The sequence below is a fragment of the Nuphar pumila genome, chromosome 16 (assembly GCF_984573655.1).
Source record: "Nuphar pumila chromosome 16, dmNupPumi1.hap1.1, whole genome shotgun sequence".
Taxonomy (NCBI): domain Eukaryota; kingdom Viridiplantae; phylum Streptophyta; class Magnoliopsida; order Nymphaeales; family Nymphaeaceae; genus Nuphar; species Nuphar pumila.
The window spans coordinates 86,369,372-86,441,460 of NC_143264.1; the positions used below are offsets into that span (position 1 = coordinate 86,369,372).

A 72,089-nucleotide genomic window follows, 5' to 3' on the forward strand; every position below is an offset into this window, starting at 1 on the left:
GTTCCCCATAAAAGTAGGTTACACGGTTTCACAAAAAACAAATGACAAAAGAAGAAGTTGGGGAAAAAACACACATATCTTTGTTGAATATTCACAAGAGAGAACTCCAACTCCCACAAACTAATGACCTGTCTCTTCTGCGGTTTTTACACAATTCAACAAGGTAAAAAAAATTAAGAGAAAAGATTAGCACTACCATCGTCAGAAGAAAACACACATGGATGCATATTCTTTTTTTAACATCGTCAGAATTTTTTTTTCTGGTTTCTAATTCTGGGGTGGGCGACCGCCCACCCATGTCCATCCCTGGCTCAGCCAGTGCGTAGAGAGGTCCGATTCCATTTCCGCAGCAGATGAATCCACACAATAGGGTGCTGCGGCCTGAAATGATCAGGTGCAGTATGATTGCATAAATAGGTGATTGGGGTGCTTGATGCACAAATTTTTATGCAATCATATTGCACCTCATCCGGACTCTTCCGCAGCACCCAAATTCCGTGACGTGCTAACGCCCACTATGTTTTTCTAGGTCTATTGCAAAATTTACTGAAACCACAACGTGGTTGTTGCCTTAGTATACTATATTTAGGGATGCATATGGATCGGGGTTTAGATCCCAAAATACATTGGGGAGTTGGGTTGAGTCCGGAACAACCAAAGTTTACAAAATTGCCTTCTTGAGCCCGACACATTTGCAACCCTAACGATATGGTTGTTGGGTTGGGTACCATGCGGGCGGTTCTCCTTTTGAGTTTTCTTGTGTATAGGCAATTATGTATTTTGAGATATCATCACCTTTGTGTAGGGAGGTTGCAAGTTTGAACCCCAAATGGTATCCTTGTATAACTGGTAGGGGTCTGCCTAACCCCAACTTTCTCTGTCTGAAAAAAAATTTATGTATTTTGAGGTATGGATATTTTTATGGATGTTTTAAATAGTGATTGTTTGTCACAAAAATTGAACATGAGATTGATTCGTCAAAATGTTGAAAAGTATGTCAAGGCGACATGGTGTATATATATATATATATATATATATATATATATATATATATATATATATATATATAAGTGCTTTTATATATTTTCCCCATATATATGTTTATTTATTAATATAAAATATTTTATATGTTTTACTTAAAATAACCTGTTGCATATTGTATTATGCCTTTATAAGAACATTTTATATTAATATAACATAATTAATATAGTTTTTATATTACCGACATATAAATGTATTTTTGTAATACTTATAAAGTGAAATTGGAGTATTTTTTGTTTTTCTCTTTCTCAAAAAGTAACTTTTCGTCACATGTCAAAAAAAATCATTACATATTAGAAAAATTATGACGTCATATATCTCTATTAAGTGATGTTGGAGACACCTCTCAAAAGAAAGTTTTTTTTTAACTCATTAAAAACCAAAACTAGAACAATTGATGCACAAAGTCTAACATGTTTTAGAACCTATCATAAGTTAAACGTGTCAGACATCGTGTTTGATCGTGTCATTGTGACATGGGTGGATGTATTAGTCTTAACTCACAAGTTTTCTGTTCTTTGTAAAGAGACGTGCGAAAGAAAGAATGAGTGAGAAGTTTGTGTGTACTTTAACAGGAGCGTGTGAGAGAGAAAATGACTTAGGGCAAGAAAACACAACAAGAGGATTCTTGTAAGTAAAAAGAGTGTATCTAAGTTTAAGAGTTTGAGAACAAAGTATTGTAACTTGATTTTACATGTTTGATTCTTAGTGGTGGCCTCATGGCTTTTCTCTCTTCTTCTAAAGATATTTTTTTTCTACTTGAATCAGTGTGTTTTTCTTTGTTTTGATTTTTTCTCAACTTTGCTGCTTTTATTGCATTGTTTACATTGAATATTTTTCTTGGTAGAGGTGGCTGCATTAGATTAAGCATATCATGGGGTTTGTTTGATTATGTATATAAAGTGTTGAATTTCTTAAGAGATTCACATAGAAAGGAAGTGTGTCAGTTACTTTTTATTTTTTTGATGAAATGCATGGTTAGTCGACTCGAATCTGTGACCAATATCGCTTGGTCGGTCGTTTTTTTTCGTTGTATTTGAAAAAATGTCATCATGATTACGCTTATAACTGTTTTTCCTTGCGCTATTCGCCTTATTTTAGCGGGTTTCCTTCGCTTTAAACTTTGCGCGTTGTGCGCCGGATTGCTATTCTTTCAACAATCTCGATTCTAGGGTCGCTTTTACCTATTTCTCATAAAGGGGCGTGATTTTGGTGGGTTTATTTAAAAATTCAGTTTCTTGTTCTGACAATGAAAGAAATGATAGTAGTTCCACGTAATCGCGATTGTGGTTTCGAGGTTTTGCGGGGAAGCGTTTGAATTGAATTCTAGTGGTTAGCAACTCGGCAGAACACAACGCCGGACAAGTTACTATCTCTTCCGGGTTGGTGGAGTTATGATGTATGTGGTTTGCTGCTATCTTGCGATAGTTGTGGGTAGTCGCTCCTCCATCACAACACCAAATTATGACGCCAATTCCCCTCAACCCGCTGAATTCAAACAAAGACTCTTCATCCCCTGTTTCTTTTACCCAGAGTTTAGAGATACTTGGCAATTTAGGGTATCGATGTTTCTAGAGCCATTTGAATCAGGATTTTATTATTTACTTCATGAACAAAATCCCTGGAAGCGGGTGAAATGCTGCTACTGTAACTGTTACTTTATCAGAATTTCATGCCTCTAGCTTATTTTTGTGAAGAAGCATTTTTCTTGAATGGGCATTTCGTGTGTGTATGTGTGAATCCTCTTCCAGCTATTCTCAAGAAATTGTACGCAGCTTTATTTTTGTTATTAAAGTATGAATTCAAATAGATTTTAATTTGATAGAGGGGAGGTTTCTGGTTGTGCAGCATCTTGGTAAATCCCAATCTTTGGGGAATTTCACACGTTTAGACGATCAATTTTACTTATGGTGGTGGTCTGAATTGAAGGGAGTGTATTGAACCTGGAAGTTTTTTTAGGATCTCAATTTTGGGATTTGGAGTTTGATTATCAGATGGTGTTGGTATCATCCGGAGTGGCAAATGTAAAAGACAACACGATCAGGTGGAAATTTGAGTGACGAGGATTCCGGCTTGAGAAGGAGCAGTGGCAGCTGGAAGAAGATGAGTGCCAGTCTCAAGGCATCGAGTGTGTCTCTGTCAGTGACTGGTTCTTCTGGTTTAAGGCACTCCACTGGAGGAACGCCAAGCAAGACATCATCTGTCTCTAGTCCATCAAGCTTGAAAAAGACTGAGGTTGAGAGTGAGAAGCCTCAAGGCAATTTAGTGGTCGGCGAAAAGAGGAAACTGAGAGATGAGAAGCAAGGCTCATCGCTTCCTCTGAGAAAGCACAGATCTGAGCAGAATAAGAAGCAAACATCCCCAAACTCCACGGCGATAAGTACTAGTGATAGATGGGAGAAACAGGTCAGGAAGCTGGACATGAGAAAGTCCGAGAGTGATAAGACATGTGGAGGACCAAGTGATGGGGATGCCAAAGGTGGTGGGAAATGGGGAAAGAATGTTGTTAATGGAACTCCAACGGCATCTGAGCACAAGCCTGTTACTGCATTGAAGAGGTTGGATGCACGGGCTTATAGAGAACTTTACACCTCAAAGCCTAAGGAACAGAAAAGTAAAGGGGCAGGTAGCTTACCGGTGCTCTCTCTCTCTCTCTCTCTCTCTCTCTCTCTCTCTTTGTGCTGTTATGTTTTCTTTCTAACTGAATTTGGTTTGATTTTTATTGTCTTTTGTTGACATTCTTGGGATTAGAATTCACGGATCATTGTGACAAGCACAGAAAACGCGATAATACCTTGTTCCAGAATGATGGTATTGGGCAATGCACTGGTACCAATAAAGATGACTGCAGTAGTCATGGTGTTGTAAACACAATGGATGCTAACTATTGGGAAACCATAGACAATAGAGATGACTATGTTAAGGGCATTGAAGAAGTTGGAGATGAGTCAAGTGGTAAAACTGCACAAGATGTTGAAATCTTGAAATCAGAAGTTGGTATTTGTGGCGCTCAAAATGATTCACAGAGAATGGGAATTGATGAGGGAAATGGGTTGGCGAAACACCAAAATAATGGGGAATCTGATTCTGAGGAAATTCATCCATCTAAGAGCTTCTCTACTTCTAGAGGCAAAGATTCTCAGAGTGAAAGCCTGGTTCCCGGTAATCTGATTCTCCTCTTGATCTACTAGAAGGTTCAATTCTCTTTTGTTAAAATCTAATTTTAGATATTCATGGTGATACGTGTTGTTCAGAGCATCTGCTACCACAGCTTGATATAGAAAGTAAGGAGGAAGATAGGGTTCATTGTAAAAAAGTCCTCTGTGAGGATGGCAAAATACAAATCATGCAGAGTCCTGGGAGGGATTCAATAATGGATAATGTGCGATTGGGCAGAGGTAAATGTCAAACAAGGTGACACTTTGCAGCTACTTTGAAATGTAATTACCAGTAGAGGCTCTGATGTCTTTACTGTTGCAGTCTTCTCCAACACTGATGACATGGAAGAAGTTGACTTTACAAACAAAGATTTTTTAGAAGGAACGAAATCTAATTGTTCAGGTGGGAGATGCCTCAACATTGTTGCTGACGTGGATAGATCTCAGTTATATCAGAGTACCCCCAATTCTGACACTTCAAAAGGAAGCCAGAGCATCGTTAATTTTGATATTAACACTTCTGTTGACATGAGTAAAGAGTTCGGCACATTGGAGATTTCTAAGAAGGATATCTCGGCTGTGTCTTCTTCTAAGAGCAAGAGAGAGGGATTCACTGAGAGATCCTGCAATGTGAATGAAACGGGTAGAGTTATGGCGAACTTTGCTTTTTGTTATGGGAACTAAAGTTTTATTGCATGTGTTCCAATCCATGTCTGCAGATCACTATAGCTCTTGAAGCTTGATTGTATGTGACTGTGATTGAATTTTTACTTGCCTATCCTTGTAGGACCATTTACAACTACACTGGGAAATGGAGATCATGTTCCTCAGGTGTTGGATATGAATAAGGCCGAGTCTGAGGATGGAAGACAAGTTTGTGTTTCACAACAGAACCTTCAAGAGTTGCTGAAGCCAGAGATATCAAAACTCTGTGAAGCTTTGCAATTTCCTGTATAGTCTCCTTTCCTCCCATTTTGTCTTTCCTTTCGATCTATTTACTGTGAAAATTTGCTGTTTCCCTTTTTAATGAATTTCACCATCTAACAGATGTAAATTCCTTCTTGTGAGCTGCACATAAGAATAAAATATTATCTTCAAGTCATTTTGTTTGGAACAAGTGGGAACTGAAATAAGCAGGGGATTTGCCTGCCAAACAAAATGTTCACTCAGATTTTTCAGTTATTCATCTTAACAAAATGGCATTTGTTCTCTATAGCTCACAAATTATGTGATATTCAGTTGCTTTCTATAGATACCATGACCAATTTTTATATTATACCTAGCTTGTGAATGAGTTTCTCACTGATAATTGCTGTCACTTATGCAGAAAGACGTCATGGGTGTTGCTGCAATAGCTCTTGAATACGTGATGAAAAATCATCAAGTCCCAAGGGAACCCATAACCACAATACAAGCATTCCTGATGTCCTTGGTTGGCTTTTTCTTTCTTTCATATATCATTCTTATGATTGTGTTTTTCACCCCTATTTGTTTCATCCTATAAAACCTAGCTCAGTCATATTCATCATATTAGTGTTTTGCTTTATTTTCTCTTGGGTTTTTGACTGAGAGAAAAACCAGAATCATAGATCATGGTCATGGTATATCGTCAACAAATAATGGATTTGTATGACTTAAAAGTTTTTGGAAAAAATTGGAGTTTTTTTTTATTAAAGCAAATTTAAACTTAAAAAATAAAAAAATGGATTCAGTACAAGTGATGATGATGACATGCATTAATGCTACTATACAAAGTGGGATGATGTGATTGGGGTAGTGGTGGTGACCATGATGGTGATAACCATGATAGTACTATAATCATGTATAAAACAAATTGCATGGTTTAATCTTTATAATGTTTACTAATTTATGATTGAAGAATTATCATATGATACTAATTGTGATGGTAGTGATAGAGAACCCATGATGACATTATAATGTTAGTCAATACCATAGATAGCGTAAGATATTTCTATGTTATTAGATATTAGTAGTTCAATGTATAAACATATCTTGGATAGTAACTTTATGGTTTGATGATCATGATTGCAATAATGGTGGTGGGGTGATAAAATTTACTCCGTGGTGATGATATAATTAAGTATAACATAGGCTAGCAAATTGTTATATGGAAACTATTGCGAATTGTTGCTAGTTATTGTTTATTGCTTCTGTAGTAGCATAGTCCCCATCATCCATATTCACGGTATATAATTTGTTCATTTTTATTCCATATTCCACCTAACTTTGTTGTCCCTATAGATGGGGAAGGAAGAAGAGTGATCCCTCCATCCTCTAAAGAGTCTCAAAGTCTCAAAGCCCCCAAGCAATGACACCTGTATGTAGGGCTGGTAAACGAGTCGAATGAGGGCCCATCATGTTCTGGCTCGGCTCATGTAGCATTTAGCTCAGCTCGGGCTTGGCTCATGTTCATAACTAGACGAGACGAGCTCGAGTCAGCTGAGCCGAGGCACAAGCTGGCTCATTAAAAAAACATGTATTTTAAAGTTGACAATAATGGGATTCGAATTGAAACCCTCTCTTTTACATTCTATATGTCCTTGCCAACAGTACACAACTACCTTTTGTGACAAATATTGCACTAAAATTCTATATATTATATTCGTACGAGCTGAACCAAGCCGAGTGCCCTTTGTTCATGCTTGGATCCTATGTCGCATAGGTGCGGATGCGTGTGCGGATACGGATGTGTGTGCGGCGATGCTGCACTTTAAAAAAACTTGGGTGTGGGGGTGTGTAGAGGGTATATATGTTAAAATGTAAATTGTAACATATAAATATATATAATAATAATATTATTATATTATTATTATATATCTATTTATTTATTATTTTTACTTTTTCTTTTCTTTTATATTTTTGTATCTAGTTTAATAGGAACTAGATACCCTTTTTCAATCAAGTTCCAGTTGGAACTTGACTGAGATATAGCTGTTGGACTCTAGTCCAACGGCTATAATAAGAGCCGTTGGACTCTAGTCCAACGATTCTTTCTTGGGAGAGCTCCAAATGAGCTCTCCCCACTTGTTCTTCTTTGAATAAATAGGGGTGAACCTGATGCAACGAGGAGGATCGGCTTTCGCGTTCTTTGACGACAGCTGATGAAGGCACGACCCTTACGATCGTGCGATGTACAAAAAGTAAGAAGAATGCCCATCGAAATCGATGAGGCCTAGTTTTATTTCAATGTAAACTTCAACTGAACAATGGAATGAAATAACAAATAAGAACGAAAGCAATAAACAAAGGGGCTAATGAGAGGCTGCTGCCGACTGTGCATCAAAAGAAAAAAAAACAGAGTAAGAATAATAATCAATCGTCTGTGTTCACGCAACCCCAAAACAGGGTATTAATAGGGCGTGACTGGATCTGGGTCTCGGGTCCTGTCCTTGGACCCGAGACAACTCGTCGCTGCTGATGGATCTGGGCGCTGCCAATGCGCGGTGTTGCTTCCAACCTTTGCTCGCCTTGCGTAGGTGCACAGGGGCACCACGTCCTTGCATCATGGCACCGGACTCGCGATCGGATCCATTGTCTGGGTCCGATCGTCCATCCCATTAGTGCCGATATCCTTGGACACGCTCGGGTCACGCAGAGCAGGACCGAACCCGGTCCTGCTCTGCATCATTCTCTCCTGGTTGGAAAGAAGTCAGTTCTGACGACTTCTTGTCACCACAGTAAGCATATAGATTAGACACATTGAAGATAGGCGTAATGTTTCAATCTTCGGGCAGTTCAAGGAGGTAGGCATTCAGACCCAATTGCTGGAGGACCTTGAATGGGCCATATTTTTTAGGACTCAATTTACCACAAGTACCCACTGGGAAACGCTCAGGACGCAGGTAAGCCCAAACTAATTGACCAACTTGAAACTGGATATCTCGACGACCTTGGTCTACGAAAGCTTTGTAAGCTTCGTAACTTTCAACGAGTTTGGCTCGGACTTGCCTATGTATATCACACATGTATTCAACGACATCAAACGTGTCAGGGGCTGGGAGACTGGGCACAGGTGCTAGATCTACTACATGGGTGCCATAAACCACTTAAAACAGAGACTTGCCCGTGGATCGGTTGATGGAACTGTTATAGGCGAACTCGGCTTGCGGCAAGACTAGGTCCCATGTTTTGACATTCTCCCCAACTAGACTCCTTAGCAAGTTCCCTAGGATGCGGTTCACGACTTCGGTTTGGCCATCAGTTTGCGGGTGGTAAGCACTGCTGAACTGGAGCTTGGTTTTCAATAAGGCCCATAACGATTTCCAAAAATAGCTCATAAAACGCGTCACGATCAGAGGTGATTGTGTGGGGCAATCCATGAAAGTGGGCCACGTCCTTAAAGTAGTACGAGGCTACTAACGAAGCATCAATGGTTCGCTTATACGGGACAAAGATAGCCATCTTGGAAAATCGGTCAACCACAACTAGGATGGAATCAAAATGACGCGAAGTTATGGGAAGGCCCACAATAAAATCCATGGAAACATGTTCCCAAGGCCGCTCAGGAATGGGCAACGGAGTATACAAACCACTATTCTGACGTCGACCCTTGGACACTTGACACGCTCGACAACTTTGAACAAACTTGACAACATCTTTGCGCATTTTGGGCGAAAAGTATCGTTCATCTAACAGTGCGAACGCCTTATCATGTTCAAAATGCCCTTCTAGTCCCCTTTCACGTAACTCGGAAATCAACTGAAGTCTAAGAGAGAAAGTAGACACACAACTTATTTCCTCAAAAAAGGTAACAATTATATATACTAAACCGTGGGTTGGCTGTACTATCAGAGGAGAGACACCCTTTCCAGACTTGCTGAAAATCAGGGTCCGTCGGGTACAACTCCTTGCACTGCTCAAACCCAATGACCTGCACTGACATAGTCATCGGAAGACTATTTTTTCTGCTAAGGGCGTCAACGACCTTGTTTAGAGTGCCTGATTGATGGCGAATCGTGAAGGTGTACTCTTGTAAGAAGCTGACCCACTTGGCATGCCTGACACTCAACTTCTTTTGACTATTCAAATACTTTAACGCCTCATGATCCGTGTACAAGACAAACTCCTTATAAATAAGACAATGCCTCCAATAACGAAGGGCTTGTACCACGACATAAAACTCAACATCATAAGTGGAGTATTGGCACCTGGCTTGAGTCAGCTTTTCACTAAAGAAAGCAATGTGTCTGCGTTTCTGACTCAAGACTGCACCAATTCTCACTTTGGAGGCATCACACTCAACCTCAAAGACTGCGTTAAAATCAGGAAGGGCTAAGACAGGGGCACTAGTCATTTTATCTTTGATGAGCGTGAAGGCTTTTCCCGCAGCAGACGTCCAATGGAAACTAGTACCCTTTAGGCACTCCGTGATGGGGGCCATGAGGGTACTGAAGTTTCTCACAAAATGACGGTAGAAAGTGGCTAACCCATGGAAACTACATATTTCTCCTATAGTCTTTGGGGTAGGCCATTCTATAATCGCACAGACTTTGGCGGGATCCATCTTCACTCCATCAGGCGACACAATAAAACCCAAAAATACGACACTTGACGTCATAAACTCACATTTTTTGGCATTGACATACAATTTTTCCCTTCTTAAAATATCTAAGACCTGACGCAGATGACTCAAATGAGCAGACAAAGATGAGCTATAAATCAAAATGTCATCAAAATAGACAACAACAAACTTTCTTATACAAGGGCGCAACACTTGGGTCATCATATTCATGAAGTTACTCGGGGCATTTGATAACCCAAATGGCATGATTAACCACTTATACAATCCATCACGTGTCTTGAATGTCGTTTTTCACTCATCCCCCTCTCAGTTACGGATTTGGTGGTACCCACTTTTTAAATCAATTTTGGAGAAAATAGAGGCATCGGCCAACATATCAAACATATCATCCAAACGAGGAATGGGAAAACGGTATTTGACCGTAATGCGATTTATCGCTCTACTGTCAACACACATACGCATGGACCCATCTTTCTTAGGAGTGAGTAGGGCGGGTACTGCGCAAGGGCTCACACTCTCGCGAATAAAACCCTTTTGCAGTAACTCCTGAACCTATCTCAACAACTCTGCATGCTCGGATGGGTTCATCCGATATGCGGGGAGGTTAGGGAGACTCGATCTCGGGACAAAATCAATAGCGTGCTGCACCACCCTCATTGAAGGTAGACCATCAAGAAGGTCATCTGACATAATGTCGCGAAACTCCTCAACAAGGAGGGCGATGCCCGCGGGAACGGACAAAGACGTACTCATCAACGACTTAGCCACCAGGGCATAACAATAACCATCCTCCCGACAATGGCTCAAGAAAGACCGGTAAGAGAGGCCCGTGAGCCTGGGAACTCACTCAGGCTTATCCACAGTGGGAAAATCGGTCTCCTTGATAGGGAGAAGGACTATTTCATGGCCCTTGAAAATAAAAGAGTACGTGTTCCTACGGCCATCGTGAATGGTCTTGCGATGAAACTGCCAGGGATGACCCAAAGGAATGTGACAAGCACTCATAGGGGCTACATCACACCACACCTCACCTCATCGTGGTAATGCTCCCCCATAGAGAATCGAACTAAACAACGTTGGGTAATGGGAACCTCGTTTCCTTTCTTGAACCATGCCATCTTGTATAGTTGGGACAATTTCTCCGTTTTCAGGTTCAAGGTGGACACGACACTCTCGGACACCATATTCTCACACGCACCAGTGTCGATAATAACATCACATGCATGACCCTCACAATTGCACCGGGTTCTAAAAATGTTGTTCTGCAACCATTTTGCCGGGGTCGACTCACGGGGTGCGGTCAAAACGTGACGGATGGACAATAAGTTTTCAACGTTGCCATCGAACTCTACGACTTCCCTCTCATCCTCTTCCTCAACCAATGACTCACTCTCACTCTCACTATCGGATGCTGACTCAACAATACCCTCGATGAGATGGGCGTTCTTGTTCACGGTGGGACACTTAGATGCGACATGTCCTAACTCCTGACACCTAAAATAACGAATGGTAGACTCACTAGGTTTGACTTTGGATCTGGTATTGTATGCGGGTCCGGACTGGTCCGGACTACTCTAGGGGTGGACTTTGTCTTCCTTCCTAGGGGAACTCGCTCCCCTGGTTGGGAAACTCGACTTGGATCGACTAGACTGGTTACTACGGGAGGTCCTATACTCTTGCCTCTTTTTCAATTTTTCCTCTACATTCATGGCATAACTGCTTGCCTGATCTAATGACTCGATTGTGGCACAACCGAAATCGTCAGAAATAGCAGGATAGAGACCAAAAATATACCTCGTGACCTGCTGGCGGGCAGTCTCCTTGATCTGCACTCGTAGGGATAGACGATGAAACTTAGCAGTGTACTCCGCCATGGTACGGGTGCCTTGATGCAGGGTCAAGTACTCCTTGTAGGCTCGCTCGGCGTGGTCTGAAGGCACGAACTTTGACTGTATCAACCTCTGCATCTCTTCCCACGTTTGTACACGCTCTAGTCCCTGCCGCTCCCTCGACTTCTGCAGCTCAACCCACCATGTCTGTGCTAGGCCTCTCAACCGAGTTGACGCTAGAGAGATACGACGATGCTCAGCTACAATGTGGTAGTCGAAGAAAAACTGTACGACATAGGACCAGTCGAAGAACTGCTCTGCATCGAATATTCCTGCGAACTTTGGAAGGTCTAGCTTCACCCCGTAGGTGGAGGGGTGCTCTGGTGCTCTCTGCTCACCATTCCTGCGGGGTACTCATTCCAGAAAGCATCGTCATCCAACACTGCTTCATCACCCTCTGCACGGTACTGCTCGCCTGGATACTGGTGTTGAGGAACTCCAACGACGGGTGGTCGACGCTCAGGTCGCACCGGTCCTTGCTGAATCTGCATTGGTGGCTGCTGGAAACTGCCTCGGTCTGGCTTGCCTGGGGGTGGGAGCCATATATGGCCGGCGTTGTGGCACCGGTATGACAGGAGGTCCTACTAAAGGTAGATGGGTGGGTCGGGTCTCGGGCTCTAGGTGGGTAGAAATGGGATAATATGGGTTGGGTTATGGGTCGGGTTTGGTACTGGGTTCTGGATCGGGGACGGGTTAACAAATTGGGTCTGGTACGGGTATTGGGCTTGGTTGGTATAGTACTGGGATGATTTACCCGATTGGATCTGGATCAGGATCAGGTCAAGTCCTAAACTATTCGTCGGACCCAGAGTGGGATAGGTAGGGTCATGGATCGAGTTGTGATGTGACAAGGCCTGGTTTGAACTTGATCCTTGATCCATAACAAAATGGGTCTGGTTTTGACTCGGCTCAAATTCAAACTGGAGCTCCGTTCGGGTCCGATATGGGTTTGGGTCGGCTGGGGATCTGAATTGGGGTTCAAAAGTAATAGGTTGGATCGGGTTCGGGTCGACCCGCGAACCAGACCCAACTGGGTAGGTCGGGTAATGGGGTTCGAGGCCCAGACCCGTCCCTTGGAACCCAAAGGATGGTCCCCGGTGAGAGAAAACGAGAGGGGTTTTCCACAGCTCAACCTTCATAGGAGACAGAGAAAAGGGAGAGAGAGGGAGATGCACAATGGTTGGGGCGGCTGAACATTAACCCACCACCAAGCCCAAATTCCTTTTTATCAAACGACTTTACAGTAGTGACTAAAATATGAGACCACAACAAACATATTACAAAAATGCCATTAATAAAAAGGGCGTCAACTTTATAGTTAAAAAGGATTGACGTGCGTATGGATCTGGATATCCAGATCCATACGCATGCTCTATTTTAACACCCTCCCTCAAGTTGTACATGGTTTTAGAGCATGTACAACTTGCTCTTCAATAGCCAAAATTGACGCGATGTTAACCCTTTGGTAAACAAGTCTGCCACTTGATCTTCTGTTCGAACATGACGTAGTTCTATCTCTTTCATCTCGACTTTTTGTTGTATAAAATGTTGATCAATCTCAATATGCTTCGTTCTGCTATGTTGAATAGGGTTACACACAATCAAGGTTTTAAAACCCAGTGACTCGGGACTCGACTCGTTCTTTATTGACTCGTGACTCGGCGGGTCAACTCGATGACTCAGACCGGGTTTGTTAACTCGATGACTCGGACCGGGTTTGTTAACTCGATGACTCGGACCGGATGATTTGATGACCACGATCTGAACTTCGAGTCTATCCATACGTTTCGACATACTGGCTACATCCTTGCTTACGCGCAACAGGTTTCCCTGGATCTTCGTTATCATATCGAGCATCCGCATCATCGGATCCTCGTTGTTGGTTTCCTCTTGCTCTTTTCCACTTGCAGGATCGTTCCTCGCCTCTTGAGCCATACCGCTGAAGAAGGAGAAAACCCGACTTTGATACCACTTTGATGCAGCGAGGAGGATCGACTTTCACGTTCTTTGACGACAGCTGATGAAGGCACGACCCTTACGGTCGTGCGATGTACAGAAAGTAAGAAGAATGCCCACCGAAATCGATGAGGTCTAGTTTTATTTCAATGTAAACTTCAACTGAACAATGAAATGGAATCAAATAACAAATAGGAACGAAAGCAATAAACAAAGGGGCTAATGAGAGGCTGTTGTCGACTGTGCGTCAAAAGAAAAAAAAAAACAGAGTAAGAATAATAATCAATCTTCTATGTTCACACAACCCTAAAACAGGGTATTAATAGGGCATGACTGGATCTGGGTCTCGGGTCCGGTCCTTGGACCCAAGACAACTTGTCGCTCCTGATGGATCTAGGTGCTGCCAATGCACGGTACTGCTTCCAGCCTTTGCTCGCCTTGCGTAGGTGCGCAGGGGCACCACGTCCTTGCATCGTGGCACCGGACTCGCGAGCAAATCCATTGTCTGGGTCCGATTGTCCATCCCATTAGTGCCGATATCCTTAGACACGCCTGAGTCACTCTCTGTGGACCGGACCCGGTCCTGCTCTGCATCAGAACCCCCTTCTATGTAAAGTGACCAAAATGCTTCTTAAGCATTCTTGTTATTAATAAAGATATTTTTATTTCATTGTTGTGTTTTTCTTTTATACCCTTTTATGAGTTTTACTTGAAGTGTCTTTTTAGATATTTTTGTGGTGGATTTAAGTGCTTGTGTGGAAGGCCACCATTTCATTCCATGGTATCAGAGCCATGGATATCTTAGATCGTAAAAAGTTTTTGCCTCGTTTTTCGTGCCTCACTTGCAAAAGGTGTTTCATCACCTTGTTCTTGGCTCAAGAAGGTTTGTTTGAAGAAAGTGACTATTGAAGAAACATTTTCTACAAAAGTTTGTATTATACATCACTCTCTTTGCCTCTTATCTCTTCTTTTCTCTTTCTATTATTTCACTCTTGTAAAAGATGAATGATAATGATAAGATCACCATCATACTCATTAAGCTAAATGATACAAATTATGTAATGTAGGCTTCGATTATGAAGCACCACATTTGGGGAAAAGGGTTATGGGGTATAGTGGATGGTTCCGATTTGGAACCTAAACTATCTCTCACTAAAAAAAAGGGTGATAAAGAAGTTCCTCTAACGGAAGGAGAGAAGAGCAAGGCTTTAGAAACTTATGAAAAAAATGGAAAGAGTGGAGGATAGAGCATGCAAAAATTATGTCATGGCTAATTAATAGCGTGAACATTAAGAAATGTTCTAGTCTTGCTAAGTTCGAGCATGCCGATAAGGCTTGAAAATACCTCAAAAATATGTATTCCTTTAAAGATATTGTACATGTGTGCAATTTACAAGACAAAACTCGGGCAATGACTCAAAAAGCTAAAACCATTCGAGAATATTACAATGAGTTGTCTGAACTTTGGGAAGAATTGACTCTTTTAGAGCCGAAATGACATTGTCCTGAAGACTTTGAGCTTCGTAAAAAACAACTTGATATGGAGCATTTTTATCAATTTATAAACAGTTTGAGACCGGAATTCGAGTCGACTAAATCAACTCTTATTCATTGAGGAAAACTTTCTTCTATCATTGATACTATAGAGGAACTAACTATGGAGGAAAATAGAATTAGAAAGAATACTAAAAAACCCGAAGATGATTTTGTTCTAGCTGTGTCTAGACCAGGTAATCATGTACGCTCTTACATGCCTCCTCATTTCAACAGACAGAATGGTGATTATGACAAAAAAAAGTCATTTGCCACCATTGTCATGAACCAGGGGCACTATAGGCCTCAATGTCCTAAACTAAAAGAGCTCAGAGAAAAGTGAGCTGCGACTGCTGGATCGGAACTCAAAGATCAAGATGCACCGGTTTTTATGGCTTAATTAATGGAGATTCTCCAACTTCTTATCAAAGGAGCTTCCTCCTCATGGAGCCGCGGTTTGATTCTTCTCAGATCCAGGTAACTTTTCTTCGCTTCTTGACTCTGGTGCTTCTTTTCATATGACCCCAAATGACAATAGTATATCCGAATATTTTAAAAATAAATCAAGTACGTCAAAAGTTTTTACAGCTGATGGAACCTCTCTTGAAACAAAATGAATAAGAAATTTTGAAAGAGTCCATAAAACTAAGAAATTTTTTATTCCAGAAGTCAGATTCATTCCTAAGCTAAATTTAAATCTTTTATCTGTTTCTCAAATATCTGATTATGGATGTAATGTCGCTTTTTCTTCTCATGGTTGTTAGATACAGGATCGCCAGTCAAGCTGATTGGGAAAAGCCATAGAGAAGGACTCTATTACATGATTTTTTTGGAATTGCCTAAGAATGCTTTTTGTTATAATATTCAGAAAATAGAGTTGGATTTGTGGCACAAAAGACTTGGTTATTCTTATGTAGCCAAGATCCAATATATTCCAAGTCTAGGAAAATTTTGTAATTATGAGAATTTCACTTGTAAAGATTGTAATCTTGGCAAAATGAAAAACTTGTACATTCAGATGTTTGCGGTTCTGCACCAATTATTTTAAAAGGAGGATTTGCATATTATGTCTTTGTCGATGATTTTTCTAAACATACTTGGATTTATTTTCTTAAACATAAATCTGAAGTCTTTTTATACTTTCAAACATTTCATAACATGGTTAAAAATAAGTTTCAAAATGATATTTTTATTTTTTGCACGGATTCAAGGGGAGAATTTATGTTCAAAGAATTCAAGGATTATCTCAATTTAAATGGCATTACATACTAGAGGTTGTGTCCATATACACCACAACAAAATGGATTAGCTGAATGTAAACATCAACACATTATGGAAACAACTAGGACATTATTAATAGCAAATCAAGTTCCAAAGGATTTTTGGGCAGAAGCTGCCCTAACTGCTACCTATCTAATTAATCGAATGCCATCTTTTTCTTTAAAAAATATAACTCTTATTGAAAAACTTGTGAATATTTCTCTAGACTACTCTAGATTGAGAGTATTTGGATGCAAGTGCTTTGTCTTCATTGACAAAAATGATAAATTCTCTCCCCGTGCGATTCCTTGTGCTTTTTTAGGATATGCTGATAATAAAAAAAGGCTATAGGTGTTTTGACATTCAAAATGACAAATTATATGTATCAAGAAATGTTTCTTTTCTAGAAAAAGAAAGTTTCTTTGATTTTGAAAAACCTAAAGAAGTCACTGAATACTCTTTTCTTATAGATCTAACATCAAAACCTAATCTTGAATATGACTTTGACAGTGATCAAAGTACTATTGATGTTGAACACAATGATGACAATGAAGAGCAAATCCATAGGGATGTTAGATTACAATATTTAAGGTGAAGTGAGTCAAATCTTCCATGTGCACTAAAAAAATATTCTGAAGTACCAACCAGAAGGTCGTCCTGAGTCTCGAGACCTCCTGAAAAATTTGTGTTATACGAATCTTTCTCACCCACCTATAGGACATTTATTGCATTAATACACTTATACGAAGAACCATCATTGTACTCTCAAGTAAAAAATCATGTAGAATGGATAGAAGCCATGAGAACTGAGTTAGATGCACTTGAAAATGCTTCTACTTGGATTATTCAAGATCTCCCTATAGGTAAGAAACCTATAGGGTGTCGATGGGTTTACAAAGTTAAAACCAAGAGTGATGAAACTCTTGAAAGATATAAAGCCCGATTAGTGGCCAAAGGCTATGCCCAAGAATACGACATTGATTATGAAGAAACCTTTGCCCCAGTTGCTCGTATGACCATTGTTAAAACATTAATTGCCTTAACTTCTATTAGGAAATTGCTCATATTTTAGATGGATGTCAAAAATGCATTTTTAAATGATAAATTAGTTGAAGAAGTGTACATGGAAGCTCCAACTGGTATTAGTATTCCCAATGGTAAAGTTCTTCGTTTAAAAAAGGCTCTTTATGGTCTTAAACAAGCACCAAAAGCTTGGTATGACAGGTTTAGTTAGGTTAAGCTTAATATTGGTTTTCAATCCTGTTTGACTGACATTGCTTTGTTTATTAAGAGTTCTGATGTAGGGATTATAGTACTTTTTCTTTATGTTGATGACATGATCATCACCGGAGGCGATAAACATGAAGTTGAAAACATAAAAAAACTTCTTAAAACTCATTTTGAAATGACTGATTTAGGTTTATTAAGATATTTCTTAGAAATAGAAGTTGCTTATTCTCCTCGAGGGTATTTAATGTCTCAATCTAAGTTTGCTTTTGATATTATTTTCAGGTCTGGAATTACAGATGACAAGAAAGTGGACACTCCAGAAGTTGTCAATGTTAAGATGAGAATTGATGACGGAGAACCTCTCGAAGATCCTACTCCTTAAACACAGCTTATCAGAGCACTTTCCTATCTTTCCATTACCAGACCAGACATAGCACTCGCTGTACCACAGTCCACATGGGAGCCGTTCTGCATATTGTTAGATATATTAAGTCCTCTCATTCACGAGCACTTTTCTTGTCTTTTACTTCTTCATTAGATCTAATTGCATATACAGATGTTGGTTGGGGAGGTGATCCTAATAAGAGACACTCAACTACTGTTTTTTGTGTTTTTTTAGGTGAATCGTTAATTTCGTGGAGATTCATAAAATAACAGAAGGTCTCTCTCTCATCCACAGAAGCTAAATACCAAGCTATGACAACCACGACCATGAAAGTAATTTGGCTCAGACGTCTGCTCGCTGACATGAGAGTCGAAGCAACACAAGCTTCACGTATGTGCTGTGACAACAAGACTGTGATCTATATTACAAGCAACCAAACATTTCATGAACGCATCAAACATATTGAAATGGACTGTCACTACCTCAGAGAGAAATATCTACATAAAATCATTGATCTACCATATGTTACATCAGAATACCAATTAGCAGATTTCTTTACCAAGCTTCTCGCTGCTCCCAAATTTTACTTTCTCTTAGACAAACTTTCGCTCATTGTACCGTAAGTTTGAAGGGGAGTGTTAAAATGTAAATTGTAACATATAAATATATATAATAAAAATATTATATTATTATTATTTTATTTATTTATTTTTATTTTTATTTTTTTTTTTATATTTTTGTATCTAGTTTAATAGGAACTATATTCCTTTTTTTAGTCAAGTTTCAGTTGGAACTTGACTGAGATATAGCTATTGGACTCTAGTCCAATGGCTATAATAAGAGCCGTTGGACTAGAGTCCAATGACTCTTTCTTGGGAGAGCTCCAAATGAGCTCTCCCCACTTGTTCTTCTTTGTATAAATAGGTATAAATAGGGGTGAACCCCTTCTATGTAAAGTGACCAAAATGCTTCTTAAGCATTCTTGTTATTAATAAAGATATTTTTATTTCATTGTTGTGTTTTCCTTTTATACCCTTTTATGGGTTTTACTTGAAGTGTCTTTTTAGACATTTTTGTAGTACATTCAAGTGCTTGTGTGGAAGGCCACCATTTCATTACAATATATACATATATAAATATAATTTTTAATAGTTTTAAGTTAACACTAATGAGATAAAAACAATTATCATATCATTAATTTATCATGCATAAATTCATGCAATACATCAAATTAACAATCTATAATTGCTATTCCTCATCAATAAAAAATAACGCTACAAATTAAATCAACCTAAATATATTATGGCTACGCTAAGTGAATTAAGAAAACATGAAACAATCGAACAAGCAAAGCAAAAAAGAAGTAAATTATATCAATAAAAAAGTAAATAATTCATAGTTGCATACCAAAAGTATATCATAGACAATTTTATACCTGGATTTGGTTTTGGTGAACCCAGCCCTGGGTTCACCGGTATGCCTGAGTTCAGTTCTGGATCTCTGGTGAACCTAGGCCTGGGATGACCAAAACCGAACCCAGCGGGCCTGGGTTTGGCTCTGGATCTCTGGTGTACCCAGGCCTAGGTTCACCAAACTTGAACCTATCAAGCCTGGTTTCGGCTTTGGACCTTTGTTGAACCTAGGCCTAGGTTCACCAGAACCGAACTCAGCAGGCCTGGGTTCTGCTTTGGACCTTTGGTGAACCCAAGACTGGGTTCACCAAAGCTGATTCAAGGTCTGGGTTCACCAGTAAGCCTGGGTTCGGTTCTAGTGAAACCAGGCCTAGGTTCGACTTTGGGCCTTTGGTGAACCCAGCATGCCTGGGTTCGGCGGTTTGACCCTTGTGCCAACGAGGGGAGGAGAAGGAAGAAGAAGAAAGGGAGGAGGAGGAGACGGAAGAAGAAAGAGAGGAGGCGGTGGAGGGAGGAGGAGGAGAAGGAAGAAGAAGAAGAGAGGAGGAGGAGGAGAAGGAAGAAGAAGAGAGAGAGAGAGGTACCTGTGGTTCTCGTCGCCGTCGTCAGAAGACGAGGGGAGGAATCGGGGATGGGGAGGAGTCAGAGAGGGAAAGGAGTAGTCGGGGAGAAGGTGGGGGGGGGGCACAGTGGTGCCCTAATACCCTCACCCCCACATTTTTTCTTTTTGGACCAAAATGGACTCCCATTTTGGACAAACATAATCCTGGGTGCGGGTTGACCTCACCCACACGCGTCGCTTCGCGTCGACGTGGGTGCGGCAGCCTCTAAGGACCCGACAGCCTCTAAGGAGAGTCTGTGTGACATAGCTCAAATCGTTTTTGGTTAACGAGCTGCAAGTGGCTTGGCTCGCCAGCTATATGAACTGAACACAAACAAGTTCATGGTGAGCCAAACCGAGCTGAACCACAAGCAGCTCGGCTTGTTTCCCAGTCCTACATGTATGTCTAGTGGGTTTTTTTCTTTTAGTCTTGGGATTTTGAAAATGGCTCCTAACTTTTGGTAAAAAGAATGCACTTAATGTTTGGCAATTTTAAAAAATGCACCAAAGTTGTTTTTATGTAGATAAAAAGACAAACTTTTTAAAACTTAACTTCAATTACTACTAATCTATCTTGGGTGTACAAATATATTGCCATTTTACCCTCCAACAATTAGAACATACTATTGGTTTTATATGCCATGGGGCTCTCAATGCTAAGTTGTCATTTGATATCTTTGTCCCTCAAATCTTTTTTATTTATTCATAATATATATGTGATATTTTTATCATCATCATCATCATCCATGTGCCACAATAAATTGGTTTAACTTATAGAGGAGATATGTTCAAACTTCGAGTTTTGAAGAAAGAGATGGAAAAAAGTGATTAAATAAATTTTGAAGGGCCATATTTGAGATCTCATTATATGCCAAAACCATCCTTTGGTTTTTCTGATTAACCACAATAACATTTAGGTGCATTTTCCATTTTTTTTCGATATTTACACGGAGAATAAGTAGATTTTTTAACTTAGGCGCCAATTTGGATATTATCCTTTAATTTTAAAATATTATTTCATTTTAAGTTTCAAAAAAGAGGTGACTCCTTTATGGTCATTGGTCCTTATTAGATAATAGGTGTCACCATTTAAAATTTTAAAGTTTATCTAAAAATTTGTTTTTCACATGATAGTGCATTTTCTGATGAACAAAAAAGTGTCAATAAATTTGAGCCATATAATTTGTTTAATTTATTTAAATTTCTATTAGCATCCCATGAAAGTTTGAGAAATTGAATTATACAAATTCATCGAAAGTCCAAACCATAGTCACCTATATCATTCAAGGTATTATCTCGGCGAGGGTATTTCTCAGAGAGATTTTCAAAAGTTGAAAAATCTCAAGAAAATATCAGAAAAATCTCGGGAGTTTAAAAAATAAAAAATAAAAAATATAAATAATAACAAAAAATATAAGAAAATATAAAGTTTTGCATTAATTTTCTTCTAAAGATGTAAAGAAACAAGTTTTACAAGTTTTAAAAATATAAAAAGAAACAAAAAATTGGAAATGCAAACTTAAAATATAAAAAAAGAGTTTTTCTCAAAAATATCATGATAATATTGTGATATTTTGTCTTCTGGAAATATTTTAAAAATATCACGAGATATTCCCTTTAATATCGGCTACCTTAAAAATATCGGAATTTCTCACAATATTTTCAAAATATCGCCGATATTGGTGGCAGTGGTCCAAACTAAATGGAAATAACAGCAAAAGGGTTAATGCTTTTCCAAAATGTAACTTCATCAACAATGTAATGAGCCAACGGACTAAACGTGGACTTTTGATAAGTGACTTGTGGAGAAAAATACAGAAGATTCTTTGGACAGTCAGCTGGGAAATATGTAAAGGCCTCTATGGATCCAAGTCTGTAGTTGAAGCCCGTGTTGTGTAAGCAACACTCTGATTAGGAGACAGGATGGAGTACACATATATCTTTTCTTTGCTGATTAATTTGGAAGCAATGTGATGACACCTTGTTTTGCACTTTTCATCCATAGGTGATTATTGCTTAAAAACCTGTTCTCATTTTTTATCTTCATAGTTTGCTCGCCTATAAAAACCTTGTTGCAAAGCATCTCCTTTGACCATTGTAATCTATATGTGGTTTTAGTTCATTATGGCACTAGACGTGCAATATTCTTGTCCTTAATGTACATGACTATTTCCTGCTACAGTTGTACAGTGCTGTTGTCTTGAGGCTTTTCATCTCCCTAGTTTCACTTAAAAATCTTGCTTGCAAACAGCTCCTTTGACTGTTATAAACTTATAATTTACATGCAGTTTGGCTCTTTGAGCCATCTTTATATTCATAAAATCTCTTGATGTGCTCTATCACTCTATGCCATTCTGCTTCTTAATGTTCTTGAAGTAATTTCTTGCAACAGTTCTGTGATTCTGTTCCACACATTTGCAGTTCCCTATGGTAGTTTTTGGTAATGGCCTTCTAATCCATTTCTTATCAAACTTGGTGGGTTTGGAGATTCTTGGTAGTCCACTTTAGATTTGTTAGAAATCTATAGGAATTTGAGTGAAATAACTTGGAGAATGGATGAATTGCGTGTGTAAGTGCATGCATACATGAAATATTAGGTCTATTAGTTGCTGACATCAATGAGTTTACCAAGTAACCTTTCATTATTCATGCATCCTAAATTTCCCCTCAAACGATGTGTGATTGTTTTTGATGGGAGAAAATCTGCAAAGAATGAATGCATGGTGAAAAAATAAAATGATTGGTATGCATTTTCCTTTGAAGTGTCATTGTTGTCTTTTGGTGATCACCTTTATGTTGTGTTCTCCCCCCTTCTACAAAGTCCTTATCTGTTTCCTTGTATAGTGCAAATTCATTTCTGTCTGGTAATTTGCAGTGCTGGACAGCAGCTTCCATGTTGAAACATGATGTTGATCATGAAGCATCTATTATGCTTGCCAAGCAGCATTTGCGGTTCACATGCAAGAAAGCAGAGGTCAAGTCTCTCTATAAGAAGTTGCGACCGCTTCGTTCCTATCTAAACAAGGACATTTTGTGCAGAGCAGTTGCATCGCTAGATTTCAGTGCATCAAGTCCCCATGAGCATGCTAGCAGAGACGCCGATGGAAAAATCCATGGCAGCAAGATAGGTTATGCAAAACATCAAGAACTGGTGGGGGAGACAACAAGCGAACAAGCTGGTGCAGATGTTAACCGCACTACTGCTTGCCATAAGGATAGGACTGAACAGAACAAAACAACTTTTGAAACTGCGAGCTTAATAAATAGGCTCACATCTATGAAGAAGAAAAGAGCAAGGTACATTCTTGAGAAACAGAAAGAAGAGTTTGCTGATTTTTTGAAATTCAAGGACATGGAAGCAACAAAGGTGACAATAGATTATGGGATAAAGCGGTCTAATATTTTGAAGGAGCCTGATTTGTCCATGAGAGCAGAGAAACTCAAGAGTCTACTTAAGGATGTTTCAGATAGAAGGACTAGTCTTAACAAACAAATGAAGATGTGCCAGAGAATCCTTTCAGATGGACAGCATGAATTAAGGAAAAGGGAGAATCAAACATATTCCCATTGGTTGGGGAAGGCTAAGGCTGGAAAGTCAGTGGAACAATATTTTGCACTTCCTCTGCCATATATCTGTTTCCAGAAAGAACTGCTACTGACTGAAGCTCAAAAGTTAGCTGATGAAGCATCTGAAAATATACCTCAAAATGATTCAGGAAAACGAGGTAATGTCTCCTTACCATTCTCAAGTAGGTTAGAAAATGAACACATAAAGACATCTAGGTTGGAAGTGGCTGATGGAAGGGTTTCTGATGTTTGGGAAACTTTGCCAGAAAACTGTTCTTTGGACAGGACCCTTGACTCTGGGTCGACTTTGGAACAGAAGAATTCATCAATATATTCAGAAGCAGTTGAAAGGGCACCAGATTTGGGTTTGGCAAACAGACCCTCATCAGCCGAGCAGAACAGCCAAGCAGACACAGCCATGAGGTCTGTGGAGTCGGATACATTTGCACAGCCCATCCCTGTTACCACAGAGGATTCAGAGACAAGTGTCTTGAATGTGACCTCAGGGACAGAGATTCTTCCTCCTGTTATGCAGGAAAATGGACCAGATGATCCTATGCTGCAGAAAGGTTGTTTATCAGTAGATTCAGAAGCAGTTGAAATGACACTAGATTTGGGTTTGCCAAACAGATCCTCATCAACCGAGCAGAATAGGCAAGTAGATGTGGAGGGTGATGCACTTGCACAGCTCAACCCTGTTACCACTGTGGATTCAATGCCAAGCATCTTGAATTTGACCTCAGGTACAGTGATTCTTCCTCCTGTTATGCAGGACAACATAACAGATGATCCTATGCTGCAGCAAAATGGTTCGTCAATAGATTCAGTAGTTGAAAGGGCACTAGGTTTGGGTTTGGCAAACAGACCCTCATCAACCGAGCAGAATAGGCAAGCAGATGCAACCATGAGCTCTGTGGAGTATAATATGCTTGCACAACCCAACCCTGTTACCACTATTGATGCAGAGCCAAGTGTCTTGAATGTGTCGGGTACAGAGACACTTCCTCCTGTTATGCAGGACAACACAACAAATGATCTTATGTTGCAGCAAAGTAGTTCAAGTTCTCAAATTGCTGATAGATTGTGCCCAGAGGTTAGACATAGGGACTCACAAGGAACTCATCTGGTGAGCTGGATACTGGATTGTGTATATCTGAATTCTTTTTGTTTCTAAAGGTTTGAAAAATCCTTTGGTTGTGTTTTCTAAAATAAACTCGAGGGATAATGATTTTTAGCCGGCTGAGACATGAATTTAATGATGAATCTTGGCTAATATGATTCCTCAGATGATGCGTTTTGTTGGTTTAAACTTCTTGTAGTTTCTTGACTCCATTAGAAACGTGAATCTGTGGCTATTTGACTCGGATTCAGCTTCCGTTCAAGTTGCATGACCAAGGTTTAGACTGGACTTCAAAATTGCATCTTAGCTTCATCTCATGTCACCTTATCCATAATTGAGTTGACTTGGACCTTGTACCTGTTTGGTATACATCCCGTTTCTTTGAACACTGATCTCTCCTGGTGATTGGATTGCCACATTCAGGTACCCTACATAGATCCTGATGGAAGGTCTGTGTCTGCAGAAACAGGAAGAGAACATGACAATGTGGATTCTCTTCCTCTGGCTGGAATTTCAGTACCACAACTATTTGGTCCCTTCCCCTCATCCACTGAGCAGGTTATGCGGCACTTCCCTCTCTCACAGTCTGCTATACCCTCACAGCTACTGTCTTATCCATTGAACACTGGTGAACTGTCTTCTCCAGCAAATCTCAGGTGTAGAAGGATTAGTGTGGAGTCCAGTGCGCACATCCCTCAGACTGCTCCAACTTTGTGCATGCCTACAACGGATCACCTTGACCCACTTTACCATGAAATACTTACACTGCGCAAGGCAAAGGAGCAAACCATCAAGTTGCATGAAGAGGAGGTAGGTGGTCCTGGAGAATTCTTTTTCTTTTTTTTCTTTTGGTCAAACTAAAATCACCTTTCTTGCAAAACGATTTGTTCATCAGAAACTGCATCTTACTGCACAATGTGATGAAGCGGTTGAGGAGGTCAAAAGAAAGTATGCAGTGCTGCTTCAGGATGCAGATGCAAGACGTTTGCTGACTAAAAAGACCCTGGAAGCTAACATGAGCAAGGTTGTGCTCAACAAGATGCTTGCAGAGACATTCAAGCTTCAGTTGATTGATCCCAGGGCAATGCCGTCAACTATGTTGACAGGTACTTGTGAAGGCTTGAGATTTCTCATGGTGGTTTACATTAACTTGCACATATGATCTAATTAATTTACAGTTGATTAATGTGTAGGTTCCAGACCATTTATCTTCCAGATGGTCCCAGACTCCTTTAGAAAACATACTTGCATGTGTTTTTCGTTTAATCTAAACATGTAGATGTGTTCTCCATGCTTTATTTAGTAGAAAACATGTATCAGTTTAAACATTCCCCATGTCTAGATGTGTTTTTAGCTCAAACAAAAAATCAACTGTACATATTACACCACAATCTCGATTAACTCAACAACAACAACTACGCCTTCATCCCAAAACAATTGGGGTCGGCGATATGAACCAAAAAAGAAAATCATTCTGGGTCTTCCACATGAATCCTTCTCCTCCAATCATTTCTATCCAATGCCATGTCCTCGGTGAGGTTCAAAGCATTCATATCCTTTCCTATCATCTCCATCCAAGTCTTCTTAGGCCTACCCCGACTTCTTTTAACTAATATATTTTCCCATTTCTCCGTCCTTCCAACTGGAGCATCATTAGGCCTTTGCCGAATATGTCCAAACCACCGTAAACGGTTCTCTCTCATCTTATTTTCAATGGATGCAACGCCTACCTTTTTACGTATCTTCTCGTTTCGAATCTTATCTTTTATTATATTTCCACACATCCATCTAAGCATACGCATCTCAGCTACACTCATTTTTTGAATATGATGTCTCTTGGCAGCCCAACATTCCGTACCATATAGTAAAGCGGGCCTAATTACCGTCCTATAAAACTTTCCCTTCAACCGCAATGACATTCTACGATCGCACAACACTCCAGTTGTACTTTTTCATTTCATCCACCCAACCTTTATCCTATGATTTACATCTCCATCAATTTCTTCATACTTTTGAATGATAGATCCCAAATATTTGAAACAGTCATCCACCGGTATTTCTTGCTCACCAAGCTTCACTACACTCCCATCACTACTTCGTTGCTTACTAAACCGACATTCCATGTATTCTGTCTTACTCTTACTCAACTTAAAACCTCTTGCTTCCAATGTCTGTCTCCATAATTCTAACTTAGCATTAATCCCAGCTCTAGACTCATCAATCAAAACAATATCATCAGCAAACAACATACACCACGGCACATTTTCTTGAATTGATCTCGTAAGCTCATCCATCACTATAGCAAATAGGAAAGGGCTTAATGCAAATTCTTCATGTAACCCAACTGTTATAGGAAAATTGGTTGTTACCCCTCCACAAGTGCGGACATTGGTTACTACTCCTTCGTACATATCTTTAATTATACTAATGTACTTAAGAGAAACACCTTTCTTCATCATTGTCTACCAGAGAACATTCTTAGGTACTCTATCGTATGCCTTCTCCAAATCAATAAAAACCATATGCAAATCTTTGTTCCTCTCTATATCTCTCAATAAGTTGTCTAAGAAGATGTATAGCTTCCATAGTTGATCTTCCAGGCATAAAACCAAATTGATTCTCCGATATCATGACAACCTTCCTCAACCTATACTCAATCACCCTCTCCCAAAGTTTCATAGTATGACTCGTGAGTTTTATACCACGATAGTTTGTGCAATCTTGTATATCACCCTTATTCTTATATAGAGGCACCAAAGTGCTCTTCTTCCACTCATTAGGCATCTTATTTGTCTGCCAAATCTTGTTAAAAAGATTTGTCAACCATTCTAAACTTTTCTCACTCAAGCATTTCCAAGCCTCGATAGGTATACCATCTGGGCCAACTGCCCTTCTTGATTTCATTTTCTTCAAAGCCTCTGCAATTTCTTTCTTTTGAATCTTGCGCATGAAGTCATGATTCATCTCATGAAAAGGAATGGAGAAGTCTCCAAGATCCTGAGCATAACTTCCATTAAATAGCTTATCAAAATAATCTTTCCATCTCTCCTTAATCTCCTCATCTTTGACTAAAACCCTTTGCGCTTCATCTTTGATACATATAACCATACTCAGATCCCTCGATTTTCTATCTCTCATCTTTGCAAGCCTATAAATATCCTTCTCGCCCTCTTTGGTATCCAACTTGTCATAAACCTCCTTATATACCTTATCCCTCGCGTTTCGAACTACTTTTTTAGCTTCCTTCTTTGCTATCATATACTTCTCCAAATTCTCATTATCACGACTCTTACTTAGATTTCTATAACACTCTCTTTTAACCTTAATAGCTAATTTGACATCCTCGTTCTACCACGATGTATCCTTATCTAGTGGTGCACCGCTTTTAAACTCACCCAATACCTCATTAGTCACCTTTCTCATGCCACCCGCTATCTTATTCTACATTGATTATGAATCCTCCTCGAGACACCAATCAACTTCTTTAACTACCTGCTCTACAAACATTCTTTGTTTAACTCCTTTCAGTGCCCACCATTTAATTCTAGGATCTATCCTATGTCTATCCCTTTTGCGGCATTGTCTAATTCTAAGATCTAAAATTAAGACTCTATGTTGTGTAGCTACACTTTCTCCCGGTATAACCTTACAATATGCAACAACCCGTATCTCTCTTTCTAAGCAGGAAAAAATCTATCTGACTCGTATTAACCCCACTTTTAAATGTTACTAGGTGAGACTCCCTCTTCCTAAACCAAGTGTTTGCTAAGATCATATCATAGGACAAACCAAAATTTAAAATCCTTTCTCCACTTTCGTTTCTTTCTCCTATACCATAGCCTCCATGGATACTCTCAAATCCATCCCTACTAATGCCTACATGCCCATTAAGGTCACCGCCGATGAAAAACCTTTCTCCATAAGATATCCCTTGTACTACTCCATCTAAATCTTCCCAAAATTGACGCTTAATGGAATAATCTAAACCTACTTGAGGTGCATAAACACTAATAATATTAATAATATCCGAACCTAATACTAATTTAATAAGTAAAATCCTATCACCCTTCCTACGGACCTCAACTACATTATCTATAAACTTACGACTCATAACAATCCCTACATTCCTATTCTTATTTATTCCTGTATACCAAATCTTATATCCCCAAGGTTCTATCACTTTTGCTTTCTCACCTACCCATTTGGTCTCTTGTAGACATAAAATATCAATCTTTCTCCTACACATAACATCTACTAACTCTACCAACTTACCAGTTAAAGATCCTATGTTCCAAGTGGCTAACCTAATTTTATGGTCTTGGACTAACTTTTTTACCCCCACCCGTCCAACAAAGTGAGGGAACCCTTGCCTATTTGACACCACACCCGGGCGCCGGTGTGACGCATCGCTTCCGGGCGACGACCTAGCAACCCTTTCCCATTTATCACTGCCTTCGGGCCTATAGAGTACAACGCGTCGCTCAGTAGAGAACGCCCCAACGAAATTCTCATATTGGTTCATATTCATAGGGTATGACTAAGTTTTTATGTTGGCTGTCACAGGCCTACCGCAACCCTCCTTTATCCGGCCTTGGGACCGACAGTGTATAACTAAACAATTATACACAGGCGGAGAATAAGAAAAACCAAAAGAAAAATTGGGAAAACAAAGAGAAAGGGGATATTACCAAAAGGAAAAGATCCGAACAACGAAAAGAAAATGCAATAGAGAGAAAAAGAGTTTTGCAGAAAATTGAAAGGAAGGGGAGACGCTTACTTACCTGTAATTTTGCTGATGTTCGACCAATCTTCAACCGATTGAAGAGGAGGCACCAGAGGGAGTATTCGAATGGACCACCGAATACATGCAGTGCAGAAAGTAAGAAGGCAAAATGAAGAAGAGGGCTGCGGCAGCAAAGGGGACTGCTTTTCTTAGCAGTCGTGCCCTATTCCATGTGTGTATTTATATAAAAAAACAGAAAGTGGGTTGGATCAATTATGATTTGAATCCATACCCGAATATATTAAAAATTACATATTACATCAGAAACAAATAACCCGATCCATATTAGAGACCCAACTTCAGTTTTATGATACAGTCTTAATACCCTCCCTCAAGTTGTGCATGGTCCAGTACCATGGACAACTTGCCTTTGAGATACCAAAACCGCACACTCGTAAGTCCTTTGATAAGAAGGTCAGCAACTTGATCTCCTGTTGGTACATAAGTTGGAATAATTTCTTTGTCTTCAACTTTCTGTCGAACAAAATGTTGATCGATCTCTATGTGTTTTGTTCGACCATGATGGATAGGATTGAAGGCAATTTGTATGGCACTTTGATTATCGCAAAACAGATTTGCAGTGTTCACCCTCTCTCTTATTTCGGTTAATAAATGTCTTAACCATATAACTTCAGCAGTAGCGGATGCCATGGATCGATACTCAGCTTTTGTACTGGAACGTGCAACAACACGTTGCTTCCGACTACTCCATGCTATTAAATTTCCATCAACATAAACACAATACCCGGAAACTGATTTTCTATCGTCTGGATCTCCTGTCCAGTTTGCATCTGCATACACTTCAAGCTGTCTATGTTCTCCTTTTGTCTTTGATTGATGATAAACAAGCCCATCTCCAAGAGTACCCTTCAAGTACCTAAGAATTCTTTAACAACATTCATGTGTTCTGTATATGGATCATGCATGAACTGAGAGACTTGATTCACTGCATACACAATATCCGGCCTTGTAAAAGTAAAATATTGAAGCATCCCAACTAATTGACGATAATATTTTGGATCTTTATATGCCTCCCCATCCTGAGCACTGAGTTTATGGTTTAACACGCTAGGAGTATTCAATAGCTTGCAATTCTTCATTCCTGATTTCTCCAAAAGATCCAAAACATACTTGTGTTTGGTCAACAATAGACTAGTATTTTGTCGATCCACTTCAACCCCCAAGAAATATCGTAGAACACCCAAATCCTTCATTTTAAACTTCTGACTCAATAGGACCTTTGTGGTCTCTATATGCTTACAAGAATTTCCTGTAATAATAATGTCATCTACATATATGAGGAGTAAGATGCTGACCTGGTGTTCTCGAAGGATAAATAATGAATGATCAAGTTGAGATCGAATGAATCCATATCGCTGTACTTCAATGGAGAAACTGTCAAACCATAAACGTGATGCTTGCTTCAGTCCATAGATGGCTCGTCGCAACCTACAAACATGTGTCTCAGGATTGTAATCTGCATAACCAAGAGGCTGCTCCATGTAGACTTCTTCTTTTAGATCACCATGTAAGAATGCATTTTTAACATCAAGTTGACTTAAGAGGCCATCCATGCTGAACCGCTAAGGATAACACAAGTCGTATAGTTCCCATTTTTACAACTGGACTAAAAGTCTCGTCATAGTCTTCTCCATATGCTTGTGTGAAGCCTTTAGCGACAAGTCTTGCCTTATATCTTTCAATGGATCCGTCAGGTTTGTACTTGATCTTATATACCCATTTAGACCCTACAACATTCTTATCCGGCGGCCTAAGAACTATTTTCTACGTCCTACGTTCATGCAAGGCTCCCATTTTGATGACAAGGAGGCTTGAGAAAAATCAATGGGTTCTTCCTGTTTTTCAACCTGCGCAACATATAACTGCATTTCTGTGGAAAAGTTCTCGTAACTTACCCATCTTTCAATTGGATGTCTAATCCTCTCTGAGCGTCTAATCTGCTCAGTTGTGTGGGGTGTATCTCTTCTTCTGGCATATACTACCCCTTTAAACCTTCTGTCATCTGCAGTGGGAGAGATAACAGATTCCTGAGCAGCTGTCAAAATGTTCCCTCTAGATCCTACATTGGTTTCCATGGGTTCACACTCATTTATCACTGTATGACACAAAGCAGAGTTATCCATCTCCAGCTGATCAAATAACTCATTTGCAAGCCACGACTGATAGCCTTCTTCTTCCTTAGTGGCCTTTCCTTCCTTGTTTGAGTCTTGAACATTGTTCTCATCAAAGACAACATTTCGTGAGACTTTAATGCGTTGAGTGTCTGGATCATAGCATCAATATCCTTTATATTCATCAGCATACCCAACAAACTTGCATCTACAAGCTTTATCCTGAAATTTGTTACGTTGGGAACTATCAATATGAACATAGCATACACATCCAAACACTCGCAGTTGACTCTATTGAGGCTGGGTACCAAACAATACGAAATAAGGAGTTAAATTATTTAACAACCTCATTGGTAACCGATTTATTACATAAACCGCAGTGTGAAATGCTTCTGTCCAAAGACTTAAAGGAATTTGAGTGTCATGCATCATGCTTAGGGCACTTTTGACGATATGACAATGTTTTCTTTCCGCGACCCCATTTTGTTGTGGCGTATGTGGGCAAAATATTCTACGCCTTATCCCATTATTTTGAAGAAATTCAGTAAATTCCTTTGATAGATACTCTCCCCCTCCATCACACTGAAAATGTTGAATATTTATCGAGAATTGATTGACAACAAGAGCATGGAATAAACAAGAATTTAAATACCTTATATTTGTATTTCATAAAATAAATCCAAGTGTATCTGGTATAACTATTAATGAATGTGACATAGTAACGACTATCAGACAAAGAGGATTGTGGAGCAGGTCCCCAAACATCAGAATGAACAAGTTCAAAAGGAAAAGAAGCTCTTTCATTTATTGAATTAAAAGGAAGCACATGACTCTTACACGACTGACAACTAGAACAAAGAAAACCATCAACCTTATTATACTGACTTGACTTTGAAATAAGACCACTCGACACTAATTTCTCAAGAGAGGAATTATTACAATGATCCAAACGACGATGCCAAATATTTGACTTATTATTACGAGGACAGACTTAAACAATCTTTAGATGAATCCAACTTGAATGGTTGACCAATGGATGATTTTGGTCTAGCTCTACGAACAGAAGAAGGAGCTTCTTTTAGGATATACATGTTTCCCTTTCATTCTCCCTCAACGAGCATCTTCTTCGTGAGTGGATCCTTGACACAGACAGAAGGAGTAAATTTGATGCAAGAATGAATGTCATCAACTAGTTTAGAAATAGAAATGATGTTTTTGACAATATTAGGAGAATGAAAAACATTGGACAATTTTAGGGAACCATCGGAAAGAGGAATATTCACATTTCCAGTGTAAGTTATTGGATGGAGAGCTCCATCTCAAGTTTTAATACTTGCATTTCCATGATAAGGGATGGGTTTCGAAATCTTACCAATATCGCCTGTCACATGTGCTGCAGCTCCAGAATCAATATACCAAGTTCCTTGATCATCCTGTTTAAAATTTAATCCTGACAAAGCCGATATCAAAAGATTCTTGACAGTCTTCATCCCATTGATTTCCTCCAGCTCTTCCCTTGCTTGACGATCCTCTAGTATTCATTTTACCTTTGTTTTGCGGGTTGTGTCAACAATTTGCCTTGATATGTCCCTTTTTGTTGCACAAATAACATGTTGGAACATGTTTAAAATTGTGATTTCCAGAAAAGCTCGGTGTGCTAGGCGTGGGTAACAATCCACGCCCCCCTTGATTATTCCTTATCTGTCCATGTCCTCCCCGGAAGTAACCACGTCCTCTCCCTGAATTTGTCCCTACAAACAATACTTCTTGGTTTCCTGAATTGTTGCCTACATCTTCGCCTTTGATGGAAATTTCATATTGTAGTAATTTCGCCCGAAGATCCTCAAAGTTAGGAAGTGAAGGAAGACACAAGAGAGATGTAACCAACATGTGATAATCTGACCCAAGCCCGTTTAGCACTTGTTGAACTTTATCTTTATAAGAACTCATACAACCCACCATAGTCAATTGGTCTGTAATGATCTTCACCTTGTTCATATATTCTCTAACAGTCATGCTCCCCTTTCTTAGGAGTTCAAACTTCAAACTCCCTCTTCAAATGCATAATTCTTGCTTCTGAAATTTGTGAATATGTCTTTGCGAGCTGTTCCCACAGTTCCACCGCTGAGAACTCATCTGGAATACCTACAAGAACCTCTTGTGAAAGAGTAGAGGTAATGTAGGCTACAACAGCCTGATCTCGTTTTCTCCAAGTAGTAAATTCAGGATTTTGAATCAGCCTGTTAGAGACCTCTCCTTTATCATCCGTGACTTCATGCACAATAAATTCTGGTGGTGCAGAAATCGTTCCATCTAGGTGTCCATAGAGATCAAGGCTCTTAATAAAAGGCAGTATCTGCCTTTTCCAGGTCAAATAGTTGGTGTTATTCAATTTTTCGGAGATAAGTTGACCTAGAAAACTAGATGGCAGGGTAGGAGAATCCATGAAACTGAAATTGCGACAAAGAAAATATGACAAACGAATCTGTCTGACTGCTGTCAAATACTCAAAGATTAACATCAGATCTAAGAGATCTAAGATAGAGTCTGACGGATGGAATTAAGAATGTAGGAGAAATCTGGAAGGGAATAGTAACAGAGATAGAAGGAATAAAACTAGAAGAAGGAATCTGATCCGAATTTGGGTTCAGATCTTAAACAAAAACAGAATATTAGAAGAAGGAATCTGATCAGAATTTGGGTTCAGATCTAAACAAAACAGAATATTCAAAACTGATAAAAGAAAACACGCCTGTACAGATTTAAGCCTCGAGAATCATCAGATCCAAAACTGATAAAGAAAATCACGCACGATCTGATCTAACGATCAGATCTAGAGTCAGATCTGCAGTCATGCAAGATCTGATCTCACGACTAGATCTGGGATTAGATAACGATTAGATCTGTGAACAGATCTGCAGTCGCGCAAGGTCTGATCTAACGATCAGATCTAGGATCAGATCGATTCCGATCGAGAGTACAAAAAATTATATTGAGATAGGAGAAGAACAAGGCCTTAAACAGAAAATATTGATGAGCAATAGAAGGATTGAAGAAGGATTCAGAAGAGATGCAGATAACGTGTAACGCCCCAAAATTTCGACTTGTGATTTCGAAAACATTATCGAAAAACCTTTCAAAGATTTAAAGTTTTTACTTTTAAAAACAACATCGGAAGACATTTACAAAGGAGCACAAGTCAGCAATCCTGGGTACGCTAGATGAAAAACCATCACTCACATGAACAACACTTAAAGAAATTGAGGAAATAAGGCAATAGATTAAAAAATGTGCAGTTTATTACATAATGAGCATTTTTCCAAAGTTCCATAATCTAAAGAAAAAACTCTAAAACTCAGAGCCAAGCTGCCAGCTGAAAGAAGATAAATCTTGAGCCATATTGCACAGCGCCATCGGTCGTCTGTGAAGTCCTACTCCTCACCTGCCCATGAAATGGGTCAGTTTCATAACAAACCAGTTGGTGCGCGAATAGATAAGTAGAATGAAAATAATGCAGGACATTCATGAGATAAGCAGTTGTTATATTAAAACAATCAATACAGTTGTAATCTATTCTAACAAGTGTAATATGTGCAAAGAGCTATTGTTCGAAGCAGTTCAAGCAGTGTAAGTCTCAATCAATTACAACTATTCAAAAAGATAATCTTTAAGTTCTGATATTAACTGGCCTATGGGTACGCACAGACGCGAAATGTAGAAACAGCCGAGACCGATCCGAGGGTATATTATGTCAGGTGTTTTCATTAACCCGGATGGCTGACTGAGTCCGCTCCTAAGGGGACGGTCAGTGACCAAGAGAGTAAATCCCCAAAGGCATTCGTGGCCCATGGATGCATCCAACTTCTGCAGAACTACCTGGGAGTTACCACCTAGGATAATTTATGGTAATCCCAATTCTCCTAACTCCGATGACTGGGGAAGCCGAGTCTTTTGCCCGTGGGGTGGTCGTTAACAACCTGTCCATCGGAGTTTTTGTACCATCCATCCTCTCCCTTGATGAACCGTGAATGTCGAATGGGTATAACGAAGGTTTCTTAATCGTCGCCCCATCCTACATGCTCTGGTCTATTAGACCCACTCGAGCATCTTGCCTGTGAAGGCGAGTTGTCACCATTTATGTGATCTCAGCATTGTGTTAAATGCACGCATCGAGGTTGCTACAACCTCATCATTCAACCATCGTAATACACATGAGATGTACTTGTCCAAAAGTACGATCGTACCCACCTAGAGGTATGACTACGATGAGAGGGCAACATATAATGTTTTATGATCTTTTGGTTCATACATGACATGTATTGCTCTTTGAGCAATTGGCCTGTGGAGGCCGATATTATCTCATTGATATCAATAAAGTGTTGATGGTTCACTTCGAGGTACTCAATGACCTCCCGTACTATTTGTATCATACCTGTCTTAAGGTCTGATTACGATAGCAAGTTCGTGGGTTTCTCGATAGATAACCCATCACAGTGTTTCATAAAATCAGTATTATACTTGGCATGCTCGAATACTAAGAAGCAAGAAGTCTCATACAAGATTCATCAGGCAATAACCAGTAAGGCATCTACAGTAACTTACAACAGTGAGCAAGGCGGAAATACAATAATAAGATCTTTCTAGCAACGAGTCTACTCGTACAACTCACAATAAGCATGTAATTTCAAAAGAATACGGATGCGGAAACACAATACAGACAATCACCGGTTAAGTAATCCTATAGGTAAGCATGTATGCCAAATAAACCATTCGTTCATAAAATCTTTATATCTTATTTCATTCATACAAACTCTTCGTGCGACTTTCCCCTGCCTCGGGATGTCGTGCAGCTGTGTGCGTCTACGAGTGTAGATGATACGAGGGTCGGGTTGCGGAGCGCGAACGGGACCCGTTCCGTAAATCTGCAAGAGTGAAATATTTAATTATGCTAATCTAATTAATGGTGCGACGAGGGCATGGGTAGGATTAGGCGATAGGGACGAGCCACTGCCGAAAACAGCAAGGCGGTAGGGGACCTCGGCCCCTTCCGACTGAACAATAAATAGTAGGGGCTTCGGCCCCTGCCTGACAAAGAAGCGAAGGGCAGGGGCCTCTTCCCCTGCCAAACAAGGTAACGCATGGCAGGGGCCACGGCCCCTGTCTGACAACATTGCATGATAGGGGCCTCGGCCCCTACCTGACAAAACAGCCGACAGGGGCCTCGGCCCCTGCCTCACGAAAGTAACAAGTGGCAGGGACCCCGGTCCCTGCGTGCCAACTCAGAATGGCAGGGGTCTCGGCCCCTGCCAGGTAGAATAATGAAGGGCAGGGGCCTCGGCCCCTACCTCGCAGAATAGAGAACGGCAGGGGCCTCGGCCCCTACATGCTCTGATGAACATGGAATGGCAGGGGCCTCGGCCCCTGCCTGGCACAAAAATAAATGGCAGGGGCCTTGGCCCCTGCTTGACCAAAAATAGGGAATGGCAGGGGCCCCAGCCCCTGCCTGACGAAACAAGGGATGGCAGGGGCCTCTGCCCCTGCTTGAGAACCGACAAATGGTAGGGGCCTCGACCCCTGCCTGACAAAGTCACAGAGCCGCAGGGGGTGACTGGCCCCCTGTCGGCTATCCAACAACCCCAAGGGGGAGGGGGAGACAGGGGGACGACCGACCTCCTGTCGGTCGCCCGATCGCCCGTAGGGGAGAGGGGGTGTCGCAGGGGCCATTGGTCCCCTGTCGGCACTCCGACAAACCCCCAGAGGAAAAAGGGGATGACAGCGGCCCCGTAGGCCACCTGTCGGGCCCCGGATGGGCACAGGGGAGGTGGGAGGCCGCGGCAGGGGCCGTGCACCGCCTGCAGGCCTCCCGACGAGGTGATAGAGAGGGGGGTTGAAGAGGGAGGAGAAGAGGGAGGATTAAAGGGCGTACCTGGGAGGCGATGACCGGCGTCAGCGTCGGCATGGGTCGCAGCGACGACGACGCTGGTGGCATGCGCAGGGAAGGAGGGAGGTCGGCTCGATGGGAGCGATGGCTGCGAGAGGGAGGCGTGCCTCCCCTCGCCCTCCTACGCTGATCTTAAAGGTCTCAGGGGGGGCGATGAAAGGGGAAACCCGATGGGTTTCCCTTATCCTCCCGAAATCGCAGGTGGAGGGGGTGTGTTGCGGCGCTCGAGAAGAGGATGTAAAATCCTCTTCCTGAGTCGGGTTATTAAACCCTACCGATGACCGGCCCGGGTCGGGTCCGGACCCGATCCAGCCCGGGTCCGGACCCGATCCAGCCCGGGTCCGATACAATAAATTTTTTTTTTGAAACGTGGGTTTTACATTCTACCCCTCTTAAAAGAATTTCGTCCGCGAAATATTTATTGCCTTCAAGAATCAAAATACAGGTCAGGATATTTTCCCTGATATCCCTCTCAGGTTCCCAAGTACATTCGTCAATTCCATGATGTTGCCACCGAACCTTTACAAAAGAAATGGTCTTTGATCTTAGCACTTGGTCACGACGGTCGACGATCTCCACTGGTCTTTCTTCGAATGTCAAGTCCCCTCTAATGTCCACATTATCATAATGAATAATGTGCGATGGATCGTGAACATACTTCCTCAACATGGATACGTGAAAAACGTTATGGATCTGAGCATACTGAGGAGGTAACGCCACGCGATAAGCTGCTTCTCTAATTCGCTCCAGGATTTCGAACGGTCCGACGTATCTAGGACTTAGCTTTCCCTTCTTCCCGAACCGAAATACGCTCTTCGTCGGAGATACCTTAACAAAAACCATCTCGCCAATTTCGAAGTTAAGCTCTCGTCGGCGTCTATCTGCATAGCTTTTCTGCCGACTCTGAGTGGTACGGAGTCGTTCACGAATCATTTGCACTTGTTGAGTATAGTGTTGCAAAACTATAGGTGCCTCCAATCTTCGTTCGCCAACCTTGTCCCAGTAGACAGGTGATCGACACGGCCTCCCATACAAAGCTTCGTATGGGGCCATCCCGATGCTCGCATGATAGCTGTTGTTATACGTGAATTCCGCCAGACTGATCTGGGAATCCCACTCTCCCTTCCAGTCCATCATACAAGCTCGAAGCATGTCTTCCAAGGTCTGAATCGTACGTTCCGACTGCCCGTCAGTCTGAGGGTGAAACGCACTACTGAACTTCAACTTTGTGCCCAAAGCCAGCTGAAGTTGTCCCCAAAACCTTGAAGTGAATCTAGGATCACGATCGGAGATAATCGAGATCGGAACACCGTGCAATCTCACAATCTCTCTAACATAGAGATCAACGAGACTATCCAACGGTTGGTTGAGACGGATAGGTAGGAAGTGAGCAGACTTAGTGAGTCTATCGATGATCACCCAAATCGCGTCATGCTTCCTCCGCGTCCTCGGTAGGCCGACTATGAAGTCCATGGTAATATCTTCCCACTTCCATAGAGGGATCTCTATCTGCTGCATGACCCTACCGGGTCTCTGGTGCTCGATCTTGATCTGCTGACACGTCAAACACTTCGAGACATACTCAGCCACGTCTCACTTCATACCGTTCCACCAATAACTCTGTTGTAGGTTCTTGAACATTTTCGTGCCGCTAGGGTAAATGGTGTATCTAGACTTGTGGGCTTCCGCACAAATTTCATCTCGTAAGACTGGGTCATCAAGAACCCAAAGGCGCTCCTTCAACCATATACTTCTATCCTCCTTCAGACGAAAAGGTGTATCTGCCAGTATTGCTTGAGCCTTCAACTTCTTGTAGCGTGCATTCGTCTTCTGCCCATTGATGATCTTCGCTAGTAGCTTAGGTTGAGCAACAAGGTGGGATAAACCGATTGAACCTTGAGTGATTGCGAAAGGTTCCCAAGAGGCTAGGTCTTCAACCAACCTCCATCTAGCAAATAAGGCATTAATCGAAACTTCCGGTGCTTTGCGGCTGAGGGCGTCAGCCACGACGTTCGCCTTTCCTAGGTGGTAGGAGAGGGTGAAGTCGTAATCCTTGAGGAATTCTAGCCAACGCCGCTGCCTCATGTTTAATTCTTTCTGCGAAAATAGATACTTAAGGCTCTTATGATCGGTGAATGCCTCAAACTGCTCCCCATACAAGTAGTGTCGCCATATCTTCAGTGCGAACACCACCGCAGCTAACTCTAAATCATGAGTTGGGTAGTTCTTCTCGTGAATTTTAAGTTGTCGAGAGGCGTATGCGATCACTTTCCCATTCTGCATCAGCACGGCCCCTAGGCCTGACCCAGAGGCATCAGTATAAATCACGAATCCGCCTTTACCAGAAGGTAAGGTCAAAATAGGAGCACTGGTAAGTCGCTCCTTCAATAACTGAAAACTCACCTCGCACTTCTCGTCCCATAAGAATCTAGCCTCTTTCTTCAGCAACTTCGTTAGGGGTAACGCAATTTTTAAAAAATCCTAAATGAATCTTCTGTAGTAACCCGCTAGTCCAAGAAAACTCCTGATATCACGTGCGTTCTTTGGTTGCTGCCAACTGAGTACAGCCCCAACCTTTGCAGAGCCCACGAACACTCCTTCCTTAGAAATAACGTGTCCCAGAAACATAACTTCATCGAGCCAGAACTCACATTTAGAGAACTTGGCATACAAACGTTCCTTTCGCAGGGTCTCCAACACGATGGTTAGATGTTCCCGATGTTGCTCTCGACTTTCTGAGTACACCAAGATGTCGTCGATGAACACGATCACGAAGGTGTCCAAAAATGGCTTGAACACCTTATTCATTAAGTCCATGAAAGCTGCTGGGGCATTGGTCAATCCGAACGACATGATTGTGAACTCGTAATGTCCGTATCTCGTCCGAAAAGCAGTCTTAGGGATATCATCATTCCTAATTCTGAGTTGATGGTATCAAGATCTAAGGTCGATTTTCGAGAAAACTTTAGCCTTCTGCAACTGATCGAACAAGTCTTCGATATGCGGCAATGGGTACTTGTTTTTTATCGTGGCCTGGTTAAACATTCGATAGTCGATGCACAGACGCAAGGTCCCGTCTTTCTTCTTCACAAAAAGCACAGGAGCTCCCCAAGGAGATACGCTAGGACGAATGAATCCCTGCTCCAACAACTCCTGCAACTGCTTCTTGAGCTCCTCAAGCTCCGCTGGCGCCATCCTGTAAGGTGCTTTAGAGATTGGCGTTGTACCTGTTATCAATTCAATATTGAGTTCTACCCCACAAGATGGTGGAAGTCCCGACAACTCTTTAGGAAAAACGTCGGGATAATCGCGAACAACATCCAGCTCACCGATGGGAATAGGCATTGGATCCGTTTGGATAACACTAACCAAAAAGGCAGTGCATCCCTTTCGCAAGAAGTTCTGTGCCTTAAGCGCCGAGATCATCCAGCTTGCTCGTACAGGTCTGGGAATTCTGAATTCTACTCTCGGAGAGCCTGGAGGTGATAAAACGATCTTGCCATCACGACAAAATATCTTGGCATGATACTTGTACAACCAATCCATGCCTAGGATGACGTCAAATTCTGTCATCTCAAGCAAGATAGCACAAGCCGGCAAGTGCCGCTCTGCCACAACTACGTCCAATTCAGGTATGTAAGTGGTGCAAACTGAAATGAAATGGGGATCTTCGAAACACGAGCTTAGATTAACAAGGGCAAGTGTCAAGAATGACACTAAAGCATAACCCTTAAAAAGGGTATAACTGGAAACAAAATAAAAATAAAAATGTATTCTTTATTGATATGAAAAACCAATTGCTTAAGAAGCATTGGAATGAAATACAAGAGGGGCTGCACCCCTTTATATACACAACTGAAAGAGGACTCAATAGAGCTGTTGGGCACAGTCCAACAACTCTATTTAGAGCTGTTGGACTGTGTCAGTCCGACAGCTCTATTGCTAGTCAAGTCTGGACAGGGCTTGACTAGTAATAGTCGTTCTAGTTCAAACTGAACTAGATGACATAAAAACAAAAAATAAAGGAAAAAAATTACAGAAAAGAAAGAAATGAAAAATGTATTTATATATATATAATAATATAATATTATTATATATACATATATGTACATTTTTACATTTTAACACTCCCCCTCAAACTTACGGTACAATGAGCGAAAGTTTGTCTAAGAGAAAGTGAAATCGGGGAGCAGCGAGAGGCTTTGTAAAGAAGTCTGCTAACTGATATTCTGAAGTGACATATGGCAGATCAATTATCCCGTGTAGATATTCCTCTCTGACGTAGTGACAATCCATTTCGATGTGTTTGGTGCGTTCGTGGAATGTTCTGTTACTGGCAATGTAGATCGCACTTTTGTTGTCACAACACATTTGTGAAGCCTTTGTTGCTTCAGCTCCCATGTCAGCAAGCAGTCGTCGGAACCAAACTACTTCCATTGTCGTGGTTGCCATGACTCTGTATTCAGTTTCGGTGGATGAGAGAGATACCTTCTGCTGCTTTTTACACCTCCACGGGATTAATGATTCCCCTAAAAAGACACAAAAGCCAGTGGTTGAGTGTCTGTTATTGGGATCACCTCCCCAATCAGCATCAGTATATGCAATTAAATCAAGAGAAGAAGAGGAAGATAAGAAAAGTCCTCGTGAAAGAGAGGACTTGATGTATCTGATAATACGCATGACTGCTCCCATATGAACAGAAGTAGGAGCATGTTGAAATTCACTTGCTGTATGAACAACATGTGCTATATCTGGTCTAGTAATGGATAGATAGGAAAGTGCCCCAACAAGCTGTCTGTAAGGAGTAGGGTCTGCAAGAAGTTCTCCATCATCAATCTTCATTTTAACATTAACAACTTCTGGAGTGTCAACTTTCTTATCATCAGTAATACCAGACCTGAAAACAATATCAAAAGCAAATTAGTCTGAGATAATAAATATCCTCTAGGAGAATAAGCAACTTCAATGCCTAAAAAATATCTCAACAAGCCCAAATCAGTCATTTCAAAATGAGATTTAAGAAGTGTTTTGATTGTTTCAACTCCCTATTTATCGCTTCCGGTGATGATCATATCATCCACATAGAGAAGAAGCACAATGATCCCTGCATCAGAATTCTTAATAAACAAAGCAGTGTCAGTTAAACAGAATTGAAAACCAATATCAATCATAACACGACTAAACCTATCATACCAAGCTTTTGGTGCTTGTTTAAGTCCATAAAGAGCTTTTTCTAAGCGAAGGACTTTACCCTTAGGAATACTTAGACCAGGAGGGGGTTCCATATATACTTCTTCAACTAGCTTTCCATTTAAAAAAACATTTTTGACATCCATTTGAAAAATAGACCATTTTTTGATAGAAGCTAAGGCAATTAAGGTTCGGACAATAGTCATACGAGCCACCGGAGCAAAGGTTTCTTCATAATCAATCCCATATTCTTGGGCATAACCTTTGGCTACTAAACGGGCTTTATATTTTTCAAGAGTACCATCACTCTTGGTTTTAATTTTATAAACCCATCAACATCCTATAGTTTTCTTCCCTGGAGGAAGATCTTGAATATTCCATGTAGAAGCCTTTTCAAGTGCATCTAATTCAGCTTTCATGGCTTCTATCCATTTGATATCATTTTTTGCTTGAAAATATGTGGATGGTTCTTCATATGAGTGAATTAATGCAATAACTGCCCTATATGTGGGTGAGAAAGATGTATGATACAAACTTTCCTGGAGGCCTCGAGATTCAGGATGATTGTCTAGTTGGAATGTTAGAATATTTCTCAAGTGCACATGGAGGATTAGACTCTTGTCGCATGAAATATTGAATACTAGTATCTCTATGAACTTCTTCATTTTCAACATTAAGATCAATAATTCTTTGATCATCATCAAAGTTACAGTCAAGGTCATATTCATCAGATGTTGATGTTAGATCTAGCAAAAAGGAGTACTCAGTGACGTCTTTTAATTTTCTAAAATCAAAGAAGCTCTCCTTTTCAAGAAAGGAAACATTTCTAGACACATATAGTTTATTATTTTTGAAGTCAAAACATCTATAACCTTTCTGGTTTTCAGCATATCCTAAAAAGGCACAGGGAATCACACGAGGGGAAAGTTTATCATTTTTGTCAGTAAATATGAAACATTTGCACCCAAATATTCTTAGTCTAGAGTAGTCTGGAGAAATGTTCATAAGTTTTTCAATGGGAGTGATATTTTGTAACGAAGAAGATGGCATCCTATTAATGAGATAGGTGGCAGTTAAGGCAGCTTCTGCCCAAAAGTCTTTCGGGACTTGAGTTGCTATTAATAAAGTCCTAGTGGTTTCTATAATATGGCGATGTTTTCGTTCTGCCAGTCCATTTTGCTGAGGTGTATAAGGACAAGATCTTTGATGTGTGATGCCATGCAATTTAAGATAATTTTGAAAATCTATGGATAAAAACTCTCCCCTTGAATCTGTGCGAAAAAAATAATATCATTTTGAAACTTGTTTTTAACCATATTATGAAAAGTTTGAAAGTATGAAAATACTTCAGACTTATGTTTGAGAAAGTACATCCACGTATGTCGGGAGAAATCATCGACAAAAATAACATAGTAAACAAATCCTCCTTTAGAAATTACTGGTGCAGGACCCCAAACATCCGAATGTATTAATTCAAGTGGTCTTGAAGAGAAAAAGGTTCTGTTCTGAAATGGTAATCTTTTCATTTTGCCGAGAATACAATCTTTACAATCAAATGATTCAGAGTTACAAAATTTCCCTAGATTTGGAAAATGTTGGATTTTGGCTATATGTGGGTGACCAAGTCTCTTATGCCACAGCTCCAACTCTATTTTTTGAATATTATAGCAAAAAGCTTTTTTCGGCATTTCCAAAAAATCCATGTAATAGAGTCCTCCTTCTCTATGGCCTCCCCCAATCAGCTTGCCTGACTGACGATCCTGTACCCAACAACCATGAGAAGAAAAAGAAATATTACACCCATAATCAGAAATTTGAGATACAGATAAAAGATTTAAATTTAATTTGGGAACATGTCTAATTTCTGGAATAAATTTTTTTTTGTTTTATAATTTTTTTTCAAAATTTCCTATTCCTTCTATTTCAAGAGAAGTCCCATCAGCAGTAAAGACCTTTGACACACTTGTTTTATTTTTAACACATTTGGATAGACTTTGATTATTTGGGGTCATATGAAAAGATGCACCAGAGTCAAGAAGCCAAGAAATTTTACCTAGATCAGAAAAAGATGAGGCTGCTGCGCCAGTTGAAGCTTCAGATGAGGAAGAGGCACCTTTGATGAGAGGCTGAAGAATCTCCATTAGTTGGGCCAGGGAAACTGGTGCATCCTGATCTTTAGGATCCGATCCAGCAATTGCAGCTCTTTTTTCTCTCAGCTCCTTAAGTTTGGGACATTGTGGCCTGTAGTGTCCCGGTTCATGACAGTGATGACAAATAACTTTCTTCTTATCATAGTCACCATTTTGTCGGTTAAAGTGAGGAGGCCTATATGATCGAACATGATTCCCTGGTCTAGACACGGCTAAAACGGAATCATCTTCAATTTTTAAAGAACCTTTCCGGAGACGATTTTCTTCCATTGTTAACTCTTCAATAGTTTCAACAATAGAAGGAATTTTTCCCCGGTGAAGTAGGGCCGATTTAGTGGTTTCAAATTCCGGCCTTAATCCAGTGATAAACTGGTAAAAATGTTCAGCATCGAGTTGTTTCTGACGAAGCTCGATGTCTTCGGCACAATGCCACTTTGGTTCTAAAAGGGAAAGTTCTTCCCAAAGTTCGGACAACCCATTGTAATATTCACGAATAGTTTTGTCTCCTTGTGTCATCATTTGAACTTTTTCTTGGAGGTTACACACGTGTGCAATATCTTTAAGGGAATACATATTCTTAAGGTATTCCCATGCCTTATCGGCATGATCAAATTTGGCAAGACTTGAGCATTTTTTAATGTCAACGCTATTGATAAGCCATGACATTATCTTCGCATGAGATATTCTCCATTCTTTCCATTTCTTCTCGTATGAGGCAATAGCCTTGATTTTCTCTTCTTCCGATAGAGGGACCTCTTTATCTCCCTCCTTTTTAGTAAGAGATAGCTTAGGTTCCGAATCAGAACCATCCACAATCCCCCATAAACCTTTTCCCCATATATGGTGCTTCATGATTGAAGCCCATGTTACATAGTTCGTATCGCTTAGTTTCATAGGCATGATGGTGACTTTATCATTGTCATCCATCGATTACAAGGAGAGAAAGAATAGGGATAGAAGAGAAACAAGAAGGAAAATGAAAAATAAAGAAAAAAAACAATACAACAAGATGTGAAATCTTCTCCAATGAAGTGATAAAACACTTCTCTTCAAGTGGCGAACACTTTTGCAAACGGGCACGGAAACCGAGGCAGCTTTTCCTCAAGATTTAGTACTTCCGCGACTCTGATACCATGAAATGGGGATCTTCGAAACACGAGCTTAGATTAACAAGGGCAAGTGTCAAGAATGACACTAAAGCATAACCCTTAAAAAGGGTATAACTGGAAACAAAATAAAAATAAAAATGTATTCTTTATTGATATGAAAAACCAATTGCTTTAGAAGCATTGGAATGAAATACAAGAGGGGCTGCACCCCTTTATATACACAGCTGAAAGAGGACTCAATAGAGCTGTTGGGCACAGTCCAACAGCTCTATTTAGAGCTGTTGGAATGTGTGAGTCCAACAACTCTATTAAGAGTTGTTGGACTGTGTCAGTCCAATAGCTCTATTGCTAGTCAAGTCTGGACAGGACTTGACTAGCAACAGTCATTCTAGTTCAAACTGAACTAGATGACATAAAGACAAAATAAAAATAAAGGAAAAAAATTACAGAAAAGAAAGAAATGAAAAATGTATTTATATATATATAATAATATAATATTATTATATATACATATATGTACAGTTTTACATTTTAACACAAACTGTGTTCTTCCCAACGGGGTTATACACGTCTAAAGCGTTGTCAAGTGGTTTTACAGTTATATGCAATTGTTTTACGATTTTTTTTTAAACAAACGAGTGTGTAGCACCACAATCAAAGAGTGCAAAAGCTGCTTGACCAGCAACGAGAATGATAGCTTGAACGAGATCCCCTTTTGTCAATTGTTCGACCGTGACTGCATAAACTCGACCCGGCTCCCTTACACTGCTTGGTTGAGCTCGCTGTTGCTGCTGATGAGGTGGTCGAGGAGGCTGAGATGCGTTGCCGGTTCGTTTGAGGTCATCAGCTGCTTTCTTTCGGCTGTCTGGGCGGTGGATGGCCCTGCTGTCGTTTGCGCTTTGCCGGAGGGAACTGTTTCTTCCCTCCCTCATTCTTCACGGGTAGTGGTGGCCACTGCCCTAGGCCGCCGGAATAGGTCCTCTTTTGATCACCACCTGTCGCGGGTGACTTTTTCGCCTGAACACTCTTTGAACGCTCATAATCTTCGTTTAGTTGGGTGGCTGCTGCTACAGCCGCAGAAAAAGTTGCGGGCATGCTGGTGAGAACCCTATGCCTGAGTCCTTCAAACCACGAATGAACTTCCCAACCCGCTCATGATCATCCTCGAACATGTGAGGACAGTAGCGCTCCAACCGTTGAAATTTGGCGATATACTCATTCAAACTTAAGCTGCCTTGGCACAGCTCCAGAAATTTCACCTTCTTCTTTTCCCTCGCATGAGGAGAAAAGTAGTTTCTGAGAAAAGCCCTCCGGAAGGCCTCCCAAGGAATCACCTCAGCACCTGGGAACTGCACCTCCCGGGTAGTGTCCCACCATTCGCGAGCATCGTCCTTCAATCGAAAGGACCCGAACATCGTCTTCTTATCGTCAGGGACGAATAACACTTGGAATACCCGTTTCACTTCTTTGACCCAACTCTCCGCCAGGTCAGGGTCAACCTTATTAGAGAAGGTAGGAGGGTCAAGCTTCAGAAATTTTTCATATGTGGCGGTTGGTGTATTCCCAACAAGAGAACCCGGATCCTGCTGGGGGCGACCCTGGTTACGAATTGCCTCTGCCAAGGAGTTGAGGGTATCCATCATGATTCCCCTCTGCTCACGCAACTCATCAGCCATGTTGTTGCTTGAGTTCCCCGTCATCCTTAAAAGCAACCAAGGTTAAGAGTTAAAATACCGAAGAAGCACAAGAAGACATAAGTATAGGAACAAAGGCAAAAATATAGATCTTTATTACGAAAGTCATTTATTTTGAATCCAGCAGTACTGGTACACAAGCAAAAGTTCTATTATGTAATTATAAATGCGTTCACAGACTCCAACAAAACTGGGTAGGTGCTACCTTCCCTTAGGGATGGCTAGAGTACTTCCTAAGATATTCCCTTCTATTGCCTGTGCGCCTGAATCTGCGCTTAGGGGTGAAGGGAAGTGGCTCTCCGTAGGAGGTTTCCTGTCCGTAGAGGGGCGTCGCCGGAGTATATTCCGGTGAGCCAAGGCTATAACTTGAAGAATCCGTCGTAGGCGTGTATGTGGGTGATACATCGCCCACTGGGTCTGCTGGAGGTGGTGGTTGCTCGCCTGCAGTCGAAATTGCGATCCTGCCATAATGCTCGGCCTTACGGAGGCAAGCATCCATGGTGTGCCCTGATTCTCCGCAGAATACGCACTCCTCTGCTAACTTAGGGGGAACAAAATCTCCCGATGACTCCTGTGGTGTCTGATGGTGCATCCGAACATGCGAAGGCGCGAATCCACCTTCTCGAGCATACACCTCAGCCCACTTTGCTGCCAAGGGTATTTGGTAGGCAATCGGTAGTGGGAGGCCTTGTTCATCCGTAAAAATGGGTAGAGGAGGGCGGTTAGCCCAGTAACCAGCCCTGAACATCCCATGTCCGCCCCTCTCCCTTACAGAACGGCCACGCACCCTACGCGTGCCCCTACCGTGACTACCATTAGAACCAGCAAACGGATCCATCTTTCGGACGATACTACGAATAGAAGCAAAAATATAATTTAGTCTAAACATGCTATAAAATATCAAAGACTTACTTACAGCGCGATGGGATGCTCAATAGTCAAGATTCACCTCTTTCTGATCTGGCTCTGATACCAAGTTGTAACACCCCAAAATTTCGACTTGTGATTTCAAAAACATTATCGAAAAACCTTTCAAAGATTTAAAGTTTTTACTTTTAAAAACAACGGAAGACATTTAGAAATGAGCACAAGTCAACAATTCTGGGTACGTTAGCTGAAAAACCATCACTCACATGAACAACACTTAAAGGAATTGAGGAAATAAGGCAATAGATTAAAAAATCTGCAGTTTATTACATAATGAGCATTTTTCCAAAGTTCCATAATCTAAACAAAAAACTCTAAAACTCAGAGCCAAGCTGCCAGCAGAAAGAAGATAAATCTTGAGCCATATTGCACCACGCCATCGACCGTCTGTGAAGTCCTACTCCTCACCTGCCCATGAAATGGGTCAGTTTCATAACAAACCAGTAGGTGCGCGAATAAATAAGTAGAATGAAAATAATGTAGGACATTCATGAGATAAGCAGTTGTTATATTAAAACAATCAATATAGTTGTAATCTATTCTAACAAGTGTAATATGTGCAAAGATCTATTGTTCTAAGCAGTTCAAGCAGTGTAAGTCTCAATCAGCTACAACTATTCAAAAAGATAATCTTTAAGTTCTGATATTAACTAGCTTGTGGGTACGCACAGACGCGAAATATAGAAACAGCTGAGACCGATCCGAGGGTATATTATGTCAGGTGTTTTCATTAACCCGGATGGCTGACTGAGTCCGCTCCTAAAGGGACGGTCAGTGACCAAGAGAGTAAATTCCCAAAGGCATTCGTGGCCCATGGATGCATCCAACTTCTGCAGAACTACCTGGGAGTTACCACCTAGGATAATTTATGGTAATCCCAATTCCCCTAACTCCGATGACTGGGGAAGCCGAGTCTTTTGCCCGTGGGGTGGTTGTTAACAACCTGTCCATCAGAGTTTTTGTATCATCCATCCTCTCCCTTGATGAACCGTGGTGGTCGAATGGGTACGACGAGGGTTTCTTAATCGCCGCCCCATCCTACATGCTCTGGTCTATTAGACCCACTCGAGCATCTTGCCTGTGAAGGCGAGTTGTCACCATTTATGTGATCTCAGCATTGTGCTAAATGCACGCATCGAGGTTGCTTCAACCTCATCATTCAACTATCGTAACACACATGGGACGTACTTGTCCAAAAGTACGATCGTACCCACCTAGAGGTACGACTACGATGAGAGAACAACATATAATGTTTTATGATCTTTTGGTTCATACATGACATGTATTGCTCTTTGAGCAATTGGCCTGTGGAGGCCAGTATTATCTCATTGATATCAATAAAGTGTTGATGGTTCACTTCGAGGTACTCAATGACCTCCCGTACTATTTGTATCACACCTGTCTTAAGGTCTGATTATAATAGTAAGTTCGTGGGTTTCTCGATAGATAACCCATCACAGTGTTTCATAAAATCAGTATTATACTTGGCATGCTCGAATACTAAGAAGCAAGAAGTCTCATACAAGATTCATCAGGCAATAACCAGTAAGACATCTACAGTAACTTACAACAGTGAGCAAGGTGGAAATACAGTAATAAGATCTTTCTAGCAACGAGTCTACTCGTAGAGCTCACAATAAGCATGTAATTTCAAAAGAATACGGATGCGGAAACACAACACAAACAATCACCAGTTAAGTAATCCTATAGGTAAGCATGTATGCCAAATAAACCATTCGATCATGAAATCCTTATATCTTATTTCATTCATACAAACTCTTCGTGCGACTTTCCCCTACCTCGGGATGTCGTGCAGCTGTGTGCGTCTACGAGTGTAGATGATACGAGGGTCGGGCCGCGGAGCGCGAACGGGACCCGTTGCGTAAATCTGCAAGAGTGTGAAACATTTAATTATGCTAATCTAATTAATGGTGCGACGAGGGCATGGGTAGGATTAGGCGACAGGGATGAGCCACTGCCTAAAACAGCAAGGCGACAGGGGACCTCGGCCCCTTCTGACTGAACAATAAATAGCATGGGCTTCGGCCCCTGCCTGCCAAAATAGCGAATGGCAGGGGCCTCGGCCCCTGCCTGACAAAGAAGTGAAGGGCAGGGGCCTCTGCCCCTGCCTGCCAAAATAGCGAATGGCAGGGGCCTCGGCCCTTGCTTGACAAAGAAGCGAAGGGCAGGGGCCTTTGCCCCTGCCAAACAAGGTAATGCATGGCAGAGGCCTCGGCCCCTGTTTGACAACACTGCATGATAGGGGCCTCCGCCCCTACCTGACAAAACAGCCGACAGGGGCCTCGGCCCCTGCCTCACGAAAGTAACAAGTGAAAGGGACCCCGGTCCCTGTGTGCCAACTCAGAATGGCAGGGGTCTCGGCCCCTGCCAGACAGAATAATGAAGGGCAGGGGCCTCGACCCCTACCTCGCAGAACAGAGAACGGCAGCGGCCTCGGCCCCTACATGCTCTGATGAACAGGGAATGGCAGGGGCCTCGGCCCCTGCTTGGCACAAAAATAAATGGCAGGGGCCTTGGCCCCTGCTTGACCAAAAATAGGGAATGGCAGGGTCCCCAGCCCCTGCTTGATGAAACAAGGGATGGCAGGGGCCTCGGCCCCTGCCTGAGAACCAACAAATGGCAGGGGCCTCGACCCCTGCTTGACAAAGTGACGGAGCCGCAGGGGGTGACTGGCCCCCTGCCGGCTATCCAACAACCCCAAGGGGGAGGGGGAGACAGGGGGACGACCGACCTCTTGTCGGTCGCCCGATCGCCCGCAGGGGAGAGGGGGTGTCGCAGGGGCCATTGGTCCCCTGCCGGCACTCCGACGAACCCCAAGAGGAAAAAGGGGACGATAGGGCCCCCGTAGGCCACCTGCCGGGCCCCTGATGCGCACAGGGGAGGTGGGAGGCCGCGGCAGGGGCCGTGCGCCGCCTGCAGGCCTCCCGACGAGGTGTCAGAGAGGGGGGTTGAAGAGGGAGTACCTGGGAGGCGGTGGCCGGCGTCGACGTGGGTCGCAGTGATGGCGGCGCTGGTGGCGTGCGCAGGGAAGGAGGGAGGTCGGCGCGATGGGAGCGAAGGCTGCGAGAGGGAGGCGTGCCTCCCCTCGCCCTCCTACGCTGATCTTAAAGGGCTCAGGGGGGGGGCGATAAAAGGGGAAACCCCGATGGGTTTCCCTTATCCTCCCGAAATCGCAGGTGGAGGGGGTGTGTGTTGCGGCGCTCGGGAAGAGGATTTAAAATCCTCTTCCTGAGTTGGGTTATTAAACCTTACCGATGACGGGCCCGGGTCGGGTCCCGGCCCGGGTCCGATACAATATTTTTTTTTTGAAACGTGGGTTTTACATAACGTTAGGGAGAGAAAGAAGAAAACTGGAAGAAAACACTTACCTGGAACGTCGATCTCACTGGACACCTTTGGAGACGATTCAATACACATAGGCCTGGTGCTCTGATACCATATTAGAATGGACCACCGAATAAATGCAGTGCAGAAAGTAAGAAGGCAGAATGAAGAAGAGGGCTGCGGAAGCAAAGGGGACTGCTTTTCTTAGCAGTCGTGCCCTATTCCATGTGTGTATTTATATACAAAAACAAAAAGTGGTTTGGATCAATTATGATTTGGATCCATACCCGAATATGTTAAAAATTATATATTACATCAGAAACAGATAACCCGATCCATATTAGATACCCAACTTCAATTTTATGATACAGTCTTAATAGGGAGGAGGGGAGCGAAGGTAATGGAGATCAGAAGAAATGCGATGGAGAGCCGATTGTGGATGGATAGTGGCGAACAATGGATAATGGATGATTCGAGAGGCAATGGATGATTGACCCCCTCCTTGCGGTCTCTCTTTATAGCGAGAGGCTGTTAGGAATTTTACGAATTGGGTCCACGAGGTTTTAAAATTTTTTAGATGAAAGGCTCCTTTCAAAAGTTTTCTAAAAAGTGATTTTAACAAAAAGACAATTTTCAAAAAGAGGCTTTTACACCATTCTTTTTCGTATTTTCTTTTCTATTTTTTTCTTTTTTTGTTCTTTTCTCTATATTTTATATATTTTTTTGTGTTTTTGACATAAAAATTCTAGAACTATGGAAAAATAAGGGATTTTAAACTATTTTTCGTAAAAACTTAAAAATATTTACAAAAGAGGGGTTTTCTAAAAATTCAGAGTTATTCTTTGAAAATTTCTTCAGAAAACTGGTTTTTATCCAAGGTTTTGAGAAAAATATTCAAGTTTTGGATCTCGAATTGAGGAACATAGAACAGTGGATCCAAATGGATACCGGATGAGCTGTTTTCAAAGATTATTTTTGTATTTTTATAATTTCAATTTGAAAATTGGATAATATGGCTCATAATTGGATTTTGACACTAGATCCGGATCCAAAATTGAGTTAGATATAGAAAATGGATTTGATTCTAGTAAAATTCGAGAAATAAACTGGAATTTTGATTAAAACTGACTCAATTATTCAGAAAATGGAGGCCAGGGGCAAAAAGAAAATTTTTACAAAATTTTGAAAAATTTGGGGTGTTCACGCCAGCATAACGACCAAAGGCCGTGTACCAACACCTTTCCATGTGCTGAATCATTTTCATTGGCCCTGCGCATCACTTCGTGCGCAACTGCCTAGCGGAAGCTGATCAAGCGCATTTTTAAATGCGCATTCCATGTAGTCCATGTCGCTTAGTGCACAACCGTCCCATACCAGCTATCACTTCCGAAAGAGGTATAAAGTTTGCCTTAGCCTTGCGTGCCATGAAGCGTATTGCAACTCTATGCGCATGACATAGCAAAACCTTGCCATCGAAAGAACAATACCTTGAGGCCCCCAATCCAAAGACCAGTTGATGATTGAACACCATAACGAAGAACATCACCCAAACTCATTCACTAGCACCTAGGCATTCATCGTCTAGCCCTGAGTCACCATACTCAGTTGGAATCACCTAATGTGATATATGGGGGAATTAGTCCTGACCCACACGTACCCCCGTGCATCCAACCGCTACGCGTGGGATCAATCTTGCAAGCCGAGAGGTCTCTATCTAAATCTCCAAAGGCAACATCCTCTGATCCACTGACACTGCTTAACCGAACGCTCCACATTTGTGCCGCCACATAACGATGCACTAACGACGATACTGATGCCTATCGCATGCCGCACTACCACCGCACATCACCGATCAAGCGAACGCATACCGCGTGTTCTTACACTCGATGCATTTTTCACTCAGTAGAGCTCCGCACTGCACATGCCCCATTCCGAAAGATCGGCCCATGACATTCTCCCCCACTCAAAACCATTATCGTCCTCGACAATGCGGGTGCAGGTAAAAACACAATCTTCACTGATATGTCAGTTTTTCTTTGTACTTATCTTTAGTTTACTTTTTTTCTTCACCCTACTCAACTTGTTCTGGATTACATCCACCATCGCCGCAACCTTTAACACGTCAAGTCTCATTCTCCGATCACTTAGACAGCAGTCTTCTACATTATCAACATCAAGCATTCTATGCTCGTGAGACCCCAGTGCAGTCTCAAACACAAACGGGTCATCCTCACCCGCACGACAAACTTGTCGTCTTCATGCTCATGGTTGGGGTGCCTTCCAACCCCAGCAAGGGCAAGTCCAAGCCCTTCGTAGTCCTCACAGAAAAAGACGACCACCAATGCGGATATCAACTCCCTTAAGCACTAACTTGCAGTTTTTTGATGGTCAAAACTAGTCTTCAAGTGGGGGACACCTTCTTGCGTATCACCCCAAAGTGGTCCCTTCAAAGCGCCTTCTTGGGCACTCATCTTCACCTGGGCACCTTTGGCCTAACGCTGGAACTCCTTTCCCGAAGCCAGCATGTTGTAACTCTTTCTTAGAGTCAGCAAAACGTTCCCGCAGGAACTAACGAGCCACGACCAATAACTTTTTTTGCATACACAATTCACTGAGGATCTCCCAACTCAAGGGATCAAAACAATGAGCATTCTGCCCAACGTGGGCACTCCGCTAACCCACAATCTTAGGAGAATATCTAAAAGTTTAATTGAGTCTCCCATACCCAAGGGTGTAAATCTATTCAGCCGAATCCAACATGCATTCTCTTCATGCACAAGGCAAACGTTACGCTTCATCTGTGAGCCGAATGCACAACTGGTAGGAATCTTTGGCTTATCTACGTTCCTTTAGCCAACTGAACAACAACCTTACACTTCTGCTTGTCATCGACAAGATGTCCTATACCATCCTGCCAACATCTTGCTTTTGGGCTAGGTCAATCACACTTCAGCTGCGAAAATTTGCGTAACCAAGATAAATCATAATTGTTCTCTACAGTGTCACACACAATGAAAAACAAGGTCTCCGTGAATCTTTCTGCTCTGATGCCAATTTATCATGGGCTTACTTTTTCCAATAGCCAGTGCGGCACGACGGTCCTTTCTTACTGCCACAAGCCTTTCTATCGCTCTGTCACGGGCATAGAATGCTTCACAAACACCCGACGTGCCAAGCTGGCCAGCCTAACATCCAAAGGCTGTGTACCAACACTTTTCCATGTGCTGAATCATTTTCATTGGCTCTGCGCATCACTCCGTGCGCAACTGTCTAGCGGAAGTTGATCAAGCGCATTTTCAAATGCGCATTCCATGTAGTCCATGTCGCTTAGTGCACAATCGTTCCATACTAGCTATCACTTCCGAAAGAAGTATAAAGTTTGCTTTAGCCTTGCGTGCCATAAAGCGTATTGCAGCTCCATGTGCACGGTATAGTAAAACCTCACCACTGAAGGAACAAGACCTTGCGGCTCCCTGTCCAAAGACCAGTTGATGATTGAACACCATAGCGAAGAGCACCACCCAAACTCATTCGCCGACGCATAGGCATTCACTCGCCTAACCCTGAGTCGCCATACTCGGTTGAAATCACCTAATGTATTTCCTTAAGGAATTAGCCCTAACCCACACGCACCCTCGTGCGTTCAACCGCCGTGTGTGCGACTAATCTTGCAAGCAGAGAGGTCCTTATCCAAATCTCCAAAGGCAACATCCTCTGATCCGCTGGCACTGCTTAACCGAACAATGCTCCATGTCTGTATCGTCACACAACGATGCACTAACGACGATACCGATGCCTATCGCATGCTGTGCTACCACCACCGCACGTCACCGATCAAGCGAACACATACTACGCGTTCTTACACGATGCATTTTTCACTCAGTAGAGCTCCGCAGTGCACATGCCCCATTCCGAAAGATCGGCCCAGGACAAGGACGATATGAGAGATAAATGGTCTGGAACCTACACATTACTCATTTGCAGTTATTGTCAAAAAGCATTAGTGACTTTTCATGTCTTGTTGGTATCTGATTATGTTCTTTTGCCATGTATATCTAGTGGCTTCTGCTTGTTGGTATGCATTTATCTGCTTCTTAAGCAAACATAAACAAGATCATGCTTGAGTCATGCAGTATGTGCACATACAGTTTCAAACCAGCAGAAGAGTGCACATCATCTTGCAACTAGCGTCACATAGATTTGCACAGAAACCAGTAGCATCTGTTCGTGTTCTTACCATTTTACATGCTTTCTGGACAGTGGCTCAATCTAAGCTCTGAAAAGTTGTCCTTCACTAATGCTGCTCATCCATGCAGGGATTCCCTCCACACAGGCAACATCCCAGCAACCTGGAGCTGCTCAGCATTTTGACGTGATCTTCAACCACATTAGACCCCATGTCACCTGTCTCTTCCCTCTGAATACTGGTGACCATCGGACCCCTTGGCCAAACCTGAACATGAGGAGACCGGTAATGACGGTGTGTGCAACCTCAAATGGTTTGCTATCTCAGCCTTCCCTAATAAACCCTGTTGCTGTGCCAAGAACCTCCCAACATGTGCAGGTACCTCCTAGATGCCCAGTGGCTTTTACAACACCTCAGTCACTGACAGAACCTACGGCCTCTTTCTTTGGACCATTTCTCAATGTCTCTTACTGGCAACAAGCAGCAACTGTTGCAACCCAATTCCCAGGCATCTCACAACAGAGCATATGCGCTACTACCTGTGCAGCTCTGCCCGAGCCTGATATTTCCCTCATTAACTGGTTGACAGATGAAATTTCTCTAAACTCAAATGCTGACTATGGTGGCCAGCGCTAACAGCTGATACCACTGTAGCATACCTGTTTGATGATTGATCTAGTGTCCATCCAAGCAGAGACTGGTAACTGTAGTGGTGAATGTTCGCTTCGCACCATTGAAGGACAGATGCCTTCTGGCACGGATATGGGGTTGGGACATGCAGAGGATGGAGACACTGTACATATTGTAATACTTTATACGTAGAAGCTTCACTTACACTTACCTACTGTACAGCGCAGTCTTGATCCCCAGGTTCTGGAGTCTTGGGTTGTAAATTTTGATATATGGAATCTCATGATCAGCTGAATGGAAAATTGTATTGCTGAGACTATCGTTGCATATGCGGTGTGTGTGTGTGTGTGAGAGAGAGAGAGAGAGAGAGAGAGAGAGAGAGAGAGAGAGAGAGAGAGAGAGAGAGATGTTCAGGTAAGGTGAACCCATTTTCAACTGCCGTAAAGGTAAGAAATGTAATGGTGATATCACTATGAAGCTGGAGAACACTCTAGAAATCAACCTCTAATTATGACAGTTGAAAAATGTGATGCTTTTTTTTAGTGAAAAATAGGGAAGCAGATCAGGTCATGCTGAACATGAGCGTTTTTGCTCATGCCGACATTGTGGCCGTCTGTTTGCAATTTGGATGAATGCCACGTGGTTTTGCTGACTTTTGAGCTTTTTAAAATGCAAATCAGATGGCCACGATGTCGGCATGAGCAAAAACGCTCATGTTCAGCATGACCTGATCTGCTTCCGAAAAATAGTGTGTTTTGCGAGCTTCAATTTTCACCACATTATTCAACCATGGCACTGAAGACTGATCATTTGGAACCTTGGTCTCGATGCCTCCATAGAATCACAAATGACATTCTCCATCTTCGATTGAAAGGGGCCATTACACCTAGACCAATTTTCTGATCAGTCAGCTTCATAAGGCCCAACATATCCAAAAAAAAAAAAATCATAAGGCTCAACTTGTTATTTATTATTTATTTTATTTTCTGGGCCCAAGTTCAAGGAGACAAAACCCCATCACGCGTCGCACATGGACATGTCTCCGGGTGGTAAAACCCTTGAGGCCTCTGAAAAAGATGGAGGAAATGACGTATTCCCATTGATCTTCACTAAATACAAATACAGCATGATCCTGCAATTTCATGAGATATGATAAAGAGTTACAAAAATAGAGAATACTTATTTTTTTCTACAACAAGAGGATTTACGTAACCCAATTACAACAACTGAAGAAAATATGATATATTAAAATGTAAAGTGAAAAGTAGAAATGGAAAATTAACTCCACGAATCTCTCCTCTCCACGAAATTCCAATGAGATACCAATCTTGACATAACTCTTTAACGGTCTGCTCTGCCAGGAGTACATCCGGTGTCTTGTGGCAAGGGATGCCCCTTGTGGGTTGTGAACCGCGGTCATCCCACGTCATGGCAAATTAGGGTCGTCCTTAGCTACAAAGGTTGAGTTAGGGAACGGGCAGTTGGAGGAGCTCTATGCATTTAGAAAAGAGGCAGCCCCCAATTCTTTGATTTGGCCATGGCCACCTTTGGGAGGTGATAGTTACCAAATCCATTTTAGGACTTTAAATACAACGGTAGATAGTCTCACCCCTTTTCCAAATACATAAACTACCTCCCCAAGATCATTATCCCAAACATAGTAATTGATTTTTGTTTCAATGGATTGTTTATTCCGAGTACTCTACAAAGATTCCAATATTGTTTTAAGATGCCAAGTACTCCAAAATCATTTATGGGTTAGTTAGGAAAGCTAATTAAACTTTGTTTACTAAGTATGGTAGGGACTCGAGGGGTCACACGTACTTGAGCAAAATTTGAAGTTCATCTAAAAGGCATTAATACATATGATAAGGTTTATCCAAATATTGACTCTTATGATTTGTATCAAGATCTAACTAATTGGCTTAGGATTATTCCTTATAACTAGTAGTTGCATATTTTCTTAATTAACAAAAAGAATGATACGTACTAGTAGAAGTGTGGCGTTATTAGATTGAATGATTTTGAAGGTTAAGCAAATGAGTCCAACTTACTAATTCTTCTCAATGCAGGTCAAACTAGAGAGTCGGTCGTACCCAATCTTTGTGACAGGTTTTGAGGAAGCGAATTCATTTACAAAATCTCTTATTCCTCTTGGAAAAGTGGGGCTAACCTGTTTGAAAGGACAAACGTCCAGATTGGTACGCATATTTGTAGAAGCTATAACAATCTGCGCAAGCCGACGCCCAGCATAGGCCTGGGGGTGAGGGTCCTAGCCATGGAGTTTTCCCTTCTGATGGGTCCATCTATGATCTACCTGCTACCAGGCTTTGTGATTCTCAGTGTAACTAAATAAAAAAAGGACACTACTAATCTTGGAATTCTAGTCTCAAGCTAGGGTTGCAGCAACTCGGACGATGGTAGGGATACAAATGGTTCGGAACTCAGACCTGGCTTTGAACCCGACTATATTGTTGGTTCCAGATGATACATATTGGAACCCAGGTGTGATTCGGAACAGTTGCTGTTGTGCCTATGTGGATTCCATGCGAGACCCATTTGGCCGTAAAGGATCCAACAGAGTCGAGGTCCCGTTGGATTTCCAACCCCTGCCGTAGATTGAAATCGAAGTAGATGTTGGGTGATCTCACAAACAAGAGATAATCTACGAGAGCAACATTTGTTTCTGCTCAATGTGTGGATTTATCTCCCACTCCGTTGATCAATGTGAAACAAAGCGCCAAATCTTGAATGTTCCTAAAGAAAAATCAAACACGAGCTAGAAATAAGTAAAGATCTCTCGAAGAAGCCGATGCAGGAATAAAAAAACCTTGAGCCAGTCAGACTGGAATCCGTTTGTCGACCTCCGTGAAGAAGCAGAGACCGATAATGTCTCAGGGAATACCCATCTGAGCACAAATCCTCCTTAACCTGCCTTTGGTTCCAGGTACCAGGGGATGACTCCAGATCTTGCCCCCCCAACAACGAGTGAAGCAACCTCCTCGTCCCTCAGGCAAAATCGAAGATCCACAGGCTCACCATCCTACTGCGTTCCCCACATAGGAAGAAGAAAAGGGGAGAATTGAGATCTGTCAGCAACAGGGACAGGGAGGCAAGAAATCATCGACCCAGCAACCTCATCAGAGCGTGAATCTTCACGACAAGCCTCAGATTTGCAAATCAACGAGGAGTCCTCGGTGCATCATCAACCCATGGAGCAGAGGAAGGACTCAGTGATCATTGACACTAACTCCTCAACGGCATCTCAATCGGAGACACGCCGTGGGGAACGTGAAGACACTCGACCTCAGCCCAAGGAGGTCCTTTTAATACTGACAGTTGGTCCAACAGCTGACACGTCTGGCACCATGCAGATCGAGGACCACAACCAGGTAAGTATTTCAAAACTCCCTTCTCTCTTATCTCATCTCCTTCCAACTGGGGAGGAACATCCATTTGACACCCAACTGGACCCTCATCCAGGTTTCTTTTTTCCCGTCCCTGTCGTTTTTTTCCAACCTGGTCTCCCTCTACGGGAATTCGGGCCAGTTCCAATCCGTCAGAAGGATCAGATTCAAATCTCCTACCTTGCTGACAAGAGGAATACTCGAAAATGAGAACAGAGCATTCATTCGCATTAGACAAGGGAAACTACATGTCAGGCCTCCAAAGTTCTGGTAAAGTCCTGCTCTCTCCGAGCTCTCAATCAAGAAAACAACATAGTGCGTAGTATGCTTGATATTACACATGCTATTAGTGTAAATAAGTATACGTGGAATCTAGGAAAAGAGCATTGAAATACTGTTAAGATCTTTCCATAGCACTATAAATGTCAGACATTATGTTTAGGCAGGGCAAATCTTGATGTAATGTTATGGGTTATGTTGACGTTGATTTTGCAAGGAACTTAGATAAAAGAAGATCCACTAGTGGTCATATATTCACTCTAATAGGCTAATGAGTTGAAATTCTATGCTTTAATCGATGATTACTATGCCTATGATAGAGGCAGAATATATGACAACTTTAGAAGTAACAAAAGAAGACATAGCTTAAGGAGTTGGTTAGTGAACTCAACATTGAGTAAATGAAGGTGCAGCTGTATTGGGATAGTCAAAGTGCAATTCATTTGATAGTGAATTTGGTAAGTTGTCTCAAGTCAAAATATATTGATGTGTCATATTCAAAATATAATAAAAGATGAAAAGTTGAACTTGGTGAAGGTTCACAAGGATAATGCAACTGATATGATGACTAAGCTACTTACATGTGATAAGTTGAGGCATTGTCAGAATTTGGTTAATGTTTCACGTTAAAAGCATGAGCCCTAGGGAGAGGGGGCATTGAAGGTGAGCGATAAATTTTGCCATGAGTGACAACAAGCGAACCTAAGATGGAGATTGCTGGGTAATGTAGCTTTAATTTGCCACATGGGACCCACTTGGGGCCCTTTTTCCTTTTGATCCAAGGAAACCCCAACGTACTGGGGTTTCCTTCTTTGTTTTGGAAACTACTCTTGGAAAATACAAGGGAGAAGAAAGGAGGGTGGAGTCACGACTATCACTCGAAGGGTTTCGGTTTGTTGGGTTAGAGGTACTGACTTGTCAGGTCGAGGTAATTGGTATTGACTGCATATTAGTGTATTTTTTCTTGTTTTCAAGAGCCTTGTAATTTCTTATACTTGATGGTATAATAAAGATTCTCTCATACTTTTCAGTGGACATAGACAGTAAATTGGTGTTTTTGTGTACCTTATTGCTTTTATATCTTTCATTGCTTCATATGATTATACACTTCCCGTGCTTACATGTAATAAATTAAATTATTATATATATATATATATATATATATATATATATATATATATAGAGAGAGAGAGAGAGAGAGAGAGAGAGAGAGAGAGAGAGAGAGAGTAGTCCACCCACTAAATGGTCAACCCCATGTCCTCTCTTTTAAAATTTATATGTTAGATACATTTTTTTGGCAAAATCTGACTGTATGGTTGAAAACATATGTATATATATATAGAGTGAGTGGTAGCTGCCTAACGACTTTTGTGCCTGATTAAAATGGACGTGCGCTGAGCGTCCATCGCACATACGTCTATTATAAAAATGACTTTTAACAATGATTTTAAAGTGCCACTAAAGGTTCAAAAGCTGCTAAGACTTTTATCAGTGCTTCAAAAGCACTACTAAAGGTCCTTTTTACAATGGACACCCACTGAACATCAATCACACGTGCGAGATGAAAGCTCAACGCACATCCATTTGCATCATGTACAAAGGTGGTCGCACATCCATTTGCATCATGTACAAAGGTGGTCAGACAACTCTCTCTCTCTCTCTCTCTCTCTCTCTCTCTCTCTATATATATATATATATATATATATATATATATATATATATATATATATATATATATATATATATATATATAGGGAAGAGCGACAATTCAATCAAAGGAATACCCAAAATCTATAATCAATGACGATTGCATGGCTCTCCTTCTTTGATATTTGAGTGTTTCAACAATCATATCTTATATATTTGTTTTTTATAATTTGTGTAATGAAAAATTTGCTTTACACCAAGACTTTACAACATCTAGACATGTTTTTCTAAACATAAAAAACCAACAACTCGCAATGCATTTAAAACTTTACAAAGTAATATGGCTCATTGTTTTTTAGTGCTTTTAAAAAAAGTATCCAAATGTGAAAATTCATCATCTAAAAATTTGTCACTTACTAAATAAATGATAAAAATCCAATATGTAAAGTTGGATAGTTGAAAATTTTGATAGTTAGAGAAGAAATGCAGTTGATCATCATCGGTTATAGATTTTGAACCCTATCTGACATTTCAGAAACCCTATCTAGCATTTTAGAAAAAAAGAAAACAAGAATACCCAGTCATCAGGGCCAAGGGAGTGTGCTAGAGAGGTCGCCAGATGTCGTCCGACAAAGTTGAGAGAGAGTGAGAGGACCTGGTCCTATGCACGCTGCGACAACGATGTGCATGGTGCGTCGAATGGCCGGAGGATGCCTCTGGAGCCCTTTGAGACTTTGAGTGAGGTGGGCGGTGTCCGATAAGCCGGTGTTGTGCCTTATGGCTGTGGGGTTGTGCGGAGGGGCACACATAAAGTCAAGAGAGAGACAAAGAGGTAGGGTCAAAAGAGCTCAAAGGAATATAGAGAGAGAGTAGGGTTACCATAATAGGTACTCGCCACTTAGGTTCAGGTGGGCCTTGACCCTTTTGGGTCGGGCACGAGTGGTGCCCACTCTGACCCATTACCCCCTTGGGGGATTTTCCTGAGGTGGGTGGAGCCATGTTGGGTAGAGTGGGCACTGCCCATCCCAATGGTGGAGGCAGAAGTTTTTTGTTGGGTGGGCAGACTTCGGGTCTCAGAGACAAATGGTCTTGAAGGACTATCCATTTATTCAGACCAGTGGTGGAGCCAATTTTTTTTTGCTGGAAGAACAATCGTTCATAGAGAGTTCAGGGCCAAGGGAGCAGGCGCAGAGCTCAGCCCCTTCCCTTTGATGATAAAGAACCCCTTGGGGGTCTGAATAAGGAAACCCCGAAGGGTTTCCTTTCACGGAGTAATGCAACGGCTAACGATGGCCATTACGGGAGGTGAGGAGGAAGGGGGAGGGCGGTGCAGGGAAAGGCGTTGCGAGCTCTTCCTCGCGACCCTACTCACTTAACCCTATTGGGTTCTCAGATCTGGGTCGAGTTTGGACCCGTCCGGGTTCGGACCCGTTCGGGTTCGATAAGAAAATTTTTTCTCACAGTTGTTACAATTGGGCACCGAGTCGACTTGACTCGGTAGTGTCCTGAATCAACTCGGTTTCTAATTCTGGGGTGGGCGACCAATGCCTACCCCTAGCTCCGCCACTGGCCCACCCTGACCCATTATCCCCTCAGAGCACTTTTCTAGGTAAGCACGTGCCCACCCTACCCACAAAGTGACTCCCCCACTGTGTTGAACACATTTATATATGGGGTCAGAATTTTGAAAAAAAAACAAAAACAAAAATTTAATGGCACGTTTCATTTAACACTGTGCTGATTTTTTAGGTGTTCATTTTCTTATATATATATATATATATATATAGTAGGGTGTATCACCGAACACTTTGATGATACACTGAACGAATCCACGCCGTTGACGGCACACTTTTTTTTTCACTGAAAACAGTTTTAGAGGGGGTCCAAGACTGCTGCTAAAAGTCCAAAAACTGGAAAAAAAAGAACACGCGGACGGCCCTGGCGCGTTCGATGCTATATATATGATAATGATGCTGAAGAATCAGCTTAGGAACAGGGCTCACTGGGTGCCCTCCTCTTAATAGATAGTAAACCCCGAGTGGCGGCCAAGCTTACAGGGACATATACTCATCAGGTTACAAGTCATAGGTGTAATATGAGTGAGAATCACGCCCAGGAGCCGGCTTGCAAATGGATGACTGCAATTCCACTAACCACGAGTGATCCCATGGTGGGAAGTGCTCAGCGTCTGTTGAACCATAAAGCATATTTTTGAAAATGATAATGATGATCCATTAATCCAATAAGCCATCCAAAAGTTTACGCGTATCACCGTTATTTTGGAACTTAAATAATTATTGGTTTTTTTAGCATTTGGCGAGTCGGTGATCACCAGGAGACACCTTGGTTGGTGGTGGGTGATTTGAGTGGACAAAGAGGACCAACTTGCAGTATTTTTAAATTGTTGGTTGTTGGGAGAAAAACAATGAAGGGAGAGAAGTCATATCTATGGAGGATAGAAGTCCCTTATGACGGCTGGGATGGATCGCCAACTAACGGGTTCGACTTCGCTATCGCACACCTACCCTCACACACACCCCCCACCCCCACCAGCCTATTTAAGGCCACCGAAGAAGGTGGTCGAATCCAGGAAATTCACTCACACTACTACAATTTCCTCATTGTCTGACAACCCTCCCTCCCTCCCTCTGCAACGCCTCCCATTTCCTTTGCAACCTATCATCTGTTTTTCATTTCACCATTTGGGGAGTTTTAATTCCTCTGAATCAAGCCATAACACTGCATTTCCCCTGTTTGGTGTTCCTCATTTTCCTCGGAAATGGAGTTTAATGTGAAGAGGGTGTGTGAGAACGGCAATGGGGAGCTGCACCATGACGTCAAGTGCGTGAAGGACCCTTTGAATTGGGGTGCCGCCGCTGAGTCACTCAAGGGCAACCACCTCGACCAAGTGAAGAAGATGATCGATGAGTACAGAAACCCCACGGTTAGGCTCGAAGGGGAGACGCTCACGATTGCCCAAGTGACCAGCGTGGCCAGGAAGGGGGTTCACGTGAAGGTCGAGCTCTCTGAGGCAGCTAGGTCGCGGGTCAAGTCGAGCAGCGACTGGATAGTCGAGAGCTTGAACAGGGGAACCGATAGCTACGGCGTGACAACCGGGTTCGGTGCAACCTCGCACCGACGCACCAAGCAAGGAGGGGCCCTCCAAAGGGAGCTCATCAGGTTCCTCAACGCCGGGATCTTTGGCTCCGGGCCGGAGTCCGGATGCACCCTCCCCCGGTCGACGTCCCGAGCGGCCATGCTTGTCCGTGCCAACACCCTCCTCCAGGGATACTCCGGCATCCGGTTCGAGATCCTCGAGGCCATTGCCAGATTGCTGAATCACGGTGTGACGCCATGTCTGCCACTCCGGGGGACCATCACCGCTTCCGGTGACCTCGTTCCGCTGTCGTATATTGCCGGTCTATTGACCGGACGGCCAAATTCAAAGGCGGTCGGGCCAAAGGGTGAGGTCATCGATGCCGGCCAGGCGTTCCAGCTTGCCGGAATCCCCAGCGGGTTCTTCGAATTGCAGCCTAAGGAGGGGCTGGCGTTGGTAAACGGCACTGCAGTCGGCTCGGCCTTAGCTTCCACGGTGCTGTTTGATGCCAACATATTGACGCTCCTATGTGAGGTGCTGTCTGCAATCTTCTGTGAGGTGATGAACGGCAAGCCTGAGTTCACGGACCACCTGACCCACAAATTGAAGCACCACCCCGGCCAGATCGAGGCTGCAGCCATCATGGAGCACATCCTTGAGGGCAGTTCCTACATGAAGGAGGCAGCCAAGCTGCACGAGATGGACCCTCTGCAAAAGCCCAAGCAGGACAGGTACGCACTGAGAACGTCCCCACAGTGGCTGGGCCCCCAGATTGAGGTAATCAGGGCTGCAACCCAATCTATCCAGAGGGAGATCAACTCCGTTAACGACAACCCTCTTGTTGACGTCTCAAGGAACAAGTGTATCCACGGTGGCAATTTCCAGGGGACCCCAATCGGGGTGTCGATGGACAACACGAGGCTGGCCTTGGCTGCTATAGGCAAGCTCATGTTTGCTCAATTCTCTGAACTAGTAAACGACTTCTACAACAATGGGCTGCCTTCGAACCTTAGTGGGGGTTCCAACCCTAGCTTGGACTATGGGTTCAAGGGAGCTGAGATAGCCATGGCCTCATACTGCTCCGAGCTCCAGTTCCTTGCCAACCCCGTCACGTCTCATGTCCAGAGCGCAGAGCAACACAACCAGGACGTGAACTCCCTCGGCTTGATATCTGCCAGGAAGACGGCCGAATCTGTGGAGATACTGAAGCTCATGTCCTCAACCTACATCGTTGCGTTGTGCCAAGCGATCGATCTGAGGCACGCAGAGGAGAACTTTAGGCATGTGGTGAAGACGGTGGTCGGCCAAGCGGCGAAGAGGATTCTCACTGTTGGCGTCAACGGTGAGCTCCTCCCCTCGAGGTTCTGCGAGAAGGATCTCCTCAACGTGGTGGAGAGGGAGTACGTCTTCGCGTACATAGACGATCCATGCAGTGCGACGTACCCACTCATGCAGAAGCTGAGACAAGTGCTGGTGGAGCACGCCTTGATGAATGGTGAGAAGGAGAAGGACGTCAGCTCTTCAATCTTCCAAAGGATCACTGCTTTCGAGGAGGAATTGAAGACCCATCTGCCCGAAGAGGTCGAGAACGTGAGAAGGTTGCTTGAAAACGGGAACGCAGTGCTTCCGAACAGGATCAGGGATTGTAGGTCGTATCCTTTGTATAAGTTCGTGAGGGAGGAGCTTCACACCGGAATCCTCACCGGAGAGAAAACACGGTCACCAGGAGAAGATTTCGACAAGGTTTTCAAGGCCGTGGGTGAGTGGAAAATTGTGGACCCCTTGTTGGAGTCTTTGAAGGGTTGGAATGGGTGCCCACTGCCCATATGCTGAGGCAAATCTTCTTCCCCTCCCACGACTGCTCATTACTCAATTTTCTTATGTTCAAGAGTTCATCAGTTTGTTTGTTAATTTGTTCGTCAAAACGTATACGTCTGGCTGGGAAATTATGGCGTGGAGCCCTGGAGTTTTTCTTTTGTTGTTTACACATTACAATGTGCAGATTCAATTCGTGTAACACCTATGATCTCATGTATCAATGTAATCATGAAAGCCTTTTATGTCATAAAACCGAATAAAGAGAAGATTTTATATATATAAACGACAAACAGTGTGGTGAGACGATAACGTCCGTTCATCTATTCTGATTAACAGCGCTTTAACGACCATGGTAGATGACTTTTTTGCCAAATGGGACCCATAATTTATGTCGTAGGCAAAGCAACATTCATACCGGCAGTGGTAGGTATACAAACCACACTTATCTAATGATCTCTCTCTCCTCTTCGCAGCTGCAAGTTATAGCTGTTGATATGGATTGTACGATTTCAGCTATTTCTGCGATTATTGGAAACTCTCTATGCAACTCCGGTGGAGCAGACTGCGAGCAGTTGGGCATTTTCGATGGTCAATTGAGGTCGTCTGTCAGTGCTGGTGGTCAACGAAGAAGAAGGAGGCCTTCGTCAATTGTTTCGGCTACCGATGTCAGGTCCCCAAGAAGGTCATCTCGGTGCCACCAACCCCGGGTTTTTCCAGATTTTGTTTCATGAAGACTGTTTGTTGGAATGTTAGGGGCTTAAATTGTCCCACTAAGCGCTTGTTTCTGGCTAATTGGGTTAGAGAGAAAAAACCCGACCTTCTTGCTTTATGTGAAACTAAAATGGAGGTCATCTCGCTCGTAGTCGTCTCTAGCATCTGGCAGAGAGCTGACTATTTCTTTAAGCCAGCAGTAAATCATGCAGGAGGTATCCTTATTTTGGGAAAGCAGTCTTTAAATTTATCTCAGATGGATGTGGGACTTTTTTCTCTGTCCGTTACTTTCAATTTCCAGGCAGTTGATAGAAGAGTAGTGGTTTCTGTTGTTTATGGACCTAATCTCGCCGCCATGAGGCCCGCTTTTTGGGATGACTTGGATAGGGTTGTCATTTCCAGCACGGATTGTCACATTCTTATAGGGGATTTCAATTGTTTGTTATCTATCGATGACTCTAATAACCTCGTAATTCCTAATCCCTCTATGTGAGGTTTCCAAGACTTTGTTCATCGACATTTTCTCTACCCTATTCCTTTAACCGGGGAGCGCTTTTCTTGGTCGAATATGCGGTCTCGTCCGTGCTGTAGGGTCTTTGTCACCCTTAATTTATTGGACCTCATTCCCGACGTTAAGTGTGTGTTGTTTGCTCCCTCTATCTCGGATCATGGGCAGATCATCACTCAGTGGGGGGATGACTTTCAACCCACCAGGAGCTTTGCGTTTGAAGAATGGTGGCTTCAGGAGCCAGATTTTCTCTCGGTTATTAGTAATTCTTGGAACAAAACTGTTGATGAGCATTGGGCAACGCTACGGGTTCAAAATAAGCTTTCTCGTCTAGCTAAGGAAATCAAAGCTTGGCTTCATAGTCGTAAAGTGGAGAAATTTCAGCAAATGGCCGCATGGGAGCAAGAGATTTCTGCGTTGTATCAGTATATGTCTTCTCCTGACTCTCTTTCTGATTTGCAACTTCTCAGTCTCCAGGCCAGGTCCTTAGAATTAAATATGCTCTTGAAAAGCTGGAGGGTCAAAGAGGAAATTCGTTGGAAGTAAAGGTCTAGGGTGAAATGGCTTGCGGCTGGTAATGGCAACACTAAATTTTTTCACTCATATGCTTCTCATCGTCATAGAAGGAAGGTTGTTCCTTCTATCTCCATTGAGGGTGTTTCTTATCTCAATCAGCACGTTATTCCAGCAGTCTCGCTATACTTTAAGGACTTATATTCTGCTTCGTTAACTGCAGAGGGTGTCCTTGGCAATATCCTAGTTGGCTCAATTCAGCCTGAGCAAGCCAGATCTATGCAAAGGAGGTTCTCTGACGATGAGATTTTTACGGCCATTAAGGATCTGTCGGGTTGGAAAGCGCTTGGCATTGACGGGTTTCATGTCGACTTTTTTAGAGACTATGTTAAATCAGACGTGGTGAGCATGTTTGATGAGTTCTATCGTAACTCCAGACTGCCTTATCATTTTCATGTTGCTATTATTTCGCTTATTCCAAAAGATGATGAGAACGTTGATATTTCTTGATTCCGACCAATCTCAGTTATGAGTGCTTTCTATCGGATGTTTGCCAAGGTTTTGGCGAATAGGTTGAAATTGGTGGCTAACCAGATTTTTTCAGACTCTCAGTTCGCCTTTATCTGTAATAAGAGGGTACAATACTCGTTCATCATGGCATCCGAGGTTGTTCATTCCTTGCAGCATAGCGGTCAACCTTACTTTGTCCTTAAGTTAGACTTTCATAAAGCTTTTGACTCTATGCATTGGCCATTCTTATTTCAAATGTTAGCAAACTTCGGTATTGGTCGTCATTTTTCTGGTTGGGTGAGAGAGCTGGTCTCAAATGCCCAGGCCATGTTAAATATCAATGGTATTAGAGGAGACCGGTTCAAGCTGGGAGGGGCTTTGCGGCAAGGGTGCCCCCTATCGCCTTTGTTGTTCAATGCAGTTGCTGAGGGTCTTGTGGTCTTGCTTAAGCGGGCTGCTGGATTGAGTTTCATTGAACCATTGTAGGTTTCCAACTTCCCGAGTCATATTCTTACTTATGCTGATGATATGATCATTTTTTGTCGTGCAAATGTTCAACAAATGCTTAGGTTCAAGTTTATCATTCAGTTCTTTCTCTCCCTACCCGGGCTTTCTATAAATGAGACTAAATGCTCTATTACCATGTTCAATGTTAATGCCAATATGCTTGCAGCTGGAAAGAGAATTTTTAATTGCACTATTTCTGACTTGCCTATTATGTACCTGGGCTTACCGTTACAAGTGAAGCACCTCAATTCAGCTGCTTGGGCTCCGACGCTTTAAAAAGTGAAGCGCAAATTGCTTTCGTGGCAGTCGTCTTATCTCTCCATCGCTGGTCGTCTAACCTTAGTCAGACATGTTCTTTCAACTATTCAAGAATTTTTCATGTCTATGTTTGTGATGCCTGTGGGAGTAGAGAAGCAACTGACACGCTTGCTGGCAGGTTTTTTATGGTCTGGATGTCAACTCAAGGGTAAGCCTCATTTGATTGGTTGGCGTTCAGTGGTCTTACCTCGGCGTATGGTTGGTTTAGGCATTCCTGCGCCCAGACTGCGAAGCATTGTTCTTGTCGCCAAGCAATGTTGGCTGGCTCACCAACCGGATAACCCTTGTGCTAGTTTGCTTCTTGCTAAATATGAGGCTCTAGCTCTTATCCCGGTTCGTCTGGGAACTTGAGGTTTGGTTGTCTCGCACTTGCGTAAATCATGGTTGAGGGCTTTAGCTTGCTTTAGAGACCATTTTGAGGACTTCAGAAATTTTGGTCAGTGGTTGCAGTGGGCTTTGACGCCAAGCAGAGAGTTTCTCACAAAAAAAGTCTATAGATCATTGCTCCTGTCGGGGGCTGATTGGTTGCCCGAGGATGTGCTTTGGGCGAAGGGTCCTTCTCCCCGTTCTCGAGTCCTGGCTTGGTTAATTTTGCACGATAGGATTCAGACCCACAGTAATTTAAAGAAGTGGGGCATTCAGCTCCCGAGTTGGTGCGTGCTTTGTCAGGCTGTTGAAGAATCTATGTTTCACTTGTTCTGGTCTTGCCCAATATTTGTGGAAATCTTTAGCAGGACCTGGAGGCATCCGGAAGTATTTGTTAAGGAGGAGTCTTTTGCGCTAGATCTGATCTTGGGGCCGGTTTGTATTAGGCGCAACAAGAGGTGGAGGTTCATCTGGCGGACGTGGTTGCTTACTTCTTGGTGGTTTGTTTAGATGGCACGAAACGATGCTCATTTTCGTCATATTCCAGTTAACACTCATAACCTGTGCATAAAATCTTGGTAGATGTTTATGCGATCTTGCGTATGCATCTTAGAGATCTTCCGCTCCCTCTTGCTGACGCTACCTTTCCTTTGCCGCAATCTGGGCAAGCGGCTTCGGTGTGAGCCTGTTTTATCTGTCTGATGTTCTTTTCTCTTGTGCTTTCTTTATTTGTTTTTAACTTTTGCTCTTGTTCAGTTCATGGGTTCAACAGTTTGTTGATCTTCATGAGTGGTAATGTTGAATTACTTTCGGCTCTCTCTCTCTCTCACACATGTATCTGTCTGTTCCTTAAGACCCATTTTCATTAGTCGTGTAAGGTCTATTCAAAAAATTATTGTTGCAGGAGCAGTTAGTGCACGTGACCTTGCGTTGGGACGTTGCAATTTCCAATCCCAACCCAACGATATATGATTGTATATCTGATAGGAGTAGGGGGTGTCAACGGGTCAGATTTGGTTCAGACCCAGGTGAAACCAGATCACTTGAACCTGATTTTTGAGGTATCTGTTTTGGATCCGGGTTTAATCGTGGTGACTATAGGAAAAATCATATCCAAATCCAATAAAAACTACATGAACCTGGATCATACCCGGTAAAACCATATTTTTTTATCATTTTTACATTGAAAATTTGCAGGAACTCAAGTCGGGCCCGGGTCTGGTATAAAATTTCACAAATTATACCCGGGTCTATGTATTAATAGGACCTGGGTCTTAATCGTATCTTCTTATTTATCACCATACCCGGACCCTATAGGGTTTGACCTGTTGACACCCCTAAGTAGAGGGCTGCCTAACTCCAGCTTTCTCTGTCGAAAGAAAAAGAATTGTTGTTGTAGTTTCTTTTTTTTTTAATCTAAAATGTTTACGTGTTTATCATAGCTTACTGCGAGTAGAAAACATGTATTATAATAGGTATTGTTTATGTTGGATGATGCCACCTCTCAACCCCACCTTAAAGGTAAGGAGGCCACCTCTCAACCCCAGCCAACTTATTACGAAGTTGGATCTGTGAAAATTGTAGACTCAAAGAGAGAGAGAGAGAGAGATTGCTGGGAACCGTTGGT

General features: G+C 42.1%; 2 protein-coding genes across 3 annotated transcripts; both read left to right on the top strand.

Annotated features, from left to right (window-relative positions):
* The first annotated feature begins 1,511 nt into the window (after positions 1-1,511).
* Positions 1,512-57,096, top strand: LOC149813986 (uncharacterized). 2 transcript variants are annotated; one of them, XM_089990871.1, is made up of 12 exons: positions 1,512-1,671; positions 2,890-3,667; positions 3,793-4,203; positions 4,296-4,439; positions 4,522-4,842; positions 4,987-5,150; positions 5,527-5,631; positions 22,883-23,732; positions 23,841-24,700; positions 25,118-25,504; positions 25,590-25,800; positions 56,282-57,096. In XM_089990871.1, exons 2-12 carry the CDS (start codon positions 3,145-3,147, stop codon positions 56,785-56,787), a joined length of 4,482 nt encoding a protein of 1,493 aa, XP_089846997.1. In that variant the 5' UTR covers positions 1,512-1,671; positions 2,890-3,144; the 3' UTR covers positions 56,788-57,096. The 2 variants fall into 2 exon arrangements, with proteins under 2 accessions (XP_089846997.1, XP_089846996.1); XM_089990870.1 differs by having other exon boundaries at positions 22,883-24,700.
* Positions 57,097-64,796: 7,700 nt separating this feature from the next.
* LOC149813987 (phenylalanine ammonia-lyase-like) lies at positions 64,797-67,281 on the top strand. The gene has a single exon (XM_089991970.1). The coding sequence runs from the start codon at positions 64,894-64,896 to the stop codon at positions 67,042-67,044; it is 2,151 nt and encodes a 716-aa protein (XP_089848096.1). The 5' UTR covers positions 64,797-64,893; the 3' UTR covers positions 67,045-67,281.
* Positions 67,282-72,089: the final 4,808 nt, after the last annotated feature.

Coding starts and splice junctions, on each gene's coding strand:
- LOC149813986 (XM_089990870.1), top strand. CDS start 3,145: ATGAGTGCCAGTCTCAAGGCATCGAGTGTGTCTCTGTCAGTGACTGGT. Junction 4,204..4,295: donor GAGTGAAAGCCTGGTTCCCG/GTAATCTGATTC, acceptor CGTGTTGTTCAG/AGCATCTGCTACCACAGCTT. Junction 5,632..22,882: donor AAGCATTCCTGATGTCCTTG/GTTGGCTTTTTC, acceptor GGTAATTTGCAG/TGCTGGACAGCAGCTTCCAT.
- LOC149813987 (XM_089991970.1), top strand. CDS start 64,894: ATGGAGTTTAATGTGAAGAGGGTGTGTGAGAACGGCAATGGGGAGCTG.